The sequence below is a fragment of the Gossypium arboreum genome, chromosome 9 (genome assembly GCF_025698485.1).
Source record: "Gossypium arboreum isolate Shixiya-1 chromosome 9, ASM2569848v2, whole genome shotgun sequence".
Taxonomy (NCBI): Eukaryota; Viridiplantae; Streptophyta; class Magnoliopsida; order Malvales; family Malvaceae; genus Gossypium; species Gossypium arboreum.
The window spans coordinates 45,815,788-45,887,876 of NC_069078.1; the positions used below are offsets into that span (position 1 = coordinate 45,815,788).

The window sequence follows — 72,089 nt, forward strand, 5'->3', positions numbered from 1 at the left end:
CTACTTTAACTGTGAAGGTAGAGGTTTTAACCTAAGGTGGGTGGTTCTTCTATGGACAATTTAGAAGGGCTGAAAGTTCGAGTAGATAAATCTAATGTGTCAAACCTCTTTCCAAGTCTATCAACAATTAGTTTGGATTCCAATAACTCATTGTGGTGTTCTAGTGGCTCTTCATCATCAATATCAACTGAATCTGATTCACTATGCTCTTTGTTATGGTATTCTTTCTCAAATTCCTCTTCCATGATGGCATCTAACAAATTGACAACATAACACTCATCGATATCTTCAGCACATTTCAGAGCCTTGAAAACATTAAAAGTGATCTGTTGATCATTCACCGTCATAGTTAATCTCCCTTTTGAACATCAATCACAGTCCTACCTGTTGCAAGGAAAGGTCTACCCAAAATAATAGGCACATCTTTGTCAACTTCACAATCCAACACAATGAAATCAATAGGAAAAATGAATTTATCTACCCTTAACAGGATATCCTTGATTTTACCTTCTTGGTGTCCATATGATCAATCTGCCAGTTGCATGTTTATCGTAGTATGTCTTGCTTCACCAATTCCTAACTTTTTGAACATAGACATGGGCATAAGATTTATGCTCGCTCTTAAATTACACATGATCTTCCTAACATATTGGTTGCCGATTGAGCAAAGTATTGTGAAGCTTCCTAGGTTTTTCAACTTTGAAGGCAATTTATTTGTTAACATAGCAGTGCACCCTTTAATGAGTACGATTGTTTCAAATTCTCCCAATCATTTCTTCTTTGAAAGTATGTCTTTCATAAACTTGACATAGTTAGGCATTTGATCCAAAACTTCCACCAATGGTATATTAATGTGAATTTGCTTAAGGACATCCAAGAATTGCCTAAAATATTGGTTTTATTTATGATTTTGAAAGCGTTGGGGAAATGGTGGGGTTAGGAGAACTTCAAGTTGGAATGATTGTTTTACCCGGGCATTATGTTCGATAGTGCTGTCTGAGTTTGCTTCGGCATGGCTTGGTCTAGTTTTCTCAGTTACGGTGCTCTTCTTGGGTTGTTCAAGGGTTTTGCTTGTAATTGTTTCTGAATTCACTAATTTAGGAACAACATTCTTGACAACTCTATCGAGTTGTGTGCCGCTTCTCAAAGTGAATGCTTTATAATGCTCTTTCTCATGTGGTTTTGCATTCTCGGCATCACTAGGCAAAGTTCCTTGTGTTTTTGTGTTCAAAGCATTAGCTACTTGATTCTCTTAATGATGATGCTTGGCTCTAGATCACAACATCATTCTTGGCTATATACTCCTTGAGTAGAGACTCAATAGATGAGGAACAAGATGATGTTTGTCCTTATTGAACTCATTTTTGAAGCGGTATAGACTAATTAAAACTAGGTGGAACATTCATGGCATTGGGTCTAATAAACATGTTGGAATTTCCAGCTCCTTGATTGCTCCACCCAAAATTTGGGTGTTGTTTCTAACCAGGGTTGTACGTGTTGGAATAATGATTGTTGTTCCAATTGAAGTTGCCAATATAGTAGACATATGTTGGGTTCAAGGGACACTCTTCAAACACATGATCCTCACCACAATAAACACAAGATAACCCAGTTGTTTTTAGCTCTTTCTCCTTACTAGGCTTCTGCATGGTCTTGATCATGTTGGCTAAAGAAGATACCTGAGTAGAAAGCGAGGTAATAGCATCAAGTTTGAATGATCCAACCACTTTTATACTAGTTCCAGCTCTTTTTATGGGGTATTAATAATAATTATTGGCAATTTTTTCCAAAATCTCATAGGCTTCATTGTAGGACCTATCCAACAAAGTTCCATTAGTTGAAGCATCAACCACCATATGTGTCTGTGCATTCAAACCATTGTAGAACATCTCCATTTAGGTCAAATTCTAAAATCCATGCATAGGACTGGAATGACGGAAATGTGCAAGTGTACACAATCGCAACAAGTAATAAAGTGACAAGTAAATGTCGAATTATCGTACCCATAGGGACTGTGAAAAGAATTATTTATGAATGTTATTTAAAACACTTTGGTGAAGAAAAATATTTTGTTTGAAGAGGGTGATTAAAAACTAAGATTTTAAACTAATTAAACTAAATAAATAAATCTTAAATGCACGATTTCAAAATACGATTTTAATTAAGATGGCATAATTGTGTTAGATTAATTACATTTCTTAACTTAGGATTATTAAACTCATGTCTACATTGTTACGAATAAATTCACGGCAACTCGGTAATTTGCTAACTTATGAACATACTCACTTACCAAAATCCATTCATCTCTTGGACATATCCCTATGTCAATTCAATCGATTAAACAAATCTTAATAGGCAAATATGTTATAGCACATACATACTTATTAAATTGAAATAATCTCTTATACATATCCCTATGTCAATTCAAACAATTAACTCGATTTAATAAGCGCATAAAAGACTATGTGAGGTAACAAAGTATCCTTACCTTGAAACAGTTTAATCACAATAATGTTGCAAGTTATGCAAGGCAATTGTATCGTTAGACACCGTTGCTAATTTAACCCTCAGCTACCTTAGATTATTAAAAATGCACTGATTAAGTACTGTATCCATTAATTACAATTTCAATCCGTTTAAATAATTAATCATTAGTTACCTAACAATTATAATGCAAGAATAACTTAGTCATGGTTTTACTTAATCAAGCATCTTATCGAGACCTATAACAACATAAACACAATTTTAACAATTTAAGCAAACGAAATACAATCAACCTAACACAAATTAAACTCAAGCTAAAGTAATTAAATTAACCATTCCAAAAACATAAATATTCATAGATATGTTCATCATAACAACAACAAAAATTAAATAGATAGGGAACAAGAATCAAATCCAGTGTTTTTCTGTGGCTTGACTAGTTTGCTCCGTTCTTCCTTCGCCGTTGTCCTCGTTAACCAAAGCTGTTATGAACAGTTCAAGGTTGCTCCAAAATGGCTGATGAACACCCGTTTTCCAAGGGAAGAAATAGACAAGAGAGTAAGAGAATTTGGAATGGCAAATAAGAGAGAAAGTGGAAAGAAGAGAGAAAAGATGTGAATGAAAGTGAGATGTGTTGAATGACCAGCCAAGGGGGTTTTTATAGCTGAAGATGGCTGCTAAAATTAGCTAAAAATAGCAGCCAAAGAGCCATCCCTTGTCCGCCCACACATGTGGCAAGGTTGATGGTTTCAACTTTGCTAAATTTGGCTTGGAGCATATCTACAAAGCCACCAATTGTGGAGGGGTTGGAATGCAACTTGAACAAGTCTTCAAGGGCCTATTTGCAAGCTTAAATAATCAGCTAATAAGCTGATTTGGGTCAGCTCTTGGGACAGTTTTCGGGCTATCCATTTCTTGGTCGGTTCGGTTCATTGGTTCAGTTCAACTGGAACACTTTTTCAAAATTAATTAATAATAATTTATTAACCCAAATTTAATTGGATATAAATTAAAATTAATTATATTACAAATTAATTCATATAATTTTGGACCGCCCTGGGCTGAAATTTAGTTCGCCTCTATACTTCAAATTGCTTCTCGGTTTTGTGCTTCTAGCAGTGTCTGCCGAGCCATTTTTCGCCCTTTGTGCAAATCTGTCGAAAATAACCAAAATTCATCAAAATTAACTATAAAATTAATTAAAATTCAATATGCTAATATTTTAAGTGCACTTTAATTATTTTATAAAAATTAATTATTTTTGACAAGAATTTTATTGAAACTGTATGATTTTAAGTTGAAAAAGTTATGTAAAAATGTATAAATTTTCGTGTTTCCACACCCCCAAACTTAATTCATTGCTCGTCCCGAATAATGCACAAATTTAAAAAGAAATTCTAGAAAACACCTTTGAAAAACACCTTCAAAACAACATTCTTCCCAACAACCATGAATTTGGTATACTTATGCTCAAAAAACAAGAAATTCGTTATTTATGCTACTTATGTATACATATCATTCAAATTGATCTCAATCATTCTTATGATAGCAAAAATTATACTAAATGCTTCCTAATAAAGTCATGTTAAACCTTACCAATTTAACTTTATTCCCTTATTCAAGATTAAGCTGCAATCATTAAGTTTAACTTACGCCTTCATATGTTGAACGTAGCAATTTCTCTCTACTAATGTAGGTAGCATTGAGACTTTGAATCAATAGGTCTTTAACAAGGTTGTAACGTGGCTGGGCTGAGGGGTAGGTAAAAGATAGATACATTTTGGCTTTTAAACCCTAGACTTAGCTTCAATCAGACCTTTGTAATAATTTCCCTCAATACACCAACTTACTTTGCTTTCATGTACGTCTATTTTCTTTCAAGTACATGTGCACTCTCATCTTCTTCTTCTTTTTTTAACACGAGCATTTTATTGTATGTACTACAATTTTTAAAGCATTTGATACTTCTTTCAACTCCCCCAAACTTAATTTCAAATAATATTGTAACACCCCAAACTCGGCCCAGACGTTACGACCGAATCCGACGTGCCACATTGAAGTTAAAAATCCACGTTTCATTTTAGCGCTTTAAAACCATCTTTTGTTAAGCTTAACTAAGTGAATGGAAGTTGGGCACCAGGTAGGAATCCGTAACAGAGGAGGTGAGCCATGAAAGCTGCTTAAGTACCAAGCTCTTTGATTGGATCCAATCCTAGACATGCCCACAACCATTGCCACACTAGATTATAACGAGTTGAAATTTCTTTGAGTAGATATCTTTGCTAAATCGAATATTCGTGACGTTGTGTTATATTGAAAATAGGTATCGTTTTGAAAACGCGTCCTAAGTCTAGCCCATTTGAATTATTATCAACCAGTTTAAAGTTATTAAAAATAAAATAATCCCAGAAAAGAAAATAAAGTTAAAATGGCCTTATTACAACCCAAAAATAAATAATAAATAAGGTAAACTAAAGAAAACCAATTACTTATTTCAAAAGCCCAAAAGCGATCACCGTGAATCCCCTCCGGCTCCAAGCCCCCACATCAAGGCTCACCTGTAAGGTTAAGGAAGGGGGTGAGTTTGGAAATTCAGTGTGCAACAAGCCCCTTTCAGAGCCCAAAACAATATCAGCCTGCTGGGCCTAAGCCCAAATTCAATCTCAGCATATACTGGACCGAAGCCGTTACATTATTCATATCACTGGGCCGAAGCTTTTTTATTATTCATATCACTAGGCCGAAGCCTTTACTGTAACAATATGGCCCATAGGCCCATTTCAATAATACATGCAACATCAATGAACATATGCAAGCCCATTTGGGGAGACTGCTCAACCCACCAACCGCTACTCTCCACCCGTACCAACCAAGCTCTCCATGTGGGGAATAACTCAACCCACCCAACCAAACTCTCCACTAGCAGCATAGCTGCTTTATCATATAACTAGAGGCCTAGCCTCTTTTAATAACTGGGGCAAAAGCCCTTTTTGATAAATTGGGGCAAAAGCCCTTTTCTGTAACTAGGGCATAGCCCTTTTGCACTTCCTCCATCCATATAAACCCAACCCATGCATAAATGAATACATCATGTGCATATCATACATATCATGTGCATATCGTATCAAATCATATATATATATATATATATATATATCAAAATCTCATGCATCAAACTCATAATTAAACTCTAGGGGTAAAATGGTCATTTTTACCTAGGGGTGAAACAATCATTTTTCGTATTATAAGGGTAATTTCGTAATATTACCAAATATTAGGGTTTTCCATGTTCATTAACAGTTACTAATAATTTCATGTGTTTTGATAGCGATTCTAGCCCAATCTTAGCGAAACCGAGTTATTGGGCCAAAAACCCTTAATGGGCCCTACATAGCCGAATTAGTCATCTAGGCCTATTTAGCCCATTTCCATAATGGTCTTAGCCATATTAATGCGCAATCTGACAAGATTCCAATTTCTACCAAATTTACCCAAATGGGCCTGGAGCCCATTGGGCCCGATTTCAGCCCTTCGAGGCCCAACTTACCATGATGCCGACAATCGTACTCTTACCTGTTCCAATGACCCTGATCATCAACTTAGCGAATCTAACTAACCAATGAGCGTTCGCTTGCTCACAAGTCCTCGAAATGCCAGAATTTCAGCATTTCGGCTTTTCGGCAAATATCGAGTTAAGCTACTAAAGAGGGTTCGTTACACACCTAGTTTGCGATATTCCTTGACGAGATCTCCTACCCGATTTCTCCTATAATCAACCGCTTATAGATTAGATCACGTTAATTTTTAAACCAAATCGAAAACTACCTATTATCATCACTTACATATTCGGCCACCATCTACAATGGCCCTAGAATTCATACCTTTGCCGAAATTGATGACTAGATCTAGATTTAGTCACTCCGATGATCCAAGCTTTTCACACACTCCTCGATCGGCAGCCTTTAATCCTCATTAGCACTAACAAACCAAATAACACCAAAAAAACCCTTTCAGTCTTAGTCGACAGCCACCCTATGTATATAGAGGTTTTCAGCTTTTCTTAAACCACAAGATACAAATGGAAAGAAGGTTCGAATACTTACCAAGAGATCTACTCGTTGAAGAACGTTCCAAATACCTTTCAACCCCAGATCCGTTGTAAATCTAACTTAAACGTGCATAGAAAATAGATCTATATATTAATTCCTGAATCACTAAAATATAAGGCTTTTTGGCAAAATTGCTGTTGAGAAAGGGAATAGTGAATTGGTTTCGGAAAAAAAAATAAAGAAAGATGGATGAAAGGGTGGTAGTTCGGCTAGAGAAGAAGAAAGAAAAAAGAAGAAAAGAATAAAACTATGGTTTACAGAAGAAAATAGCAGAGCTAAATTCCTAAATGCCGAAAATACTACCCTAACACCCCTCTGCCAAAATCCCCTCCCTAATCCCCTCTAATCGGCTAACTCTATCTCCCTCTCAAATCCCTAAAATCTTTCCCCTTATCCCTCCTTAATCCATGTGTTTGACTGATTCAAACTCTCTGCCACAGAGTTCCATTCGGCTACAACTCCTGCCTGCTCAAAGCATAAAAATTAACATCACCTTTGCCATCACAGGGAATCGAACCCAGGTCTTTCCCCAACCACTTACACGCCACATTTTTAGTTCCTTAATGGCGTCACTTAGCCACTTTACCAGAGGCTCTTTTTTGTGATACATTTTACCCACAATTTTTAATAAGACCACCTATCCAAATCCCCTAACTCTTAAGTCCAAAAATTCAAAAATTCTACGGGGTTTTGGCCAACACATGGGCCTTTCATAAGCCCATTTACACTCTCCAATTATGAATTTCACAACAAATACCTAATTTTAAAAACTCCACCAAAATATTGAGAATCACGACAAAACCCGAAAATCAGGATATTACAAATATTCTGTACAGTACTGAGTCTAGTGTTTGGGGGCAATTTAAAGATAATTAAGAGAAACGTGATGGCTAAATATTGCAAAGGTTCAAATAAAATTAGGCCATATAGTTTCATAGTTGGGTTTCAAAGGGTAAAATTTCATCAAGGTCGGCTTGAAAGGCTCAAACGGTCTAAACAATAGTTACTTAAATCATTTTCAACATTCCATGCTTCCTAGGATTTCATCTTAAGAAACTACTAAGTCAATTCTAAAGACTTAAACTTTTATACACGTCTAACTTTCCTAAGGAACTAAAAATTTTATGGTACGATTTGCATGCTTTATTAAAAATACATTCATATCATTATTAAGCTAACATAACAATTTATTGAAATAATAGAACTTTATTTATACTGAAGTTTAGCATACTTCACAAAATTTTAATTTATTGAACAAAGTATATCCTAATCATAACTGAAAGAAAATTTTATTCTGAGTGGAAATAATTTCAATTTTTCGGTCCCCCTACTTAAGATGAACAATGTCCTCATTGTTAAAAGTGAATAGATACTATACACTGTAGACACTCAATTTTACCCGGGCCCAGAAATAAGTCCAAAAATAAAAATATAATAAACCCAAAAAAAAACGAAGTCCAAGTTCAGTCCAGAATTACAAAATAATTTGGCCCAATTGGAATGGCCCATTACTTGAAAAGATTTAAGGTCCATTTATAAGCTTGACTCATATGGAAATATAATCTTCAATGATATGCAATCTTAGATATGATATGCAATCTTAGATATGATACAATCTTAGATATGATACAATCTTAGATATGATTGCAATCTTAGATATGATATGCAATCTTAGAAGATATGATTTTGTAATCTTACAGATTTAATTTGTAGATACCTTTTAATCTTAACCGTTGATGTAATTGATCAGTACCGTTGGATTTGGGGAGGCTCAACTATAAATAGAGGCCTCTCCCCTCATTGTAAAACAACTTGACTTCACTTGAGTTTTGGGAAGCAATAAGAATTCTTAAGAGCATTCACTCAAATTTTTCTCCCTCTTGCGTCCTTATTTTCTACCATCATAATGGCCGGGGCAGCCCAAATGAGCATGAGATTAAAGAAGATCGTATTGTTTAAAAACTTTTAAAGTGGAGATTAGCTATGCTGTGAAGATACTCATGCGAGAAATTCAAAATGTTCTGTGGGGGCAGAAATTTGAAGACTCTCAAGAAGCACTGAGGATGTTTGATATCATTTTAAGGCAGTATGCTGCGGAGCTGGAATGCCTACTTGTTCGCCAATCTTTCTTTCAAGGTAATCAGAGCAACTTCACAGACATTGGAGGAGGTGTCTTTGGCTGTAGAGCTTACTTCATAGGTGAAGCCGTAATTCAAATTCAAAAGATAGCTGATCATTTACAGATACTGGTAGAAAGGGTGAGCAAGTTGAGCACCAATATGAGCTACAGTCAGATCATGGTCAAAAGTTAGCTTTGTTATTAGATAGGGTTAAAACTCTGGGCCTACGAGCGAAAGCGTATTTGTAATCCATTTTATGAAAAGACTTTTATTCCTTAAATAACGTTTTCTAAAATAAAACTGAATTGAGATCGATACCTTTTTGCATTCATGCATTTGCATTACATTACATCAAAGAAAAGAAGGTGTTGATTCGAAATTCGATTCCTAAATAGAATAGTTTTTCCATAAGGAAACAAATTTCTTGATAAAGTACATTATAGTGCGGTCGTATGAATATAGTCCAAGTAAACACGACGAGAGAAAGCTGGTAGTCCACGGAGGAATACATGATGTAATTGCTAGAGATTCAAGCCAACAAAGGTTATCTAAGAGCATGACGAGAGAAAGTCGGAAGTCCACGAAGGAATACATGTCTTGATTTAATTGCTAACGAAGATTATCCAAGAGCTGGCACTTTTTTATGAGTATCATGGAGATAAGCGAGCAAGAGATCGAGGCTCAGATTAAGCAGCAAGGAGCTAGCAAAGGCATCTTTTGGAGAATGTATAGGATTCGACCATGAAGAAAAGATCAGCGTTTACTTGGACTATGAAGGGCAAGATCGCATATGTAATCTATTTTCATGTAAAGAAATCTGTTTTCTAGAAAAGTTATTCTAATGGAATTGAATTCAAGATCAACATCTCCTTTTCTTTTGCATTCATGCATTTGCATTGCATCACATCACATGCATTTAAATCCATAAAAAGACCCTAATTAGTTAAAGTTATTAAAAAGAGAAAGAAAAAGAGAGAGAGAGAGAAGAGGGTCACGGCTGAGTGAAAAAGAAGTTGAATGGGAATTAACGACGTTCCCTTACATATCCTCGACTTTTGTGTCAGGAGGGATAGTTTACCCGGAGAAAGGGGTGTTTGGAAATGAAAATCATCCCATCAATGTCATACATGAGGAAGGGACTGAACAAAGAAACCTTGAGGGCATTCACTCTTACGAACCGGGAAGTTCTTTAAACAATTGGACTGCAGAAGAACTTCCTGTAATCTTTAGGAATTTTACGGAGTAATATTCAGAACACTCTTATTGCTCTAAAGCCTAGGAGTAATGAGATTTCTTTTGAGAAGTGGGCTCATGTTCAGACATTTTTATTTTCAATAAAACATACTTTTATTATTTATCCGAGTAAATATTCTTTCATTTTGATTCTTTTAACCTTTGACATTCTTTATAAATTTTCATTTCATGTAAATAGTCATTCTTGAATTCATTTATTCCTTGTATATTCTTTTGTGTGCCTATCATAGATCCTTAGATATCAATGACACGGGCAACGATACTCTGATTCGAGTTCCTTTTGAGTGCGATATGTGTTTAGAGGAATCTCAAGACTTTGAAGGTGATGAAATTGTGACTTGTTTCTGAATTTGTTGAAAATGGTTTTTACCCCATGAAGTGGTGGTAGGAAATATAGCCTTAGAGGAAGGAAAGATTGCGAAATTGGAATTAGCTGAGGAGACAAAACAAGACCTTGTTGAGACTATTATGGAAATTCAAAAATGTGGTCCAAAGATGCATACAGGAGGATTTGCATTTGCCAGGATAAACATGAGGTTTTGGGGCACTATTGGTCCACCATAGAAAGGGATCGCATCAGTTGTACAATGAATGCCAAATTTAAAGGAGTCAAGACTTATGGGGTATGTATGTTATAGGCTCGAGCTCGTCAAAAGTTTCAAGCTGACAATAACTCATCTTTGTAGACGTCAACTACTCCTTTAAGAGGGGGAGATAGCTTCATATGCCAATATTGCAAAGTCAAAAGCCATCCATTTCAAAAAAAAAATATTATATATAACTGTTGCAATCTTTTCAAAGATAATGTGCCATACCACAGTACAACAAAGGTTACCAAAAGAAAAGAAAAAGAAGAAAAAAACAAATTACAGAAGATGATCGAGACTGGTAAAAATTGGCATAAGAAACTACCGCCTACTCTCTATGCTTACACTGGGGCAAACACCTTTAATTCCAGTTGTTTCAAAGGTTCCAACCATCATCCTTGGAATGGGTGCATTGTTTGGCTTTCCTGAGCAGTCTGATGTGCCATCAATAGCTGGGATGGTTAGCTCCAGGTGGTGGCCATTGATTTCCAGCTATGGGGCATCCGGCCGTACACAGTCTCTGAAGCTTAAAATGATAGATTCTTTCTTCAAAACTAGTGTCTGACAAAGTGGATGATGGTATTATGAAGGAAGCTCTCTTAGACTTCTATACAAGTTTAGGGAAGACGAAACCTGATCAAATCATTATTTTCAGGGATGGGGTTAGCGAGTCTCAATTCAATCAAGTTTTGATCAAGTTATTGAGGCTTGCAAGTTCCTTGACGAGAAGTGGAACCCTAAAGATTGTGGTTACTGTTGTACAAAAAACCATCATACCAAGTTTTTTTTTTCAGCAGGGATCTCCTGACAATGTGCTACATGGTACTGCCATTGAAAACAAAGTATGCCATCCAAAGAACAATGATTTTTACCTTGGTACCCATGCTGGAATGATTGGAATCACGAGAAAGGCCCACTATCATGTTCTCTTAGACCAGGCTGGGTTTTCGGCTGATGATCTGCAAGAGTTTGTTCATTCTCTATCCTTTATGTACCAAAGGAGCACCACAGCCATATTTGTTGTGGCTCCTATTTGCTACTCTCATTTGGCAGCTTCACAGTTGGGGGCAATTTATGAAGATTAGGGATACTTCAGAAACATCATCGAGTCATGGTGGGATGTATGCCCCGGGAGTAATCTCTGTACCTCAGCTTTCCAGGTTGAAGGATAAAGTCAGTAACTTCATACTTGTCTGATGAGAATCATTGAACCATCTTTTTATAGGGTTTGACAAACAATAGCGAGGACCGCTGCTGGGGCAATTCTTTTCTCATGGGCTTATGAATCAAGATTTTTCCTCCAAGCTTTGATGGAGTTAAGAATTGAATACCTCTAGTAAACTTAACTTGAAAGTATTCATCCTAAGAAAATGTACCAGGAATGGATGACACAGACTTATGACAAAGAAGGTTCGTCCAAAGGAATTTCATAAAGGAAACCTTGTGCTGAAAGAGATCCTTCCCATGCAAAAGGATGCCAAATTAGGAAGGGCCATATGTTGCGAAGAGGGCTTTTTCTAGAGGTGCACTGATTTTGACAAGAAATGGATAGGAAGAATTTATTTGATCCAATGAATTCGGACTCAGTCAAGGAGTACTTTGTCTGAAGGAGAAGGGAAGCCAAGGTGAAAACCCGCAAAGGGCACTTTGGGACTTCTATTTCAAAAAAAAAAAGGAAAAAAGAAAAGACAAAGAAAAAAATAAAAAAATAAAAAATAAAAAATAAAAAATGGAGAGGCCAAGGTGAAAACCCGCAAAGGGCGCCTTGTGACCAAAGGGGTTTTGAGTTGAAAACCCGAAAGGGCAGCTCAAATTTTGAAGAGCACACGGTAATCTTGCTATATCTGATTCAAAGAAGAGTGAAGCGCGTTGCATATCGGGGCATCAACAAAGTACTTTGGATCTTTTAAACACATGTTGAATTCAAGAAAGTCTTCATGGAGCTGGCATATAAACGCTCAAGTGGCGATATCTAGGGCATCTAACTTTTGTCCTGTTTGCTATCTTTAGATTCTTTTTCTTCTCAAAGATAGGCTTTCAGATTAATTTCTTTTGTATTTTTGACAAATTTATTCAAATCTAATTATTCTCAAGATTAAATTTATCTTCCAATATTCTTAAAGTATGTTGCATTAAAATAATGATAGATGAACTAAATAATTTTCACAAATGAAGTTTTGCTCATTACTCTGGAAATGATATTTCGAGAGAATGATATTTCGAGAGAAATAAGGATGACCTTGGATGAAAGAATGAGTAGTGACGTCTGAATAGAGGTCATATTCATAAACATTTTGCGTTATAACAGGTTTAATTAGGAGTATTTGACCCATTTTAATCATAAGCATCCTAATCAATAGGCATGAATTCATACACATTATACAGGTTGTGTCCTTCAAGGGACACTGAAGATTGGTACGCCTTAACCCCCTAAGCAGTAGGGTACTAGGCTAAAGCATAGCAGATCTGACCTTCAAATATTTACACTGAAGCAGATCCAAGATGATTTGGCGTCTCTGTATTGTCAGGGAGCAGATCGAAGATGACAGATTTGGCATCTCTGTATTGGTAGAGAGCAGATCGAAGATAACAGATTTGGCATCTCTGTATTGGCAGGGAGCAGATCGAAGACATAACTGATTTGGCTTTCACGTGTTTACGTTGAAGCAAATCCAAGATGATTTGGCATCTCTGTATTGTCAGAGAGCAGATTGAAGATAGCAGATTTGGCATCTCTGTATTGGCAGAGAGAAGATCGAAGATAACAGATTTGGCATCTCTGTATTGGCAGAGAGCAGATCGAGGACATAGCTAATTTGGCTTTCACGTGTTTACGTTGAAGCAAATCTAAGATGATTTGGCGTCTCTGTATTGGCAGGGAGCAGATCGAAGACATAGCTGAATTGGCTTTCAATTGTTTACGTTAAAGCAAATCTAAGATGATTTGGCGTCTCTATGTTGGCAGGGAGTAGATCGAGGACATAGCTGATTTGGTTTTCACGTGTTTACGTTGAAGCAAATCTAAGATGATTTGACGTCTTTGTATTGGCAGGGAGCAGATCGAAGACATAGCTGATTTGGCTTTAACGTGTTTATGTTGAAGCAAATCTAAGATGATTTGGTGTCTCTGTATTGTCAGAGAGCAGATCGAAGATAACAGATTTGGCATCTCCATATTCGATGGAGAGCAGATCGAAGACATAGCAGATCTAACCTTCGGATGTTTTCACATCGAAGTAGATCCAAGATGATTTGGTATCCTTGCGTTTACAAGGAGCAGATCGAAAACATAGCAGATTTGGTTTTCACGTGTTTACGCTGAAGCAGATCTAAGATGATTTGGCATCTCTGTACTATCAAAGAACAAATAGAAGAAACAGATTTGACATCTCCATATTCGACAGAGAGCAGATCGAAGAAATAGCAGATCTGACCTTCATTGAAGCAGATCCAAGATGATTTGGCATCTCTATATTAGACGGAGAGCAGATTGAAGACACAGCAGATCTGACCTTCATTGAAGCAGATCCAAGATGATTTGGCATCTTTGTATTAGATGGGGAGCAGATCAAAGACATAACAGATTGGACCTTCATTGAAGCAGATCCAAGATGATTTGGCATCTCTATATTAGACGGGGAGCAGATCGAAGACATAGCAGATCTAACCTTCATGTGTTTACATCGAAGCCGATCCAAAATGACAAATTTGGCATCTCTGTATTAGACGGGGAGCAGATTGAAGAAGCAGATTTGGCGTCTCTGTATTAGACGGGGAGCAGATCGAAGATAACAGATTTGGCATCTCTGTATTAGACGGGGAGCAGATCAAAGATAACAGATGTCACCTTTCTGAGTTGCAGTGAAGCAGATTGAAGCCGTCAAGAGGCGATTTAAAGAAGATCAAGGATTAAGAACTCAAGACTCGGCGAGCCTGGGCAAAATTGGTCCTTTTATAGTCTTTGCTCTATTCCTGTTACATAGCAATGAACAAAGAGGGACAGCTGTAGACACTCAATTTTTCTTGGGCCTAGAAATAAGTCTAAAAACAAAAATATAATAAACCCAAAAAAAAACAAAGTCCAAGTTCAGTCTAGAATTACAAATATAATTTTGCCCAATCGGAATGGCCCATTACTTGAAAAGATTTAAGGTCCATCTATAAGCTTGACTCATATGGAAATATAATCTTCAATAATATGCAATCTTAGATATGATATGCAATCTTAGATATGATACAATCTTAGATATGATACAATCTTAGATATGATTGCAATCTTAGATATGATATGCAATCTTAGAAGATATGATTTTGTAATCTTACAGATTTAATTTGTAGATACCTTTTAATCTTAACCGTCGATGTAATTGATCTGTACCATTGGATTTGGGGAGGCTCAACTATAAATAGAGGCCTCTCCCCTCATTGTAAAACAACTTGACTTCACTTGAGTTTTGGGAAGCAATAAGAATTCTTAAGAGCATTCACTCAAATTTCTCTCCCTCTTGCGTTCTTATTTTCTACGGTTTGTTCTTATTTATTCTTTGTTCATCTTCGTTTTCAACCTTTTTTATTTTGATTTAATCCCTATTTCCTTGATTTTTAATTCTCTTTTATATTTTATTTTTTAATAATTTTAGTATTATATCAAATTATTTTTTATTAAATTCTATATTATTCATTTTTTAAAAAAATATATTTCATTTAATTGAAAATGTTTTTCTCAAATAAGGCAATGTTTGGTGTTAGAAATTCAGGAAATAGTGCCCTAACATGCTGGGTTGCGATTTTTCGTTTGACTAAATAACCAAATATCCTTTTAATAAATTTTCAAAATCATGAGATAATTTTAGTTACGAGGATTTAAAACATCGTGTCCTAACATGTTGGATGTAATGTTTGAATACCTTCGGAACAAAGGAATCTCAAGTTTCAACTTTAAATTGTTCAAGTTTTAAAATCTTTTCAAATTTTCGACATTAGGACAATAAATAATCAATTCGGTACCAATTTTGGGCGTTACGAGGGTGCTAATCCTTCCTTATGCGTAACCGACTCCTGAACCTGTTTTCTTGAATTTCGTAGATCAAAATGTTTTATAAAGGTGATCCAATCATACCTAAAAAGGTTGGTGGCCACTCCCATTTTCATTTTTCAAAAAGTTGAACCCCGTTTTTTCAAACATCCCTTTAAAAATGGTTTCGACATACACCAGGTAGGATTCTAGAAAGGAGGGGGTGAGTCAAATTGACTGCTTAAGTACCAAGCTCTCTCTAAATACAATCCTAGACATGTATATACCTATTACCACACTTTATACTTTGCGACTTGTTCCTTTTTATTCATGATTTCCATCTCTTGCTTTATTATGCAAAAATAAAATTTCCTAATTAAAAATAATCTTAAAATGACCTAAGAATAGAAATAAAATAAAGCCAAGATCCCCCATTTATTTATTTGCAGATCCTTCTGAATTTTACTCATCGTTTGCTCCATCATTATTACCTTTGCATGAATCACTTCGCCCCTTCTTCGATAGTGGACTCTATGGTTCAAATATGAAATTTGGAAACTCAAGCACAAAAATAAATGGGTCATTGCATATTTTCATAAAAGTGCTTCTCATTGAGTCATCCCTTATTTTTGAGTATCTCTAGTAAGCTTGTTACTACCATTGCATATGTTGCATTATGTCCATCAACTTTGACAGCTCATTTCGGAGATCTGGGCAAGGTGATTGAGATCTGAACATTGAAGTTTCGACATCAGGTTCAGCTTCTGGTTCTATTGGTTCCGCCTTATCTGGAACTTCAGCTGATTACATTATGGGATCTTCTTTTTCTTTTTCGGGGTCCTCACTTTCTTCAACTCGTTACTATAGAATAGAGTCTCCAGCTATTTAGTAGAGGTCCCAATCTGTGATTGTGCCCTGGCTATAGCCTATTTTCTTTACATTTGCAAGAATTTTAGCTTTCAAGCATAGAATTGTTATCGTAAAGGGAAAATAAGCTGGGCCAGAACGTCTAACGGCACAATTCCACATTTCTCTCAAGATGATTTTTCCCACATTAATGGTCTTTCTAGTTAAAATCGAGTATAATAATACCATTTGCTCTAATGAAATCATAGTTCCATGTGAACTAGGCATAAGACTGAATCGGATGAAATAGAACCATACATTCGCAAGTGGTGTCAAATATTCTCTTCTACAAGTGTGGATTCCTTGCTTTGACACAATCCACTTAGAACCTAGAAATGTAAGTTCCTCGAGTATTTCTTGCAAATTTTCAGGCTCGATATTGCTCATTAAGGAAAAATATTCATTGCTTTTGAAATCAGGTAATTCAAAGAACTCATTAATAGCATTTGAAGTTATTGGTACCTTGATTCCGCGAACTGGAACTTCCGTCAACTCGCTTGAGGTTAAATTCACATAGAATTCACGAACTAACTCCTCATCCACACTACGCCTCTTCTTACAAAACAACTCCCAATTGAGAGTTTCAGCAACCTGATGAATACGCGCCATAAAATCAATATAGTTGCTTTTTTTCAATCTGAAGCCTTTCTTTGGATGAATCTGGTGATTCTTGAAGATACTCTCGTATCTCGCTTTGGCTTCTTCACAGTGGAACTTGTTTTGTGATTCGTCAATTTGGGCGGATGCACGAGTTCTCTTGTGAGGCATGATTAACCTAATCATAAGATGGTAACAATTATTTTCTCAAAAATTTAATTAATATAAAATATTAATAATTCAATAAATTGAAAAATTAGATAATTGAATAAAATTAAAATTTAAGAGAAAAGTTGGTCTTACTATATTTTTTGTAAAATTTAAGAGCTTTAAAGAAAAATAATTATGAATCAGAAGATGGCAAATTAAAAGAGGCTGGGCGGTTTTTGGCTAAGGATGGGTGAAAGGGTGGTGTCTTTGCTCGGTGGGCAAAACAACAATAGCAAGTAAGAGGTGGATGTGAACAGCGTCGGATCATTGAGCGGAGCTTGGTGTGGGGTGCATGAAGTCAAGCTTGGTGCGGGACACTACTGGCTGTTGTTAATGGAGTAGTAGGCGTGCCAAGGAGCAGCTAGGTGCTGAGCAAGACCAGGCGCTCAATGCAGTGCACGATAGAGCAGGTGTGCGTGAGATGGGTGTGCAGCGTGCTATTGATCGATCAGCTGGGCAATACTGTGGCTAGGGAATTGCTAGGAGGTTTCGACACTTAAAGGTTTTGGTGTTTTTGGAGGGAATGGTGTATGAATGAAAAAAAAAAAAGAATAGATGGGTGGAATATATAGTGAAAAGAGTAGGATCTAGAGTAGAATTCTTAGTATAATTTAATAATTAAAATTCTAAGTTCTAATTCTAATCAAAGTAAATAGCAATTAATAATTACTATAATGCATATTAAATTATTATTTGCTAGTAATTTATTAAGATAAAATTTATCAAATAAAATATGATTAAATTAAAACTAATCATAACTTTATATAAAGTTGATAATAATTAATATATATTATAATGGATATAATTATATATTAATAATTATCATTTTTATTGAACTAAAAAATTTATACTAGATGCCTTTTAAAAATATTTACAAAAAGAGGCACCTAATTTTTATTATTTACAAAAAGAGCAACCAGATTTTAAAATAGTTCAATAAAGTCCCTAGACTTAATGAAAATTTAAAATTGAGTTGCAATTTAAAAACTTGGATCAAGATTGACCCTTTTATTTGAAAATTTAAAAAATTATTTTGCCATTTAGGGAATAATTTCTCAGAAAATTATGTCAAAATCAATTCCTAGGAAAGATTGGAGGGGTCACAAGCGGTCCTGCCTAAGTTTCAATCTTCTAGACAGAATTTATTTAAACATACTAATTCCGAAAATATATCCTAAATCATTTATTCAAAAAGATGAACAAGAAAAAAATTAAATATCTGATAAAATGAACGAGATTTGATTCCGTTCAATTTTATCTCCCCAATAATGTTTCAAACGTTGAGCATTAACTCAAAAATTACCTCCCCTACCTTGAAGTTCAACAACTCCGTACAGATGGACTTGATGAATCGTAAATGGACCAGACCAACGTGATTTTAACTTACCTGGAAAGAACTTTAATCTGGAATTAAATAACAAAACTTGCTGACCTGCTTCAAATTCACGAGCTCGAATGTGCTTGTCATGCCATTTCTTAAGTCTCTCCTTGAGCAATTTTGCATTTTCGTATGAGAACATTCGGAATTCTTCTAACTCGTTGAGTTGGAGCATGCATTTCTCTTTAGCAAGCTTAAGATCCAAGTTGAGTTGTCGGAGAGCCTAGTAAGCTTTGTGTTCTAACTCCAAGGGTAGATGGTAGGCTTTCCCAAAGACTAACCTATAGGGTGACATCCCTAAAGGTGTCATGTATGATGTCCTGTATGTAACACCCCAAACCCGAGACCATCGCCGGTGTCGGACCCGAGGGGTTAACAAGCCAAGTTCACATGTTTTGCCCACCAATTTGACATTTCCAGTCAGGCTGGAAAACTGCATCACTGTCGCCTTAAAAATCATATCTCGAGTTTCAAAACTCGGAAACTGGTTTCGTAAATTTTCCTGAATTTAGACTCATATATCCATCCATGGATTTATTTCTAGGATTTTGGTCAGGCCAATTGGTACAGTTTATTAGTTAAAGTTACCCATGTTACAGGGATCGACTGCTCTGACCTTCGCGCGGTATAACTTGAATATCTCTCTGTACAGGGCTTTAATGCTGGTGTCGTTTGTTTCTAATGAAACTAGACTCAAAATGGAATCTGTACATATAAGGTATGTCTCCTAATTATTTTTGGATAATTTATAGTGAATTTTAAAGTTGCGACAGGGAACCCAGAAACCATTCTGGCCCTGTCTCACAATAGCTTTAATATCTCTTAACCTGTAACTCCTATGACCATTTCGTTTCTTCCATATGAAAATAGACTCATCAAGGTTCATTTACATAGCTTATTCACTATTTAATTCCATTCCTATGAATTTTGGTGATTTTTCACATTCATGCCACTGCAGCTGGCAGCATCTGTTTTAAGGTAGGACTTACCTATTTGGTAGTCTCCATGAATCAACTAGTCTTGCCATACATAGGTTCATATATGATCATTTTAACCATGCCAATGGCTGATCATATGACCAACATTCCCATTTCCAAGCCATAGCCACATCATGACACCAAATATATACATACAACCCACAATTAGTCTAAGTTCATGCTTCCTTTTCGAGCCATTTTCGCATGGCCGTACATACTTACATTACAACATATTTAACAAACAAGAGGTAGTCCTATACATGCCATCTCAAGTTCAATCAAAATTTATACCAAAATGGAGGCTTGATAGTGTGAATGACTTGACTTCAACGATCCCAAATCCGATTGCCTCGAGCGAAATCTAGAAAACCGAGAGCCAAAGCAACGGGTAAGCATTTTTATGCTTAGTAAGTCTCAAGGAATATAATCAACTCTAATTTCAGCAATACATTCACATAGCCAAATGCATCATTTCATTTATACACATTCTTACTTCACACTTCATCATTATATAATTTCACAAAGTATCAATCAATTTAATAACTGAAATTCATTAGTCGATTGAGCGAATGTTGCTCAAACATGTCGACTTTCCGATGCACATATAACGTACCTTATCCTTTGGGCTTTTCGAGTGTACTAATTGAATTCATTACAGCAACCAACACTCACCTCCAGCCCAAGATTCTTCGGATTATAACCGGATATAATCACGTGCACAAATGCCTTCGGGTCTTAGCCCGGATAGAATGTCTCGCACGAATGCCTTGGTCTTAGCCGGATGTAGCCACTAGCGCAATTGCCTTGGTCTTAACCGGATATAATTTCCAGCATAATTGTCTTGATTTAGCCCGGATATCATTCAATTTCCATGAACACATACATCAATTATCATTGGACATACATAATTCATTTTCGTTACTAAGGCTCAAACGCAATTATAGTCACAAGCATATTCGCCTTGGGACTTAGCCCGGGTAGAATTCAAATACTCATGCATACACAATCAATAATCAATACACATCCATACTTTATTTCACACAATTCAAGTAGGGTCACTTCTTGAGGACTTACCTCGGATGTTGTCGAACGGCTTTTTGGCTATTCGATCACTTTCTCCTTCCCTTGTCCAATTGTGGCCCTCTAAGCTCTTGAGCTAATTCAAACAAATTCAATTTATTAAAACCTCATTGTGCTAGCTTTTGGCGAATATGACAAGGAGTTTAAATGGTCATATGGCCACCCTTTAGCTTGAATACACAATGGTCATGCACATTTTATACTACATCAAGCAATTCAATACAATTTATTCGAGCATCAAGGAAATGCTAAGGCCTTCAATAGGCTACCCAAGGCCGAATATTCATGTACATGTTGAGGTCAATTTTGCACTTAATACCTCACAAAAACAGCATGCAATTTACTAATTAATGCTTTGCACATTGTGGCCCAAAACTTATAATATAGCATCAAGCACCTACATGTGTGCTAGGCCGAATTGTGCTTGCAATTTCACAAGCATTCTTCCACATCTTCTCCTTTAAACCAATATATTCATCACTTAGTTCATAACCAAAACATAATGTGCAATCATATATATGCATATATGAGCATGGTCAATTTCAAGGTGTCCATAGCCATCCAAAACACAAATTTTAACTAACATGCAAGAAGCATGAATCATGCTCAAGAATGCATCATGGCGAATATGACAATCATGCTTCTTTTCAACTTCAATCATGATAAAACAAAAGAAAGCTCAAAATCTTACTCATAGGTAGACAATCCATCATTGCATGCATCATCATCAAGTTTCACACTTAGCATGCAATGGCTTTATCACCATAACAACTTTGGCAAAATGCCATTTCCATGGCATAACAAAGATTTGAGCCATGGCTAACATGCACATCAAATTAGCAACCAAAACATGCATGAAGCTCCTAACACAACCTCATACATACCTTACTCTTGATGCAAATTTAGCCAAATCACCTTCTAGATCTCTTCTAAACAAAGGAAATGAAGCAAAATCCTTCTTCCTCTTAGTATTTTGGCCAAAAGGAGAGAACAAGGATGAACAAATTTTTTTGTTTTTTTCTTCTTGGTTGCACGGCAATGGGGGGGGGGATGCTACTCTCTCACACACATTTTTTTTTCATTCTTTTCTTACCCATGCTTATTTGTTTATTATTTCTCCCTAATGCCCAACAAAACATGTTTCATGACATGTTTAGCCCATATCTCTTTGTCATGGCCGGCCATCACTTGTAAAAAGGGGAATTTGACATGCAAGTCCATTATTTTGCATGCATGCTTTAATTAGTCATCACACATTTCCCTATCGTACTTTCAAAGTTCACTACTAAGTCCTTTCTAGTGGAATTCACCTTTATAACACTAAATCAATCATCATAAAATGTCATACATGAGCACACACATATTATAGGCATCAAAATAAATTTTAATTATTTTTATGCCTCGGTTTTGTGGTCCCAAACCACATTCCGACTAGGGTCAATTTTGGGTCACAACTCTCCCCACTTAAGAAATTTTCGTCCCCGAAAATCTTACCGTAAATAGGTTTGGATATCGCTCTTTCATAGAGTTCTCGGTCTCCCAAGTAGCTTCTTCTATCCCGTGCTTGAGCCATAACACCTTCACTAGCGGAACCCGCTTGTTTCGCAACTCTTTCACTTCCCGTGATAGGATACGAATCGGTTCTTCCTCATAACTCATATTGGCTTGAATTTCAATTTCTGATGGACTAATCACGTGCGATGGATCGGATCTATAGCGTCGAAGCATTGAAACATGGAAGACATCGTGAACCTTTTTGAGTTCAGGGGGCAAAATCAAGCGATATGCCACTGGACCGACTCGCTCTGATATCTCATATGGTCCAATGAACCTCGGGCTCAACTTGCCCTTACTACGAACACGAGTATCTTTTTCCAAGGCGATACCTTGAGAAACACTTTATCACCCACCTGATACTCGACATCCTTACGCTTCAGATCCGCGTACGACTTCTGACGATCGGAGGCTATCTTCAGACTTTCACGGATTACTTTCACTTTCATTCAGCATCCCTAATCAAATCCACCCGAAAATCTTGCTTTCACCGAGCTCGGTCCAAAACAATGGCGCACGGCATTTACGACCGTATAAGGCCTCGTAGGGTGCCATCTTAATACTTGATTGAAAGTTGTTGTTGTGTTTAATTCAATTAATGGCAAATACCGTTCCCATGAACCACTAAACTCGAGGACGCAACATCTTAACATATCCTCAAGTATCCGAATTATCCGCTCGGATTGACCATCGGTTTGGGGGTGAAAGGCGGTCTTTGAAATGCAACTTGGTACCCAAAGCTTCTTGCAACTTTTTCCAAAATCGCGAGGTAAATCTCGGATCTCTATCCGACACGATAGAAATAGGCACCCGTGTAATTTCACAATCGAGAAACGTACAATTCCGCTTAACTTGTCCATTGAAAATCCGACGACGGGACAAAGTGGGCCGACTTAGTCAATCGATCTACCACGACCCAAACCGCATCCTTCTTACTCACGACAATGGCGGTCCGGATACAAAGTCCATTGTGACTCGATCCCATTTCCACTCGGGTATCGTGATTGGTCAAGTAATCTCAAGGCACCGATGTTCCGCTTTCACTTGTTGACATATTAAACATCTCAAACAAAGTCGGAGATGTCTCGCTTCATACCATGCCACCAAAACCGACGTTTCAAATCATTGTACATCTTCGTACTCCCGGGTGGATTGCCATTCGGCTACAATGGGCTTCATTCGAATTATCGAAATGAGTTCAATTCTTTGGGACACCTGAGGCGACTTTTGAACCTCAAACAATCGTCATCGTCGATTTGAAACTCCGAGTCCTTGTTCGAACACACGCACCCGTTTTGCAACCAACTCGTCATCGACTTTTCGAGCTTCTCGAATTTGGTGTGTCAATAATGGTTTGGCTTTCAATTCAGCCACTAACACACTGTCGGATCGGATAGACAAGTGCACATTCATCGTCAAAGTGAATAACGATTTACGACTCAAGGCATCCGCAACCACATTCGCCTTTCGGGTGATAGTCAATGATCACTCATAATCCTTTAACACTCGAGCCAACGTCTTTGTCGCAGATTTAAGTCTCTTTGGGTCATCAAATACTTGAGACTTTTGTGATCCGAGTATACATGGCACCTTTCACCAAATAAGTAATGTCGCCAAATCTTTAAGGCGAATACGATGGCGGCCAATTCGAGATCATGAGTCGGATAATTTTTCTCATGTGGCTTTAATTGCCTCGACGATAGGCCACAACTCGACCTTCTTGCATTAATACGCAACCTAACCCAAGTAGAGAGGCGTCGCTATAGATGACAAACTCTTTTTCGGACTCGGGTTGCACTAGAATTGGGGCTTCGGTCAAATAAGTTTTCATTGATCGAAACTTTTTGGCATTTCTCCGTCCATTCGAACTTAACGTCCTTTTGGAGAAGCCGTCATCGGCGTGGCTATCGTTGAGAAGCCTTTACAAATCGTCGGTAATAACCTAAGCAAGCCCAAAAAGCTTGAACCTCGTTAATATTTCTGAGGCTTCCAATTTAGTATGGCTGAAATTTTATTCGGTCGACTCGAATACCCGTCGCAGATACCACATGACCCAAGAAGCTAACCTCTCTTAACCGTAACTCACACTTGCTTGAACTTAGCATATAATTGCTTGTCCCGTAAAATTTGCAAAGACTAACCGCAGTGTTCAAAGATGTTCGGTCTCATTTCTTGAATAGACCAAGATGTCATCAATGAACACGACTACGAATCGATCCAAATATGGTCTAAAGATTCGATTCATTAAATCCATAAATACCGCGAGGGCATTAGTGAGCCCAAACGGCATCACTAGGAACTCATAGTGACCATATCTCGCTCAAGGCGTCTTGGGCACGTCTCAATCTCGGATTCGCAATTGATAGTAGCCCGATCTCAAATCTATTTTCGAGAACACCGAGGCTCCCTTCATTGATCGAACAAGTCATCAATACGTGGCAACGGATATTTGTTCTTTATCGTCGCTTTGTTAAGTCGACGATAGTCGATCTGCAATCGCATGGTTCCATCCTTCTTCTTCACGAACAACACCCGGCGCACCCCAAGGCGAAAAACTCGGCGAGCAAAACCTCTATCCACCAATTCTTGCAACCGAGCTTTCAACTCCTTTAATTCGTTGGTGCCATACGATACGGAGCTATCGAAATTGAGTGGTACCGGTACCAATTCGATGCCAAATTCTATTTCGAACAGTGGCAAACCGGCAATTCCTCGGGAAAACATCCGGTATTCACAAACCACGCACAGATTCGGGTTTCTTCTCCGATTCCTTGTCATCGAAAGCACGACGCAAGGTACGCTTCGCACCCTTTTCTTACATATTTCGGGCCAACATCGGCGATATTACGGTGGCAACCCTTTAAGTCCGTGGACTCAACCCGAACTATTTCATTATTCGCGACCTCAAATCGATAGTCTTGCTCTTGCAATTTACAACCGCATCGTGCATGGTCAACCAATCCAAACCAAGAATAACATCGAACTCATCGAACGGCAAAAGCATCAAGTCCACGGAAAACAAGAACCTCGGAACACTAGGGGACTTTTCTTGCACACTTTGTTAACAAGCACGTAATGACCCAAGGGTTTGACACCGAATTACAAACTCGAGAGACTCAATAGGCAAAGTTTTTTGGATGCTAAGGTTTCACATATATATGAATGAGTAGAACCGTGGTCAATCAAAGCAATCACATTTGTATTGAAAAGAGTGAAAGTACCGGTAATAACATTTGAGAGGCAGCATCCTCGCGCGCTGCGATGGCATAAGTCCTAGCAGAGCACGAGCCTCGATCCGATGGTAGCATCTCTAGATCCTCTCTGACCGCCACTGACATTGCCCATATTTCTAGGTGGCCTACCTCGAGCAGTGGTAGCACCCGGGTTTGCACTCTGACTTACATTCTGTTCATGCATCCTCGGGCAATCCTTCATAAAGTGGTCGGCCGATCCACACTTATAGCAGAGCGATCACGAAACCAACACTCCCGAATGCCATTTGCCACAATGTGGACACTCGCCTCTCTCGGCGATCATTTCCACCATGGCGATCAAGTGACTCGTGTGGTCACAGGGGTCGATCGCGTCCTCGTCTAGAAAAGCCCAAACGCCTCTAGACCGGCTCGCATCATCTCGAAATCTCTTCGATGCTTGTTGAAGAGACTTTCCGAGGACCTCTTTCCGAATTCTCCAATCCCCACATCAGCTTTTTGTTTCTCCTTTCTAAGCTCTTCGGCTTTACAAGCTCGCTCAACAAGTACTACGAACTCTCGTATCTCGAGAATGCCAACAAACATCCTTATATCATCATTCAGCCCATCCTCGAGCGTTTACATAATAGCTTTGGACGAAATGCATTCTCGCAGCGTCTGGCTAAGCCTCACAAACTTTCGTTCGTGAGTCAGAAGCGGACATAGAACCTTGCTTAAGATCAAGAAATTCCCTCCGCTTTTGGTCGATGAATCTCGATCGATATACTTTTTTGAACTCGGTTTGAAAGAATTCCCAAGTCACTTGCTCTCTAGGCACCACAAGTCGAGTACTCCACCAATAGTAGGCGGACTCGCGTAGCAAGGAGATGGTACACTTTAAGCACTCATCGGGTGTACAGGATAGCTCATCAAGCACCGGATAGTGTTATCTAACCATAATTCACTCGCTTCGCATCATCATCATCATCTGTAGCCTTAAATTCAGTGGCCCCATGTTTTGAATCCTATCGATTGGGGCTTACTTGACCTTATTTGGTCATCCACCGGAGGTATTGTAGGTGCGGGGTTGCATTTGTCGGGAATGGAGGTTGTGGAACAGTAGTGTTGGTTCGAATGTATTGATTAAACCATTCGCTCATCACACTATAAAAGGCTTGCCTAGCCTCGTCATTAGGATTGCTGGCCATAGGTTGAGAGTCCATGGCCTTTGTCCCTTTGCGGGAGCAAGCGCCACACTCTCCACATCATCAGCTATCGCTTCGGTTGGGATCGGGATCCATTGCTATAAACAAACATAAAGTCAAATTGTCGAAATCATCACACTATCGATTCATCATTTAATGGCATGTATAGCTAGACCCCAAACACATCACGGTAGTCCTAGAATCGACTAAACCGTGGCTCTGATACCAATAAAATTTTAACACCCCAAACCCGAGACCATCGCGGTTGTCGGACCGAGGGGTTAACAAGCCAAGTTCACATGTTTTGCCCACCAATTTGACATTTCCAGTCAGGCTGGAAAACTGCATCACTGTCGCCTTAAAATCATATCTCGAGTTTCAAAACTCGGAAACTGGTTTCGTAAATTTTCCTGAATTTAGACTCATATATCCATCCATGGATTTATTTCTAGGATTTTGGTCGGGCCAATTGGTACAGTTTATTAGTTAAAGTTACCCATGTTACAGGGATCGACTGCTCTGACCTTCGCGCGGTATAACTTGAATATCTCTCTGTACAGGGCTTTAATGCTGGTGTCGTTTGTTTCTAATGAAACTAGACTCAAAATGGAATCTGTACATATAAGGTATGTCTCCTAATTATTTTTGGATAATTTATAGTGAATTTTAAAGTTGCGACAGGGAACCCAGAAACCATTCTGGCCCTGTCTCACAATAGCTTTAATATCTCTTAACCTGTAACTCCTATGACCATTTCGTTTCTTCCATATGAAAATAGACTCATCAAGGTTCATTTACATAGCTTATTCACTATTTAATTCCATTCCTATGAATTTTGGTGATTTTTCACATTCATGCCACTGCAGCTGGCAGCATCTGTTTTAAGGTAGGACTTACCTATTTGGTAGTCTCCATGAATCAACTAGTCTTGCCATACATAGGTTCATATATGATCATTTTAACCATGCCAATGGCTGATCATATGACCAACATTCCCATTTCAAGCCATAGCCACATCATGACACCAAATATATACATACAACCCACAATTAGTCTAAGTTCATGCTTCCCTTTTCGAGCCATTTTCGCATGGCCGTACACACTTACATTACAACATATTTAACAAACAAGAGGTAGTCCTATACATGCCATCTCAAGTTCAATCAAAATTTATACCAAAATGGAGGCTTGATAGTGTGAATGACTTGACTTCAACGATCCCAAATCCGATTGCCTCGAGCGAAATCTAGAAAACCGAGAGCCAAAGCAACGGGTAAGCATTTTTATGCTTAGTAAGTCTCAAGGAATATAATCAACTCTAATTTCAGCAATACATTCACATAGCCAAATGCATCATTTCATTTATACACATTCTTACTTCACACTTCATCATTATATAATTTCACAAAGTATCAATCAATTTAATAACTGAAATTCATTAGTCGATTGAGCGAATGTTGCTCAAACATGTCGACTTTCCGATGCACATATAACGTACCTTATCCTTTGGGCTTTTCGAGTGTACTAATTGAATTCATTACAGCAACCAACACTCACCTCCAGCCCAAGATTCTTCGGATTATAACCGGATATAATCACGTGCACAAATGCCTTTGGTCTTAGCCCGGATAGAATGTCTCGCACGAATGCCCTTGGTCTTAGCCGGATGTAGCCACTAGCGCAATTGCCTTGGTCTTAACCGGATATAATTTCCAGCATAATTGTCTTGATTTAGCCCGGATATCATTCAATTTCCATGAACACATACATCAATTATCATTGGACATACATAATTCATTTTCGTTACTAAGGCTCAAACGCAATTATAGTCACAAGCATATTCGCCTTCGGGACTTAGCCGGGTAGAATTCAAATACTCATGCATACACAATCAATAATCAATACACATCCATACTTTATTTCACACAATTCAAGTAGGGTCACTTCTTGAGGACTTACCTCGGATGTTGTCGAACGGCTTTTTGGCTATTCGATCACTTTCTCCTTCCCTTGTCCAATTGTGGCCCTCTAAGCTCTTGAGCTAATTCAAACAAATTCAATTTATTAAAACCTCATTGTGCTAGCTTTTGGCGAATATGACAAGGAGTTTAAATGGTCATATGGCCACCCTTTAGCTTGAATACACAATGGTCATGCACATTTTATACTACATCAAGCAATTCAATACAATTTATTCGAGCATCAAGGAAATGCTAAGGCCTTCAATAGGCTACCCAAGGCGAATATTCATGTACATGTTGAGGTCAATTTTGCACTTAATACCTCACAAAAACAGCATGCAATTTACTAATTAATGCTTTGCACATTGTGGCCCAAAACTTATAATATAGCATCAAGCACCTACATGTGTGCTAGGCGAATTGTGCTTGCAATTTCACAAGCATTCTTCCACATCTTCTCCTTTAAACCAATATATTCATCACTTAGTTCATAACCAAAACATAATGTGCAATCATATATATGCATATATGAGCATGGCAATTTCAAGGTGTCCATAGCCATCCAAAACACAAATTTTAACTAACATGCAGGAAGCATGAATCATGCTCAAGAATGCATCATGGCGAATATGACAATCATGCTTCTTTTCAACTTCAATCATGATAAAACAAAAGAAAGCTCAAAATCTTACTCATAGGTAGACAATCCATCATTGCATGCATCATCATCAAGTTTCACACTTAGCATGCAATGGCTTTATCACCATAACAACTTTGGAAAATGCCATTTCCATGGCATAACAAAGATTTGAGCCATGGCTAACATGCACATCAAATTAGCAACCAAAACATGCATGAAACTCCCAACACAACCTCATACATACCTTACTCTTGATGCAAATTTAGCCAAATCACCTTCTAGATCTCTTCTAAACAAAGGAAATGAAGCAAAATCCTTCTTCCTCTTAGTATTTTTGGCCAAAAGGAGAGAACAAGGATGAACAAATTTTTTGTTTTTTCTTCTTGGTTGCACGGCAATGGGGGAATGCTACTCTCACACACATTTTTTTTTCATTCTTTTCTTACCCATGCTTATTTGTTTATTATTTCTCCCTAATGCCCAACAAAACATGTTTCATGACATGTTTAGCCCATATCTCTTTGTCATGGCGGCCATCACTTGTAAAAGGGAATTTGACATGCAAGTCCATTATTTTGCATGCATGCTTTAATTAGTCATCACACATTTCCCTATCGTACTTTCAAAGTTCACTACTAAGTCCTTTCTAGTGGAATTCACCTTTATAACACTAAATCAATCATCATAAAATGTCATACATGAGCACACACATATTATAGGCATCAAAATAAATTTTTAATTATTTTTATGCCTCGGTTTTGTGGTCCCGAAACCACATTCCGACTAGGGTCAATTTTGGGCTGTCACACTGTAAGCCCATAAAGCATCATCCAGTCTTGTGGACCAATCTCGTCAATTCAGACAAACTACCTTCTCAAGTGTGCCTTTGATCTCTTTGTTCGCCAGTTTAGCTTGCCCATTTGTCTGTGGATGGTAAGCTGTGGCAACCTTGTGCTTGACTCCATGTTTGTCAAGTAACCATTTCAACCACTTGTTCATAAAATGGGACCTTTCATCACTGATGATGGCTTTTGGGGTTCCAGGCCTTGTGAACACATGCTTCTGCAAAAATTTCATCACAACCTTAGCATCGTTTGTTGGATATGCCTCTGCCTCAACCCACTTAGACACATAGTCTATTGCTACTAATATGTACTTGTGACCAAAAGATAGAGGGAAAGGACCGAGAAAGTCAATACCCCAAATATCGAATAATTCTACCTCAATGATGTTTGTTCGAGGCATCTCATTTCTGTTGGTGATATTTTTGACCATTTGACATTGATCACAACTCTTTACGTAAGCATATGCGTCTTTGAATAATGTTGGCCAAAAGAATTTTGCTTGCAATACCTTGGCTGCAGTACGTGTACCCTCGAAGTGTCGCCCACTCGGAGCTGAGTGACAATGGTATAAAATCTTATGTATCTCATCTTCTGCCACACATCTCCTGATCATTTGATCTGCACACTTTTTAAACAAATACAGCTCTTCCCAGAAATAGTACTTCACATCGTGAAGAAAAATTTTCTTTTAATGATATGTCTTATCAATCGGCATCAACCCATAAGCTAAAAAGTTAGCAATATCAGCAAACCAAGGGGTATTATGGACATGATTTACCTTCAGTATGTGTTCATCTGGAAACGACTCTCGAATATGTATAAGAGGAGAGTTCCCTTCTTGTGGCTCTAACCTGGACAAGTGGTCTTCAATTTGGTTTTCTACTCCCTTTCGATCTTGAATTTCTAGATCAAACTCTTGAAGTAGAAGTAAATACTTAATTACCGAGTGGTTCGTATAGACAGTCACTTTGGTACCTACAAGATAAGATCGAAACTTGTCAAAAGAAAACACAATAGCAAGTAACTCTTTCTCTGTTATTGTATAATTCAGTTGAGCTCCTGTCAGAGTCTGAATCGCATAGTAGATGGGATGAAAAACTTTGTTCCTTCGCTGACCCATGATAGCTCCGATCGCGAAGTCACTTGTATCACACATCAAATCCCAGTTTGGTGTGATGATAATGGGTGTTGAAACTAGTTGACTCTTCAAATCGTTGAAAGCTCTTAAGCACTCCTCATCAAATTTAAACGCCGTGTCCTTCTCCAATAATTTGCATAAGGGTTTAGCAATTTTGGAGAAGTCTTTGATAAATCTTCGATAGAAACTGGCGTGGCCCAAAAAGCTCCTAACACTCTTTATAAATGTTGGAGGTGGGAGTTTCTCAATAACATCTACCTTTGCTTTATCTACCTCGATTCCATGTCTCGTTATCCGATGCCCTAAATCAATACCTTCTCGTACCATGAAATGACACTTTTCCCAGTTGAGGTTTGTTTCTTTGCATCACCTTAGTACCTTGGCTAGATTGGCTAGGCAATCATCATATGTATCTCCAAATACTGAAATATCATCCATAAAGACTTCCAAATATTTCTCAACCATGTCAGTCAAAATAAACATCATACATATTTGAAATGTAGCAGGTGCACTACATAAACCAAACGGCATACGTCTAAATGCGAATGTATTGTATAGGTAGGTGAATGTTGTCTTGTGTTGATCTTTCGGTGCTAGTATAATCTGATTATACCCCGAGTATCCATCGAGAAAACAGTAATAGTCTCACCCTGCGAGTCTATTTAGCATTTGGTCCAAAAACGGCAAAGGAAAGTGATATTTCCTAGTTGCCTTTTTTAGCTTCCGGTAATCGATGTAAATTCTCCATCTCGTAACCGTTCTAGTCGATATCAAATCGTTATTCTCATTTTCAATGACCGTGATACCTCCTTTTTTTGGCATGCACTGGACCAGACTTACCCATGAACTATCTGAGATGGGTTAAATTATACCTGCATCTAACCACTTGATGATTTCTTTCTTGACTATGTCCTTCATAATGGGGTTCAGTTTTCGTTGTCCATCAATTGTCCCTTTTTTTCCATCTTCCAGGATAATCTTGTGCATGCATACAGATGGACTAATTCCTTGAATATCAGCTATGGTCCATCCAATAGCCTTCTTGAATTGTTTCAGCACCAGGATGAGTTTCTCTTCTTGCTTAGTAGTTAATTCTGCTAAAACAATCACAGGCAGAGTAGAAGAGTTACCTAAATAAACATATTTCAAATGTGAGGGAAGTACCTTCAGTTCTAATTTAGATGGCTCCTCGATTGACGCTTTTGGTTGGGCATAATCCCTTTTCTCTAACTCCAAATATTCAAAGCAAGATTGCGGATTAAATCCCCTTTGATTAGCTTCTAACAAAGCTAAGTATTCATCATTTGGAGGATCTGATGTCAAAATTTGTTCCAATGGGTCCTCATCATAATTGAGTTCCTTTTCCATGATTAGCTCCTCTAAATCGGACACTGCAGAACAATCATCAATTGTGTCAGAAAATCGCATAGACTTAAAAACATTAAATGTTACCTGATCATCCTGAACATGCATAGTAAGCTCACCCTTCTGCACATCAATAAGGGTCTTTTCGGTTGCTAAGAAAGGTCTTCCTAAGATGATTGGCACCTCTTTGTCTGCTTCAAAGTCTAGAATCACAAAGTCAGTAGGAAAAATAAATTTGTCTACATGTACCAATACATCCTCGAATTTTTCTTCTGGATGCACTAAGAATCGATCTGCTAGTTGAAGTGTAACCGTAATAGGTCTAACTTCACCTATTCCTAACTTCCTAAATATTGACATGGGCATCAAGTTGATACTCGCACCCAAATCACATTGTACCTTACCACAATATGTTGCTCCAATGTTGCAAGGTATGGTAAAACATCCAGGATCCTTCAACTTTGGGGGTAGTTTATCTTGAAGATATGCACTGTATTCTTTTGTAGGGTTTACCGTCTCAAATTGTCCGAGCCTTCGTTTTTTAGACAGGATATCCTTCATGAATTTGACGTAGTTTGGCATTTGTTCAAATGCTTCAACCAACGAGATGTTGATATGATGTTGCTTGAGTACGTCTAGGAACTTCTTGAATTGCATTTCCTGCTTCTACTTCTGAAGTCTTTGAGGGTAGGGTGGTGGAGGTTTCTTTACTGGAACTAGTTGATTCGTCTCCTGTGGTAATTCTGTGTCTAATGGAGTTGTTGGTTGATCAGAATTAGCTGGTTCTAAAGTTACCTTGATGGATTTTGCAAAATCTGGTTCTTGTGAAACTAGAATTTTAATACTCGATTGATTGTCCTCTGAGTCTTGAGCATTAGCTGGCTCTTTTTCAACTTCGACGGTGTTGGGCTCTAATGTCTTTCCGCTCCTTAATGTCAATGCTTTACAATTCTCCTTCCCTGGTTCCCTCGGACTCTCCGTATCACTAAGTAAAGAACCTTGTGGTCGGTTTTTGAGTTCAGTTGCAAGCTGGCCCACTTGATTCTCCAAATTCCTTAGAGTGGCATCATTTTTTGCTATGTATGCCTTCGATAGATTCTCTAGGCTATTGGATGGTTCAGCTTGGGTTGGTTTTTGACCTTGTTGGGGAAAACTAGGTGGCTGGGTCGGTCTAGGTTGGACATAATTGTTACTGGTTCCTGCACTTAGTTACTTCAAGAAAAAATCGGGTGGTTTCACCATGATGGGTTATAGAAATTGGATTGCAGCCCTTGCCTTCCTCGATTTTGGTTCTGGTTACCCATGTAATTCACGGATTCTGGGTTTGATGGACATTCTTCGAACAAATGTCTTTCCCCATAATAAACACAGGCTACATTTTCAAATTTATTCGGTGGCTGTGCTGCAAAACTATTACACCCTTTAGCGGTGAAATTTTTTTAACATTGAGGATATTGAGGATACCTGAGATGCGAGTAAAGTGAGAGCGTCTACTTCATGTATTCCAGTGACTCGTCTTCCTGGAGCTGCTCGATTGGTTGACCATTGATAATTGTTGCTGGCAATCCTCTCAATGATTTCATAAGCGTCATTATAAGAATTAGAAAGGAGAGTACCATTAGATGAAGCGTCTACTACCATCCTCGTGTGAGCATTGAGACCATTATAAAATGTCTCAAGTTGGATGCAATGTGGGATTCTGTGATGAGGGAACTTCCGTAATAATTCTTTGTACCTTTTCCATGCCTCATACAAGGACTCATTATCCATTTATTGGAAAGCAGTGATCTCGTTCCTCAACTTAGCATTCTTGCTAGGCGGGAAATACTTCATAAGGAATCTTTCTGCTAACTCTTGCCATGTGGTAATTGTGTTTAGTGGTAATAAGTTCAACCAGGCTCGAGCTCTGTCCCTTAGCGAATGCGGGAACAGCTTCAATCCTAATGCATTTTTGGGTACTCCGGCTAACTTGAAAGAATCACTCACCTCCATAAATAGTCTTAAGTGTAGGTGAGGATCTTCGGTAGGCATTCCACTGAATTGGCCCACTGTCTGATGCATTTGGAACATGACTGGCTTCAGCTCGAATTGTTGTACCTCGATTTTAGGTCTCTTAATACCCGGATTAAGACCATGAAACACTGGCACGACATACTGTCTTAAAGTTCTACCCCTATCATCAGCAATAAGGATAGGAATTTGAGCAGGGTCTGCTCCGTTTCCTTGATTCAGATTTTCGAAGTTTATCTCTTCGGTCCTTCTCTAACTTGCTTGTCTTCTACGCTGTCGAAAAGTTCATTCAATCTCAGGGTCTACAGGGAGTAAATCGATAAATCGGTCAATACTCATAAACACCTGAAATAATCGTAGAAAAATTAATTAAGTTAAAATTTAAACAGAAAAATAAACCAAAATGCAAACCTAACAAATTCACAAATAATGACTTTTTAAAAAAATCCCAGGCAACGGCGCCAAAAACATGGAACGATGAAATGTGCAAGTGTACACAATTGCAAAAAGTAATAAAGTGACAAGTAAATGTTGAGTTATCGTACCCACAGGGACTTGAAAAGAATTATTTATGAATGCTACTTAAAACACTTTGGTGAAGAAAAATATTTTGTTTGAAGAGGGTGATTAAAAACTAAGATTTTAAACTAAGTAAACTAAATAAATAAATCTTAAATGCACGATTTCAAAATACGATTTAATCAAGATGACATAATTGTGTTAGATTAATTACATTTCTTAACTTAGGATTATTAAACTCATGTTTACATTGTTGCGAATAAATTCACGGCAACTCGGTAATTTGCTAACATATGAACATACTTACTTACCACAATCCATTCATCTCTTGGACATATCCCTATGTCAATTCAATCGATTAAACAAATCTTAATAGGCAAATATGTTATAGCACATACATACTTATTAAATTGAAATAATCTCTTAAACATATCCCTATGTCAATTCAAACAATTAACTTGATTGAATAAGCACATAAAAGACTATGTGAGGTAACAAAGTATCCTTACCTTGAAACAATTTAATCACAATAATGTTGCAAGTTATGCAAGGCAATTGTATCGTCAAATACCGTTGCTAATTTAACCCTCAGCTACCTTAGATGATTAAACATGCACTGATTAAGTGTTGTGTCCATTAATTACAATTTCAATCAGTTCAAATAATTAATTCATTAATTACCTAACAATTATAATGCAAGAATAACTTAGTCATGGTTTTACTTAATCAAGCATCTTACCGAAACCTATAACAACATAAACACAATTTTAACAATTGAAGAAAACGAAATGCAATCAACCTAACACGAATTAAATTCAAGAAAAATTGATTAAATTAACCATTCCAAAAACATAAATATTCATAGATATGTTCATAATAACAACAACAAAAATTAAAGAGATAGGGAACAAGAATCAAATCTGATGTTTTTCCGTGGCTTGACTAGTTTGCTCCGTTCCTCCTTCTCCATTGTCCTCGTCAACTAAAGCTACTATGAACACTTCAATTTTGCTCCAAAATGGCTGATGAACACCTCTTTTCCAAGGGAAGAAATCGGCAAGAGAGTAAGAGAATTTGGAATGGCAAAGAAGAGAGAAAGTGGAGAGAAGAGAGAAAAGATGTGAATGAAAGTGAGATGTGTTGAATGATCAGCCAAGAGGGGTTTTTATAGCTGAATATGGCTGCTCAAATTAGCTAAAAATAGCAGCCAAAGAGCCATCCCTTATTCGGCCACACATGTGGCAAGGTTGATGGTTTCAACTTTGCTAAATTTGGCTTGGGGCATATCTACAATGCCACCAATTGTGAAGGGGTTGAATGCAACTTGAATAAGTCTTCAAGGGCCTATTTTCAACCTTAAATAATCAGCTAATAACTTGATTTGGGTCAGCTCTTGCGACGATTTTTGGGCTTTCCATTTCTTGGTCGGTTCGGTTCACTCAGTTCAGTTCAATTGGACCACTTTTTCATAATTAATTAATAATAATTTATTAACCCAAATTAAATTGGATATAAATTAAAATTAATTATATTAAGAATTAATTCATATAATTTTGGACCGTCTTATGCTGAAATTTCGTTCATCTCGATACTTCAAATTGCAAGTCTGCCGAGCCATTTTTTGCGTTTTGTGCAAATCTATCAAAAATAACCAAAATTTATCAAAATTAATTATAAAATTAATTAAAATTCAGTTAATTATAAAATTAATTAAAATTCAACATGTTCATATTTTAAGTGAACTTTAATTATTTTATAAAATTAATTATTTTTTACAATAATTTTATCGAAACTGTATGATTTTAAGTTAAAAAAGGTATGTAAAAATATATAAATTTCCGTGTTTCTAAGGACATTTCCTAAGTAAATCTTTAAACCTTTCCCATGCTTCATACAGTGTTTCATCCTCTAGTTTCTTGAAGGATGTTGTGTCATTTCTTAGTTTGGCATTCATATTGGGTGGGTTATATCGCAGTAGAAATCTTTGACAGAGATCATTCCATGATTTTACTATTCCAGATGGTAAAGCATTGAACCATGGTCTAGCATGATCTCTTAAAGAATAGGAAAACAATTTTAGTTTTAAGGCATCTTTAGAGACACCTTATTGTCTGAAAGAATCGCAGACCTCCTAGAAATGTCTCAAGTTCAATTTGGGATCATCAGTTGGCAAACCACCAAACTGACCAATTAATTGAAGCATCTGAAACATTACAGGTTTCAGTTCAAAGTGGGGAGCTTGAATTTTTGGCCTGCCTATTCTAGGATTCAGGTTGTCTAAGATAGGCACTACATGCTCTCATATTAGTCTATCCCGATCATCAAACATCTGAGCAACAAGAGGATTAACATTTAGAGCTCCCGAATTAAGTTGCTTATTCATAGCAGGTGGATTGTCATCGTCTTGATTCATTGCACTTTGTATTGCTCTTTAATCTCTTCTCCTTCTTAGCAAAGTCCTTTAAATTTCTGGATCTAAGGGATAGAGTCCTTCAGCAGGAGTGCCTTTATGTATACAACTGGTAATAGACCTGTTAAGATCATGAAACAAAAAATTTAGAAACTAAAACTATAAAAATTGTAATAACAAAAACTGAAGTTACCAATCGCAAATCCTTGGCAACAGCGCCCAAAACTTGTTGCGTGTGAATATGATGTGTGAATTTTGCAAGTTTACATACTGAATCAAGTAATAAAGTGATGAGTGAGTATCATTCCCACGGGGATTGTATAAGTGCTCTTTTTCTAAGTTATCACAATTGAATAGAAAAGATAAATGTATCGAATGGTGTTTAATGACATTAAAATGGGATTAACACATTAAAAGTGAGAATAGTGAAGAATACTAGCAGAGATTACCATTGTAACAAATCAAACAAGAGTACTAAAGACTTTAGCAAGGTTGGAATATTGGTCACGAAAGCTAGGATTATTGAGGGATTTATTCTAACCCGTGAACAATGCTATGGCAAAACTATGGCAAACTTACTGCTTGATTGATTGCTAATGTGGTTTACCTCTGTCGAAAGTAAGACCTAGGGTTACTCACCCTTAAAACACTATAGGTATATAGGCTCAGGATTAGCAACTACTTCTAAAGCCCAACCCTCTAAAGGTAAGGCTCTATGTCTAGATTTTACATGAGTATTTTAATCAACACTTATTTATATTACCCAACTTCGATCCAAGTAACCTAATCCTGTCGGTGCCAAGCCACCTTAAGACTTATTGAGAATTCATCAACACTCTTTTAGGCATTTAAACAAAAACAACCATTGGGTAAAGTAGTAATATAAACCATATTAATCCATAAACATTAATCAAAGTTAAAATATCATCCAAAGCAAACCCTAGTCGTATTAAGTTAGCTTATGGTTGGGCTATACATTTCGTATCATCAATATCCCAAAATATGAGTCTAGTATAGAAGAATTGAAACAAAATGCAGATAAAGTGTAACACTCCTTAGCCGTGTCTGACGTTGGGACAAGGTACGAGGAATTATCGGGCTTCAACAGGCACATACATGCAAAAATCGGGCCATAAAATTTTGATCAAATCAAAACTTTTCAAACACATGCATGATGTCCCATACACAGACCTACGAAGCCGTAAACATGTATTCAAGTTAGTTAGGGACTAAATCGAGAACCTTAAAAAGTTTTGGGAAGACTCAAAAAAAATTTTCATGACACAAAGTCACGCGTCCGTGTGGACTCAGGAACAAGCCCGTGTGCTTTCGACACGCCCGTATCCTATGGCCGTGTAACTCTCTGACTACGACTTCAACGACTAAATTAAACCACACAACCAAGCCACACGCTTGTCTGCTAAGGCCGTGTCCACACGGTTGAGACACACGGCCATGTCTCTGCCCGTGTGGCCAACACTTATGCTATTTTCCAAGCCTTTATGTTACCCTTAATCCTTCACATCTTTATACCCACCAAGGACACATATCATGACATCATTTTAGTGATTAAACACTCTTTATTAAAACATATTCATAACAATAACATGTCCTCTTACAAGAAATGCATCTACTCATGCAATACCAAGTTTAGATTCCTTAATTCAAATTCATAAGACTAGTCATTTTGATGATCACTTTTACCATTATACTATGGTTATCAACTTATTTCCATACTACACATTTAATTCATAGCCATGACCATTTCGATTGGTCATAAAGCATTCATTATGCACATAATTCATAACACCAACCTTATATGTCCAACAAGCAGAATCACATCATCATATCACAAGCATTAGAACATAGCATAGATAGATAAGTTCACAAACCATAATCAATATAAGCCACACTTCATGGCCATATACAAATAACTCAATATAGGCCAATACATTTGGCTAACCACAATAACTCATATCATAAAATTGAGCCCCTATACATGCCACTCACTTGAAAATGCTAACATATGTATCAATGCTCCAAAGGTGATAGCTTGATAGTGTGATGCTGCCTCCGACAATCTCCAACCCTGAGCTAACCTGACAACACTAAAGGAATGGAAAGGAGGGAGTAAGCTTCATGCTTAGTAAGTTTATATGAAAATAATAAGCAATTTATCAATATGCTTCCACCAATTCTTACAACATGATCTCAAGATAATACTATCATAATTGCTTTTTTTTTCTATGTTCAGGTCAAGCTGTTTTCTCGAGTCATAGTCACTAAATTATTTATATCTGGAGTTACGAAACTCCAAATTAGGATCCTCTAATTTTCCCAGAAACTAAACTCACATATATTCTTACCATAAAATTTTTAGAATTTTTGGTTTAGTCAATTAGTACAGTTTATTCTTCAAAGTCACCCCTATTCTGCCATTTGAAAACTTCAACCTTTCTTTACTAAAAATTAATTATCTCCTCACACGAGATTCGAATGGTCTTCCCATTTGTTTCTTTTGAAAATAAACTTATTAAGGATTCTAATCATATAAATTATAACCCATAATTATTTTTTTACAATTTTTAATGATTTTCCCAAATCAGAACGGGGGATTTCGAAATCATTCTAACTCTGTCTCACAACAATTTAAATGTTTCATAGTATGAAACTCTTTTGCTTACATCGTTTCTTCCATGTGAAATTAGACTCATTAAGCTTTAATTTAATATTTTATTCAGCCTTTAACTAAATTTCCAAAAAAATTGGTGGATTTTCAAAGTCGGACTGCTGCTGTTCAAAATTGTTTTAGTGTAAATTAATGATACTAAGTTTATCACACCTTATTAATTCATTTTCACCACATTGGTAAAAATACATGTTTTTGCATCATAAGTATAGACCTATAATCATAAGGTCATCACAAAATCATTCTCATAGGCATTACTTACCTATTTACATCCTCACTAAATGTGCATCATAAACCGAAATCATTTCTCATGAGTTTGGTATACATACCTATGTTACTCAACATGCTCATATACTTACTCATATTCATTCCTTATTAACCATACAACATGAATTGAATTTACATCTCATCAATTTCATGTAAGTACCTGTACCACTCACAACATAGCCATAAGCTCTGTAATTTTGACCTAAATCGTAAATTTTCCGTTGAACCATTTGGAATACCACAGGATAATCACTAAGCCTTAAACATATGGTACGATGCCGATGCCATGTTCCAAACATGGTCTTACACTGGCTCACATATCTAAGTCGATGCCATGTCCCAGACAGGTCCTACACTGACTTTCATACATCAAGGCCGATGCCATGTCCCAAACAGGTCTTACAATGGCTCTCATCTATCGGTGTCGATGCCACGTCCCAGACAGGTTTTATATTGACACATGTCAAGCCGATGCCATGTCCCAGACAGGTCTTACAGTAGCTTGAATATCTCGATGCTGATGCATGTCCCAGACATGTCTTACACTAGCATACATATCACCCAAATGTTATGGCATGATTATTCAATCTATTCCTAAGGTTCAGCTGGGAGTTTATCATGATAAGTCACATCATACCATTACTCATAGTCACAACCAAATACTTTATGCTATATCAATTTAATCACACATAATAACCATGTAGTTGCATTATTTACACCCAACTTACTCGTTTCAATGGAATATCATATTCCATCAAATTTCCAATACATTCAATCATCACATACATGTTATTAACTTTTGGCATCACTTTCTCACATACAATATCTTCAACATATAATTCAATAAAATTATAGAAAAATATATTTCAATTATATTAACAATAATATGGGTAACATGCTTATTTAGTCACACGGACTTACCTCGAATGCAAATTTCGGCCATTTATTCCCATTTTAGTTCATTACCTTGTACTCTCCGATTTAAGCTCAAATCTCGATTTTCTTGATCTAACATGATGAAATTCACTCATTTAATCATTACATTAATTAAAACATTCTAGAATTCATAATTTGGAAAAATGACCGTTTTGTCCTTAGACTTTACAAAAATTATAATTTTTCCCCAGGCTCATAATTCGATTTTTATCAAATTCCCTCACTACCCAAGCCTAGCTAAATTATTTTTATACTAGGATCAGCCCACAATTCTCATTATTACTCATACTTATCACTCATTTTGCCATCTTTACAAAATGGTCCATATTAGGTGTTTTCATGAAAATCTTTTCACAGAAGTTGTTTATTACACAACCAAGACTCATTTTCTTCCATTAAATTTTAGCAAAAAACATAAATCCTTTCATGGAAAATCCCTAGACTATCAATCATTTCAAAAAATAGCCCCCCATTAGCTAGATTAAGCTTTAGGGGTTCCAAAAACACAAAAATTATCAAGAAATGCCACCAAGAAGACTTATTTGCAAGAGTTTAAGGTTGCTAAAAATTTTGAGCTTCCATTGCTGTTTTCTTAAAGAGAAATCGGTGGAGAAATAAAAAGAGAGATGAGAAAATGACTACTTTTCCTATTTGTTTTATTTTATTCAATTTTATCACCGAATTTCCACCTCTTTCAAAAGGGTCTATTTGCCCTTTAAAGAACTCCACAATATGATTCATATTCAATTTACACCTTTAGCTAATAAAATAGGACTTTTTCACTTTATGCGATTTAGTCCTTTTTTCACAATTAAGCTCACAAACGCTAAAATTAACTCACCAAATTTTTCATGCACTCATATTATCATATTATAACACATAAAATATCATTAAAAATAATTTTTTCGGCCCCAAAATAGTGGTCCCGAAACCACTGTTCCAACTAGGCCCAAAATCGGGTTGTTACATAAAGAAATCTAGGTTTCTAAACTCCAATCCTCCCAACTCAGTGTCTTGTTTCTCATCTTCACCAAAGTTCATAGTCATCTCAACTTACCCTTCTTCCCACAATGAGGCCTTTTTCCAAGCTCCAGCTGTAACAACTTATTTTCAGTGAAATCAAAACAGTGGTTTCAGGACTACAAATATGATGTGAAAGTATTCATTTTATTATTATTTTCATGTCTATAGTATATTAGCAAGATCGTATAAAAATTTCATTAAGAAATTTTAACGTTTAAATGTTTAATTTGGTGAAAAGGACTATATCATAAAATGTGCAAAAGTAGAGTTCTAGTAACTAAATGTAACTAATGGCTATAGAACCTTAATATAAGAGTACTTACATGGTAATTATACCATTATTGTGTTAGTGGACAATTATGAGTTTGGTTTTATAGAAATTATTAACGTTTTTAAAGGGTATAAATGTCTATAGGTAATTAAGGTTAAAATTAATAAAACAAAATCCATTTTATTTCATTCATCTTTTTCCTCCATTGAAATTGAAGAAGAAAGAACATATTTAGTGATTTAAAGCATTTGGTTCAATCTCTAGCTTGCATGTAAGTGATCTTTGTGTCGTTTTTAATGATTTTTATGTTTTCGGGATCGTTGTTGCTTAATCTAGCTAGCCCAGGGACTAATTTGCAAAATTTTTAAAGGGTTATGGTTTTTCCATGAATTTATTCTTGTGATTTTTGATGTTTTATGGAAGAAAATGAATCTTTTTTTATAAATAAACAACTTTTGTAAAGTGATTTTTGTTAAAAATGTCAATTAGGGATTTATTTGTAAAATGTGTAAAATACATGGTGAAATTGTAAAATAATGATTTGTATGAGTTTCTATGGGATTATATTGAATTTTGCTAGCATAGTAAGTGGATGAAATTGCATTAATTTCAATTCACGGGCTTAAGGACTAATTTGTAAAGAAATCAAAATAATAGGGGCAAAAGTATAATTTTGAAAATGTATGAATTTTGGATTGAATTGAATAGAATGAATATTAAATAGATTGAATTTATCTATTTATATCAAGTTAGACCTCGTACAGATTTAGATCAAGGTAAAGATAAAGCTTCGGATTAGTCGACTCAATTTCTACGCCTTTATCGTCGAGGTAAGTTCGTGTAATTGTGTAATGTGTTAATGCTATCTTTTGAGCTATATGTAAATTGTTGATTGTTATGTAATCAATTACTGTAATCCAACGATGTTACGAAGACTATCGAGCCATGTTTGAACCTTAGGAATTTGTAGGATACAAATGACATGTCATTAGGGTTTTCATGTTTTGGGTGATGGTCTTGAATGTCCTACCGATGGCTGAGGTCTTGCATTTTTTGCGGATACTCCACAGCTCATGTGGGCAGTATCATTAGCTTACATTTCGACCCACAGCTCGTGTGAGCAACGATGTAAATGAAATGAAAAGGTTAAGACCATATGTTTAGCACACTTTGTGTGAGCTTTCCTACGTATTCGATGATATTCTAAACAATTTAACGGGCATGAATTGGAAAGGAAATGGTAAGTTTCCAATATGAACCAAGATATGTATTTATGAAAAAGATTGAAATGGTAAGATACATGGAAAATATGTTATGTTATGGAATATGTTAAATTCAATTGAATTATGTTCAAGTGTAATGGTTATCTATGTTAAATTCATATGAATTATGTTCAAGTATGCTAACATGTGTTGTTGGTAGCGCTTAGGCTTACGCCAAGCTATTGGTTGGATTATACCATGTTAAATTTTAATGTTATGTAATGAAATGGTAATTTATATTTTATGTTATACAAACTTACTAAGCATTATATGTTTATGTAGTATTCTATGCTATGTTTTTATAGATAATCGGAAGCTCGTTCAGTTTGGAAGCTCGTCGGAGACCTATCACAGTATCCCACAAATATATTGGTAGCTTTTGTTTTTTTGTTCATGGTTATAATGGCATGTATAGGTGGACTTGTATTAATGATCTAGTTGTTATGTTTGGCATGTATATATGTGGTGTTATGGTTGCTGAACTTTTTGCATTTTGATGCTTAAATGGTTGGTGTTAAATGGTCAAGTGAAGGTATATTTTGAATGACCAATTTGGTATGTTTGATTGTCACTTGGTATATGGTCAAATGTGCTATGGCTTGGTATGGAAATAGGTAGTTGTGTATGGTTGATTCATGGATAAATATGTTTATGTTTAGGTTGATTTGATGATTTGTGATTGAGGTGCCTTTTGTTATATTGGTTGTATGGATAAATGACCTATTGAATTGGTTGTATTGTGCATGATTTAGGTATGCTTTAAGGCTTGATCGTATGTGCAAATGGCTTGTAGGTGTGTGCTTGAAATGGGTCAAAGAAAGGGCTTGAATTTGGCCTATTTCTTGTCCACACGGCCTAAGACATGGGCGTATGTCTCAGTCGTGTGTGACACACGACCATGCGACACGGTTGTATGTCCTTTGTAGGTTTCAAAGGGTAGCAAGTTAGGCAGTTACACGGCCTAGTACACGGTGTAGCACACAGGTGTGTAAGGCCATTTCTAGAGTTACACGGCCTGGCACACGGACGTGTGGCTTGGACTGTGACCCAAGTTAGAGAGTTACACGGGCACGGGCTAGGACATGGTCACATGTCCCTATTTTTAATGCTACACGGCCTGAGACATGGGCATGTGTCTCAGCCATGTGAGGTACACGGCTTGGCTACACAGTCGTGTACCTCTACAGTGTGAAATTTTCTATCTTTTTCCATAAAGTTCTAAATGTTTTCGATTTAGTCCTAAATCATTTCTAAAATGTTTCTAAGGTGTTGAGGGCTCAAATTAGGGACGTTATGCATGTGTTTGAATGAATTATGTTATGATTTATAAAATGTTTGGAATTGAATGTTTAAAGTTACGGTTTTACAGTAATGTTTCGTAAACCTATTTCGGCGACAGATACGGGTTAGGGGTGTTACACCAACCGCCTCATTTTCTTTTCCTTTTTATTGCCTTTTATACTTTGGTTGTCTTTTAGGTTAAAAGCCATCAGCCAATGATTATTTTTCCCTAATTTTGAAGTGAATATTTTTCTTTTCACGTATATGTGGGGACCGAATGCTAAGTGATCTCATTGCTGACTAGGTGTTTGTCGTTTTCTTCACAAACATTGCCATGGAAACCTCTCAGAATGCCTTGGAAAACTCCATCCTCTGCTATCCTTCTCCCTTAAACCTATAATTCAGCCACAACAAGACCTTTTCACAAGCAATGAAAAGTAGAGATGCAATAAAGTAATCACCATATTAAGTTCTTAGATGTACTGCTCGATTGAATAGAAATTATCATGCAAATTACCTAAAATGAAGTTAATTTATGTAAGTACAAGTATTTAATTAAGTTTAAAAGCGTGAATTATAACTCTTTTCAAGAGTTATCAACTACTTAGATTTGGCATATATCAGATAATTTAGATTTCAATCCTACATAGCGTAACCAAAATTGAACTAACGAACACGTATACATTTCATAATATGAATACACCCTTATCCCAAATTGTCAGAGTTCCCTTTATAAGTACACACACAATATCTCCTTCAGAGTTCACCTCTTACAGCTTATCAATCTTACTACCAAACCAAACAACCCAACTATTTTCAAACTCATCAAAGAACTAGCTATTGAAGAAATCTTAAAACTTACCCAGATCTTAACACAAAGGCCAATAACCTAACTCTCCATACATATACATATCACTGAATACGCTACACGAACATAATGGGATTTGCCACAAAAGTAATTTAGAATACGCCACAAAGGCTTAACAGATTACACCATATATACAATATACAGAATTACGTGTTTACTGTCCCGACAGACTTTCACAGAAGTTGCCATGGTTTCTCCCTCTTGGACTTATATATAACTTCATGTCGTGATCTTCCAGTTCAATTGACATATTATCGAAGGCAACACTATGAATATTCATATTAACAAATTAACATATTATGCCATTTGTTTCAGCCATATGGACTTACACACATTCATGTCGTGATCTGCTAGTCTAGTCTTCATCTTACTAGAGGCATCACCATGAGTGTTTTCTTATCATACATTTCCATGGGTCTTAGCCACATGGTCTTACACTTATTTTTGTATCGTGATCTGCTAGTCTAGTTAGCAATATAACTGCCTTACTAGAGGTATCACAAGGGAATGTTTTACCCAAATTTCACTTTCCAGGATCCATTTACACATTTCCTTGGTTCGTACTCTCTCATATCATACTTTACCTGCATACTTACCACTTAGCTTTCTATTTAGTCAATACTTAATACATATCATTGTCGCATGTATAATATATTTTCCTTATTTAATACACTTACCATTTATACTAGATACCACTAGCATCGATATAATTATGCTTGAACAGTTCTCATGCAAGAGTCAGTATAGAAACTCAACTGGTACTCACCTAGCTATAGCTCAAATTTTTAGATTTGGACATCTATCTCAACCCAATAACAACAACTTAAAGAACATAGATTCACCATTAGGATTCATTTACATACAAACTGCTAACATTTCAATCATAGATAACCCTCATGCAAGGCCCTCTATTCATAACTTACTATTCATATAACTCTTAATAATCATACTCTTTCAAAAACTTTACATGTAGAGCTATAATACTTAATAGGAGGTGGAACAACCACTAATTAAACCAAGAATCTTAGCTTCCAACTTAAAGAGAAAGATCTATAATTAGATATAAGAAAAAAATCAAAGAGTAATATTAAAGGAAGAAGAAACTTCCCCATAAACCCTTCTCATACATATATATAACCTCAATTCCCTTTAATGGAACTTGACAAGTGTCAACCTCAATCAGTAGTTGTCATTTATTTGACCTACAATAACCAGAAGAATTATAAATGAAAGTTTTGATCATAAGCCCTTTGACCAGTCAATTCAGTTGATTCCCAACCAGATCACACTACAAAACCCAACTAGCACAATACTCGAACAAAATAAAAGTACTATACATTTGGTGGTAACTCTCACCATGTTTACTATTCAATTGACATATTATTTTCTTAAATAACAGAATAACTTATAATAGAATCTTTAATCAATTCTACGGCGGATACATTTCACCAAACTCTAGTCTGCTAGAAAACTGTTACATGGCAGATTACAATACGCCAAACAGATAACTTCACAACTACACGCCTTATTCTTGGATTAGCCAGAGTTGGGGTGTGACATAAATATTATGCTTTCCCTTCACGAGGATGATGACAAATGAAGATTATAGAGATAATGACAATCAATTCAAATTAATAACAAGAGTAATAAATATAATTCAATAACTCAATCTTTCTCTATCATTTTAAAATAAAGATAGATATTCAAGTATCATGCATAATATAATTCAATAATTGAATCTTTCTTTGTAAAAGAGGTATGTATTCATAACAAGAGTGGTTCATACTAAATACAATATTTTCCTCATTCACAATATCAATATGAGATCCATTATAGTGAATGTTTCTAGAGGATTATGCATTAACCATAACTAACTTTATTCTTTTAGATATTGATATATTAGCTCTTTTGGAGCTTTCAACTAATTTTGTACTATCAAATAATTAGCTCTTTTAGAGCTTTCAACTAATTTTGTACCAGCAAATTATTAGCTCTTTTGGAGCTTTCAACTAATTTTGTACTACCGAATACTGCATTAATATTGGTTTGTTTTAGTACCAATTAAGATAAATGCTTTCTACCTATAAGGATAGTATTCATTGTTACATTGTTAATGAGACATCTTTTCTTCCTCAAACAAAAATTAATAGATTTTGAACAAAATGCCCAGACAAGTATGTGACCAATGATATTTAATATTACATTGATAGCATAAGTTATCTCTATATTTTGAAAGGTTATTATTATGTCATTTTTCATGTCCATGATTATATCATTAAAAATTATGTTTGTATAAAGTTAAGGGAATGCAACATATCTAATAAAACAGTCTTCTAAATATCCCCATGATTTTTTCTTTAAAAGGGTACAATTACACGAAAATTTACATTTTGAATCGACAATTAACATATATATTTAAACAATCATTTAAAAGTAATATATTAAGAATGTTGATTATAAAATTTATGAACCCATCAATATTTAATAATCTAACTCAATAATTTGATTAGAGTAAAACAAATAAAATAATAATCACAATCATACTTGAAAGAAAAAATACATCAAAGCTTCAATACCAATTTAAATTTTTGTTTGATAAATCCAAGATCAAGAATAAAAATAATACTAAGATCGAAATCTTTCATTATCCTCTAAAATATAAAAATATAATAAATTAATCAAATCAATCATAAATTAAAATTAATTTAAAAATAAAATAAAACAAATCATCCTGCAAATCTCGAATGAATAAATTTTGAGGAAGTCCGAATCTATCCTCCTGTGGCTTAGGGTTTTTGTATCTTTACTTCTCTCCAGCGCCAATCTGTTTCTACTCCTTTCAGCAATGTAGTGGCCAAATCTGATTGAATTGTTTAATTGTTTTGTACAAAACATGCAAATGACTTAAATAGCCGAGTGACGATTGTGCAGGTGACGGGGAGGCCTGTTTTTTCGAAAAGTCTTCTAATAAAGAACAAGAGAGTAAAAGACAACATATTATAAAACTTCACTTCTGATAAATATTTCAGATAAATCTAAACTTATCTTACGTAAATGAAAAATTATAAAATTATCTTTTATAAAAACCTATACAAATATATATTAGATTAGATTAAAAATATTCTCTCAAAATTATAAGTTGATGTTTATTATTATCATAACTTGATATTTAAAATTATTATTATTATTATCTCTTAAAAGTTTCGGGATTGCTTTTAATTTTTTAAACGTAAATGTGCTATTTTAACATGGAATGAAAAATTTTGGGGAATAGGCAATGGGGAAACTGTCTCGATTTGGAACGATCGTTGGTTGTTGGGGTCTGATCAAGTTAAAAGAGAACATTCTGCGATTAGAACTGACATGCAAATATTAGGAGTCCCGCTTGCAACTTATGAGATGCCAGATATGCGTGTATGGTTAGGGGGGGAGACAGGGGAGTACACCATTCGGAGCGGATACAAAGTTCTGATGGATAATGGCCTAAATTCTGCTCTAAATACAGATACTGCTACCTCAACTGAAAATTATACATATTTTTAAAAGAAACTCGGGAATATTACATGTCCAGCAAAGATTCAAATCACTGTCTGGAGGATATTTCACGACATTATTCCTACTTACTCAAATTTGTACAAGCGGAGAGTGGCGAATAATCCCTTGTGTCCCGTCTGCCAAGCTAGGCCTGAAACTTCAGCACACGCAATTGTGGATTGATGAAACGGGTATGGGAAGTGTGTCATATTGATTGGGGACCTTCGCAACAGCAGAGCACAGAGTTTAAGGATCAGCTTAGCTTTATGTTCAAACATTCAAATGAGATGGGATGCAAGATGTTAGAAGTAACTTGTTGGGCTATGTGGAACGCAAGAAATAAATGGCTGCATGAAAGAAAGACACAACCCAAAATATTGCATGCTATATACGATCCTATATTGCTGAGACAGAGAAACAGCAGTTTTACCTGAGGAAACTTCTCTATGTCCTTCTAGTTGGAAGCAGCCTGGAGACACGTTTATCGAAATGAATTTCGATGCCAGTTTCAAAATGGATACTAAATTCGCGGGCACGGGAGTAATTGCTAGGTATGGGAACGGCCGCATAATGGGGGCCTGTGAGATTTTGAACAAAGGAGTATCATTTCCTTTTGCGGCAGAAGCTCTCACTTGTGTTCAGGCTTTGTCATTTGCGAGGGATATGGGCTTTCAAAATGTAATCTTGGAAGGGGATTCGAGAACGGTGATTAATAAAATCCAGCATGAGGGGTTAGACAGATCAACCATAAGCCCCTATGTTTCAGACGAAAAAGCCTTAACTAACCAGGTTTTGGAAGTAAAACCGAAACATACCCACCGTCAATGCAATAAAATTGCCCATCTGCTGGCAGGAGATGCTCTTCACAGAGATCAGGACTGGTGTTGGGTGGAAGAAGTCCCGAGAGTCGCGGCGGATCGAAGGACCGTGGAACCGCCGGATTAGAAGAAGTAAAAAGGAGAGAGGGGGGACGAGATTCGGTTTGAAACGACGGACACAATTCTCCCAGATGATATGCAAGCTTTGAGGTGAACGATTTTCCAGATTTCAACTTCGGTATGCTGTATTTGGCTCTTCAGATTTCCTCCCCTTGTTTTTCTCCTTTTTTTTTTTGTTAATGGAGGGGATTATCTGTGATGAGGCTGAGAGTAGAGAAAACGCTCCTTAGGTCATCATTGTCTGTTTTTTCTACTTCTTTAATAAAGCCTTATTTATCTCAAAATATAATAAAAAAAATTATAGAAACTCTCCTTAAAAAAAGGCAAAATAAGTCCTAGGCGGATTTTTATTTTTATTTAGACATTTAGACCAGTTTTAAAAATTAATTAAGGATATAGGTCGATTTAATTAGAAAACACGTCCAATAAGCTTTTTGAAAAGTGCAGCCAGCTAAATGAATTTTTTAAAAAGCTCATCTAGTTAGATGCATTTTCTAGATCTCTATCCTAGAGTTAGTGATAATCCAAGTTTTATTTGATAAAATATTTTGATATAACTAATTGAAGTATTTTTGAATATAAGTTAAAATTGACAAAATGATTTTTAAATTTAAAATTTAAGAGATAAAATTTTGAATACATCAAATAATTTTCAAACAAGTCAGAATTGTTTCAGGCTAAAAAGTATCAATACCATTTTGGCCAAGTATCAATAATTTTGAAACTACTGATACTCTTAGAAAAGTTGAGACCAAACTTGCATTTTGTTTTCAAAAATCCTAAAGATTATCGATACCATTTTTGAGGTATCGATATTTTCTGAAAATAATCAATACCTTCCTTAAAAACGATACCAAAATAGCATTCTGTTTCTTACAAACCCTACACAGTATCGATCTGATATAGATACATTTTTCCAAAAGTATCGATAAAATGTTTTTGGTATCAACTAATAAATCCTAACGATCACTGAATTAGTATTTATTACAAAAAATATTGATACTCTTTTATTTGGTATCGATACTCACAGTTGCAGGTGAAATAAATGTTTTGGTTTTACATTCCTAACAACCATATTCATTACACCAACAACCTTAACGATTGGAAATCAATTAGGGGGCATAAATACCATTTTCCAAAGACTTACATAAAAAAAAAGCACTTTCAAGCAAAAAAATCTTCCATCAAACAACCTTTGAGCTTATTATTTCTATATTGCTTTTTCATACACTTGTGAGCTTTACTCCTATTCTTTTGCTTAAGTGTATTTCATTGTATTTGAGCTTAATTTGCGAACACTTTGATTTTGTAAGGACTATTTCTTTGTTTTCTTATTTGTATTTCCTTGAGAGGGTTTATGTCTTAAGATTTTGGGTAGAAATATTAAGAGAGTTGTAAGGTTAACATTATCCTCAAAGGTTATCAAATTAGTGAATTTGGGAAAATCCTTAGTGGTGGAAAGCTAAGGTAGTGGAGTAGGTAATTGGGGTCGAACCATTCTAAACCTTTGTGTTCATTGTTTCATTTTCTGTCTTTGCTTTCACCAATTTTTTTAAAGGCCAATTCACCCCCTCTTGGCTATTTTGGTTTGTTTTATCAAGCTAACAATTGGTATCATAGCTTGCCTCTTTTAGACGATTTAATAACCAAAAAGGAGATCCTAGAAGTAGCTCAACTTTCAGTAAATCAAACCACACAAGATGACTTCTACATCTGGTTTAGTTTTTGTTTTTTTTTTTTTGGAGAATCACAAGCCATCTCCAAGTCTCTTACTTCAATAGTGTAAACTACTCCTATTGGAACACTAAAATGACGTTGTTCATCTAAGCCAACAATCTTGCAGTGTGGGACGTCATCACGGGTGGTCTATCCATTCCTCAAAAGCAAGAATGAGGTAATTTAGTTCTAAAGAGTAAGAATAAATAAAATGAGGAAGATAGAAGAAACATTTAACTCAACACAAATGCCATGCACACTCTATTTTGCGCACTTGGTCTGGAAGAATATATTAGAGTTTCTTCATATTCCAATGCCAAGGAAATTTGGGACAAGCTAGAAGTCACTCATGAGGGTACAAGTCAAGTTAAAAAGTTTAAGGTAGGAATTCTTACACTCAACTATGAAACATTCAAAATGAAACTCGAGGAAGACATCATGGCTATGTCAGATCGATTTACAATTATCATCAATGGGCTCAAAACATATGGGAAGATTTATCCCAATGAAGAATTTGTGAGAAAAATTCTTTGAAGCTTGCCAAAGACATGGGAAGCTAAAGTGATCGCCATAGAAGAAACAAAGAACTTGGAAACACTCTCTTTAGACGAGCTTATTGGTTCATTACTTACTCATGAGATGAGAATAAAAGAAGGGGTTGAAGAATAATAGATGGAGAAGAAGAAGGTTGGCATTGACCTTAAGTCCATAATAGAATAAGGTAATACAAATGAAGATGTGTATTATGATGAATAGATGACTATGTTTGCTAGAAGATTCAAGAGGTTCATGAGGTCCAATAAAGGAAAACAATTCCAAAAGAAGGAATGACTCAAAATTGAATCAACCAAGGAGAAAGATCTCATCATTTTCTTATAAGTGCAAGAAACTAAGACACATCAAGTTTGATTGTCCTCAATGGAAAAAGAAGGGGTCTAACAAACAAAAACACAAGGTCAATGTTGTTGCTTGGAGTGATAAGGACTCATCCGATGAAGAAACTCAAGAAATATCCAACTTATGTCTCATGGCCATCGATGATTCTAAGGTAACTTATAACTCATCTATTTCAAATTCTTATTCTTTTGATGAGATGCAAGATGCTTATAACATTCCAAAATAGGGCCTAGTGGGAACAGTGGTTTCGGGACCACAAATCTGACATTGAAATATTTATTTTATGATTATTATGAGGTCTAAAATATGATTATATGCATGTGTTAAAGTTTCATGAAGAAATTCTATGAGTAAGGTGTCCAATTGGAAATTAAGGACCAAATTGAATAAAGTGCAAAACTTGGATTCTAAAAGCAATTTGTATGAAATTGCTTTAGATTATTAATTAGAAATCCTTAAAGAGCAAATTTCCCAGTTTTTAAGTTTTTGGACAAAAATGGGCATTGTATGGATAAAATTTGAAAGAAAGGGCTTAAGGGCATTTTGGTCATTTGGCTAATTAATGAAATAAAATGGGAAAATAAGCCAAAACTCAGCTCATCTTCTCCCCCTTGCTGCCAAAATTTTAGAGCCACCATAGCTAGGGTTTCTTCACTTTTCAAGCTCAATAGTAAGTGCTCCCAAGCTCCGTTTTTAATGTTCTTCGTATTTTTGAAATCCCGGTAACTTACTCTCTCAATTTCTACCCATATTCTGAGTTAGGGTTCATGTATGTAAAGTGACCCATGTGTGAAATGTTTATTCTTTGATGATTTATGGAGGAATATGAAAGTTGGATGTGTGTTAAATATCTTTTTCTAGGTGATTTTCATGAAAACCCCCTAAAATGACCTTTTTGCAAAAGGTGTAAAATATGTGGTAGAAATGTGAATTAATGGAAAAATGTGGACTACCATAAGAGGAAAGAACATTCATCTAGGCTTGGGTAATGTAGAAAATTCATGCATTTCATCATACGAGCCTAGGGACTAAATTGTAAATAAAGTGAAAGGTTAGGGGCAAAATGGTCATTTTGCCCTGGGTGAAATTTAGACTCCAAAAGTATAATGTGAGGTATTATTGATTCATTTTTATTGTTATAGACCCCAAGGAACAAATTCCAGAGGTCGATTGAGGAAAACGAAAGGTTTTAGAATAACCAAGATGCAAAACCGAAATGGATACCAGGTAAGTTCGAATAACTTTAAGTAAACTATTAATATGCCTAGTTACATGTGTTATGAATGTATGATAATTGGTTATAATGATGACATGAAAATCCATGAAGTATGTTAATAATAATGAAATGATAATAAATGTCCCGATTGAAGTCAAAAAGGGAAATTTGATGGATAAACCATGGCTTACATGATTTGAGATCCTGCATGTATTACAGAAAAGGATTTAGCCCAGACGAGTAATCCGTTGATCTCAAATATAGGAAGGATCTAGCCCAGACGGGTGTTCCTTGAATGATCGAGCCTCCCGAAGAATATGTGTGCATTGTGGATTTAGCCTGAACGGGTAATCCGACTAGGGTCTAAATTTAGCCTGGACTGGTAATTCAGATCTGAGCTCATTATGGGTGTTTGTCGCTGCAAGGGATTTAGCTTGGATTGGTAATCTTGACATCACCCTATGAGTTTACATTATGGGGGATTTAGCCTGGACTGGTAATCCCGCCGTATAATGTGAGGTTCGCAAGAGTGCATACTTGAGATGACCACTCTTATGACTTGACGGTAAATGAATAATCCATCAAGACTTTCCAGAAACTCAACGGGATTAACATGAGATATAAAAATGAAAATGTTGAATGATGAGCTCATCTAAGACAAATTACATGGTACATTGTTATAAGACTAACTTGTTGATTGAGTGCATGTGATAGGGAAACTATTTCATGCTTGTTGGTTTTATTGCCTAATATGGATGCATGCTAATTAATTCATAAGTTTACTTTCCAGTTATTCGGGCTTACTAAGCATGTTAGTGCTTACCCCTCTCTTTTCCCTGTCTTACAGAGCTCGTGGACTCGCGAAGATTGGGAGACGGTTGGAGAGTCAACACACTATCATCTTGTCTAGCTTTGGTATATAGATACTCTTATTTTGTTCAATGGCATGTATAGGCCTTTTGTTATTTTGTTATATGTGTCATTTGATTAGCCAATATGAAGGCTTATAAAAGTAAACATATTCACTTGTATATGGCTATGGAAATTAGCTCATGTTGGTGTAGGTTATGACCTACCAAATTGTGACAGCCCTAAATCGACCCTAGTCGAAAAGTGGTTTCGGGACCACGAAACCAAGTCATAAAAATAATTTACAGTCATGTTTGATGCTCATTATATATGAATATGCATGTGTGAAAAATTCATGCTTAAATTATGTGTATATGGAAGTAAATTTATTAAATAGGACTTGTGTGAGAAAATTTAGAAATGTGCTAGGCAAATGTTAAAGTGGCCTATTAATGCATGTTAGAAAATGCTTGTACTTGCATGTCAAATTAGCCAAATTCTAGATGGTGGCCGGCCATGTTATGGACTAAAACATATTATAATTATTTTATGTTAATATTTTATGTTAAAAATAAAATATGGATAATAAAAAAATGTTGAATTGTGGGAGGAGAAACCAAAGTTTCTCCATCTTTGCTCCTCATTGCCGTAACTAGAAGAGAAAAAGCTTTGAGAAATTCGGCTATGGTGGTTAGCTAAATGAAGGTAAGTTCAATGATGATTCTTGGATTTTTAACATTTTTGAGTTAGTCATTAAGTTCTTTGCTCATCCCATGACCAATTTGGAATGGTGTGGTGTCTTGAGCATTCGGCCATGGTAGAAAATGGAAGAGATATATGGTTGTTTTCATGTTTAATGAATAAGTTACAAATGGTTGTTAATTGTGATAGTTTAAGGTAATTTTAAGTAGTTTGAATAAATCAACAATAATAATAATAAATCATCTAGTGAATTGGTGTAATTGCCGAATTTGAACTAGGAAGTTATTGAGTAATGTTTGTACTTTAAGTGATAGAATAGAGTGAATGCTTGGAATGTGATATGTATGAATTATAAGTTGGATTGAAGGCTGTTATATTGCCTTATCATTTTCGGAAATGTGCTTTGTCAAAGAAATTAAGGGTTGATGTTTAAGTGATGTAAGTATAGGTATATTCGGCTTGTAGTTTTATAGATGTAATATGAGTGTTAGGTCGGAATGATGTTTAAGTACGAATGTATTTGGATGGATGTGCTTATAAGTATAACTTGAGATAAAATGGTGTTTAGTCATTATAAATAACCATATTTGTAGAATGTGTTAAATTATATATATTCGCCTTAACATAGATATGCATATATCTATAAAGTTGTTAATGCCTAAGTAAGATGTTGGGTTGTGCATGACTAGAGAATATATATATATATATATATATATACATATATATGCGTATAGTGTTTGATAGTTAACCATTAAGTCATATGTACCTCAACCTTATAATATACGTGTATTATATTAAATCGCCTATTTGATTTGAAATTAAATGAATTCAATTGTTTTAAATTAAGCTCAAGAGCAAAGAGGATCTAGATCTGATAAGGGAAAGGAAAAAGTAATCGAATAGCCGTTGAAGTCGTTCGACAACATCTGAGGTAAGTCTTTGAGTAATGGAACTTAGTTTATGATTTGATTAAGTCATGACATATAAGCATAACAAATAAACGGTGATATAATGATTCTACTTGAATTATATATCGAGGTAATTAGTTATACTTATGATTTGGTAGCCGAATGTGTATAGAGATCATGTTACAAAGCCAATCAAAATCATGCTCTTTGTATGTGGCTATTGAGCCGAAAATGGTAAAGGTTGATAAGTGTCTTATGTTTGAGTTCTAGTAATGAAAATGAAATATAAATGTGTTATGATTTATTGATATATGTGCATGATTATTCGGATGATAACCGGACTAAGATCCGAAGGCATTTGTGCTAGTGACTATATCTGGGCTAAATCCCGAAGGCATTTGTGCTAGTTACTATATCCGGGCTAAGTCTCGAAGGCATTTGTGCTAGTGATTATATCCGGGCTAAGTCCCGAAGGCATTTGTGCTAGTTACTATATCCGGGCTAAGTCCCGAAGGCATTTGTGCTAGTGATTATATCCGGGCTAAGTCCCGAAGGCATTTGTGCGAGTTGCTATATCCGGCTAAATCCCGAAGGTACTTGGGTTTGGAAATGAGCGATCTTGCTGTAATAACTTCAATTAATACGCTCATAAATCCAAACTATAAGGTATGTTTCGTATATGCATTGGAAAGGTTGATTCCTTTTAAATAGTATTCGCTCAATTGATTAACAAGCTTAGGCCTTTAGTCGGGTTTGATCTCGAGTGTATGAATATAATGGTTGAAGCGTGAAGTAAACATGATTTTGGGAATATGCGTATATGCAATTGTTCATTTAGTCATATGAACGCTATACCTTAGTTGTAAATAATTTCATTACTTAAAACTTACTAAGCATCAAAATGCTTATTCTGTTGCTTTAATTCTCTGTTTTATAGATTTTGTTCGTCAGCTATCGGACTCGGAGTGTCAAAGTCAAGTCGTCCACACTATCTAAGCCCTTTGGTACTCTTTTAGTTGAATTTTGATAATGACATGTATAGGGCTGACCTTTGTTGTTAATTAAGTATCTTTTGGTAATGTATATTCGTATAGCCATGCGAAAATGGCTTGTATATTTTGAGTATAACATTATGGTCATTTTGTATATATGGTCTTATGATATGGTTATTAAGTGATGTGGAAATGTTGGTAATGATTAGCCATTGGAATGGCCAGTCATGGTCCAATTGGTGCTACGTACGACATGGCTAATCGTGATTATACTTGAAAATGAAGTATGTCAATTTACTAATTGATTCATGGAAAAATTATGAAATAGGTAAAATTTACCTTAGAATAGATGCTGACAGCAGCAGTGATGTGAATTTGAAAAATCACTAAAAATAGTAGGAATGGAATTAAATAGTGAATAAATTATGTAATCGAATCTTGATGAGTCTATTTTCATATGAAAGAAACAAAATGACCATATGAGCCGTATTTTATGAGATGTTTAAGTTTTCGTGAAACAGGGCCAGAGCATTTTCTGGATCCCCTGTTTTGATTTTGGAAATTCACCATAAATTAACCAGAGACAATTAGAAGTCATTCTTTATATGTACAGATTCCTTTTTTAGTCTAGTTTCATTAGAAACAAATGGCATAAGTATTGAAGCTCTGTACAGGGAGATATCTAAGTCGTAATGCATGAAGGTCAGAGTAGTCGAACCCTGAAACAGGGGAGACTTTAACTAATAAACTGTACTAATTGGCCCAACCAAAAATTTCAGAAAAAAATTTGTAGATGGATATATGAGTCTAGTTTCAGGAAAAATTTATGAAATCAGTTTCTGAGTTTTGGAACTCGAGATATGATTTTTAAAGTGGCTGTGATGCAGTTAGCCAACTTGCCTAGCAATTTCGAAATGAACTGTGTAAGTAAATGAATTAAGTTCGTTAACACCTCGTGTTCGACTCCGGAAACGGTCTCGGGTACGAGGCGTTACACAAATTGTGCATGTTATGTTCCAATGTTCTTGTGATGATTAAATATGGTGTATTACAATTAGTCATATATAGCATGACCAAATCACATGGGGTGGTTAGGCCACAATTTTGGCAATGACTTAAGATAACGAGCCAATCTTAATTGAGTCACATGTCATGGAAATCCTTAAGATAAAGGGGACAACCTAGCATGTATAAAAATCGATGAGATGAGATTTACATGCAATGAGGTATATTAAGGTTATTTAAGAGTATAGTTAGACCATTTTAAGTGTTATTGAAAACTATAAGTGGATATGGTTATTAGAGGGTGACCTAAGCCTTGGAAAATAATCTAATAAGGTCCACACAGATGGACACACGGGCGTGTGTCTAGGCGTGTGTGACACATGGACCGCCCCATGGGCGTGTGAAATGGCTGTGTGTCCCCTGCACCTAAAAACATTAAGTCAGAATGCATGGTAGTAAACACAAGGGTAGAGACACAGTCGTGTGTCTCAACCATGTGGAGGACACGACCTAGCACACGGGCGTGTGTCTTGGCCGTGTGCCCCTAAATGCATGCTGACGTCATAAATAGAATGCTCGAGTTTAGATGGGATATAATATATATATGGTTATAGGACATTTCTTCTAATAAAATTATGCTTATAGGACATAGGATATAATATATATATGGTGCATTTAGATGATTTGCATAATTCTAACATATGCCTTGTTATTATAAATGAAAATAGTTCTTTATTGTGGCATAGAAAACTAGGACATGCTAGCATGAGCATATTGCATAAATTAGCTAAAAATGACTTAGTAAGAGGTTTGCCTAAAATTGATTTTGAACTAGATAAAGTTTGTGATGCATGTGTTAAGGGTAAGCATAAAAGAATGTCTTTTAAACCTATTAATGATGTATTAACTAGTAGAGCTCTTCAACTAATTCACATAGACTTATTTGGTCCTGTTAGGACAGCTTGGGTGGAAAACATTATGTTTTTGTGCTTCTTGATGACTATTCTAGATTTACTTGGATTCTTTTTTTAAGTACTAACGATGAAGCTTTAGAAAAATTCATCACATTTTCAAAAATGAATCAAAATGAAAAAGGTTACTCTATCACTAGTGTTAGAAGTAACAAAGGAACCGAATTTCAAAATCTTGGTTTTGAAAATTCTTGCAACTTGAATGGAATTTTCCATAATTTTTCTGCACCTAGAATCCCTCAACAAAATGGAGTTGTTGAGAGGAAAATTAAAATTTTAGAAGAAATGACTAGAACAGTACTTAGTGAAAATAATTTACCAAAATATTTTTGGGCAGAAGCCATAAACACCGCTTGTTATATTATTAATAGAGTAATGATTAGGCTTATTTTAAAGAAAACTCCATATGAGCTTTTCAAAAATAAAAATCCTAATATTAGCTATTTTCATTCCTTTGGATAAAAATGTTTTGTTTTAGACAACGACAAAGATAATCTTGGTAAATTTGATGCAAAAAGTGATGAAGGAATTTTTCTTGGTTATTCTTTAAATTCTAAAGCTTATCAAGTTTTTAACAAAAGAACTTTAGTAGTAGAAGAGTCTATACATATTATATTTTTATGACTCTAATCCTCCTTCTAGAAAGGATTCTTGTTTTGATGATGATAATACAGAATTTTTTAATAATGATAAAGAGGATCAACAATCAAATGACAAAATTCAAGAACAAACACAAGATGCTCTAGAAGTACTTTCAATTGAGGAAAGGAAAGTCACTTATCCAAGAGAGTTCAACTATGTGTCCCAAGGGGTAATTACTAGATCTTCTCTTAGAAGTGCTTGTAAGTATGTTGCATTTATCTTATGCATTGAGCCTAAAAATATCAAAGAAGCATTAAATAATGGATATTAATATTGGCCATGTAAGAAGAGTTAAATCAATTTGAAAGAAGTAAAGTATGAGCAACCAAATGTGCATCTGGAGTAGCATCCGGAGGTGTGGGCTTGTAGACTTCCTTGCCGTCGTCACCTGAGTACGTAGCTATCATGGCCCCTTGCGCGATCGTATATTCAGGATTGGCACTGCCATCATCTTCCTCTGTGGTCGATTATTGTGTTATCTTCGCTTTCCATCGTGTATCTGCCACTTCCTCGTCCACTTGTTGCGACAATGAACCACCCTTGTAAAATAGTGATGCGCGCGGTGTTTGGGTCACATAGGCATGAAACCTTGTGGTGCTTCAAATCCGGGTACATTGGAAATGTACTGGGCATCGACATCACCATTAACTGCTGCATGGGCATTTGCATCGGTGGCAGTGGATATGTCAGTGTTTGTCCCAACATGGGGTTCGGCATCACATCTACATAGGGGTGTAGTATGCGGGGACGTCGATGGAGCAAAATATATACCTGTGGGAACAGAAGAACTTGCCACGTGTGGTGGTGGTGCGTAGTGTAGTGGTGCTTGTGAATAAAACATTGGGTTACTTAATTGAATGGGAATACCTGCGCCGAAGTGACCCAGATATTGTGCAGCCATAGGCAACGCATCTTCTGCCAGAGCGGTTCACGAACTAGTTGTGCAATCGTATTCCTTCCTAGTATGCTCTGGCATTTGACGTGACCTCTTCACCCGAATTTGCCAACTCCTCTCCTCTGGTGATAGCATATATAGCTTATCTGTAGTTCTGAACCATGCTAAGTAATCATCAGTTGCGGCCGTGTCCATTGAGAAAAATTGTTCACGAATGGGTATGGATTGCATCTTGCGATCCCACACCTCAATGTGCTCCTTGTGCCACACCAACCAATCGGTGTTGTCCTTTCCCTGCATGTCCACCTTGTGCAACTCCTTCATGTCTTGCGATGGTGGTGGAATTTGTTGTCTCCACCCAAATTGCCGCAACACTCGGTCTGATTCGTGCATTTCCACCGTCGCGTACACTACCAACGGCATCTTCACGTCCTACATCTGCCGATTGTTTAACACTTCATGCGGGATGCAGGACATGACATCGGTGTCGGTGTGCGACATCCATTCAAACTGAAAGCAAAATTGTAAACATTGTCATTTATGAATTTTTTTACGAATCATTATGTAATTAATATTGGTTCGAAAGAATCGGTAACTAACCTCGGATTTCGAGCGTTGATCTAACAATAGCCTAATATCTTCTAGATCCTCGGGCATTCCTACATAGCTTGACCCATGGTTCCACCTGTACAAGTGATATGTTAGTCAAAACGTATAAAAATAAAAATTATTGTACAAACTACATATTTGTTAATAAATGATGTTTTCCTTGTCACCAACGGGAATATATATGGGTCGATCACCTTAGAACATAGAAACAATAATCGCGACTAAGCCCATGACTGTAGCAGGAGCAGACAACCACTGATCGACGGTGCACTCAATAACGTGGCCTGACACATCTCCCGGTATAACATGGACAATACGGAAGATCCCCAACTTAGTTTCCCACACTCATTGAAGTCCACTAGATGTAGTAGTCACCTTACATGCACCAAATTTTGAGATTTTTCGGGCATCAAAATGCCCCCAATTAACCTCATGATGTGTGCTCGGGTGTATTGTTATATGACCTCCTCCATTCGGTCTTCAAGGTCTTCAGGGAGCTCGTTGAAATTATCCTTCAACCAGTTCATCAATATCCAACCAACTTCGAACTTGTCCGAGACCTTCCTCAATAGTGATTGGTATGAGGGTCACTTTGCTTAGAACGATCGCAGATCCTGTGATGACTGGCCTATCCATTTTCAGACTATGTTGTACTACGTCTTCGAGTGTGATTGTACACTCGTTGCATGGAAGGTGTAAAGTGTGTGTTTCGGGCCTCCATCACACTTTCCACCAATATGCTGATTAGTTGTAAATCGAGTTTGCAACCCCTGGACATGCAAGACGCATGTAACAATCCAATCGCTTGCAAGTGGCCACAAATTTCAGGGATTGCAGGCTTTCCCATATTATGGATGAAGTCCTCTAGAACACGACCATCCGCATATTTACACAATAAAAAATTAAATTTACCATTATTGAAATTAACGAAATTTAAATTTCGGTCTTACCATTGCTAATTGGGCAGCAAAAATATGCTTGTCATCAAAGCGGATTATAGAGGTGACCATTCATGAGAAATCGATTTAAATGAATAAAAAGGAGATAATTAAAAAATAGTATTTTTAAATAAAATATCGAAAAATATTAAAAATGAGAGAGTTGAGAGACTTGAGAGAGTTCGAGAGAATCGAGAGAAGGATGTGAACGAAAAAAAAGAAATTTGAAGGGTATTTATAGGGTAAAAAAGTTACCGTTGGGTATTTAATTTTTTTTTACCATTGGCAGCAACGTTTAAAAACCGTTGGAATCTGATCGTTTATTGGAAAGCTCGTCCAGTTGAAACTCTTTCTAGTTAAATTGGTCTATATCCCTAATTAATTTTAAAACCAACGTAAAACCCTAAATAAAAATAAAAATCAACCTATAGGCCTTTTATTTTCCCTTAAAAACTATAGAAATTAAATTTAAAAATATAAATTTACCACTAATCACAATTTTAATGTTTTAATGTCTGTATACTTTATTATATTATATATGATGGTGATGGTGATGGTGAATGACGATAATGATTGAGTTGGGAAGAAGAATGAAAAATTAAAAGGAAATGAAAAAATTGGAAAGGTTAAATAATTAATTAATGAATTTTTAATTAATAAAATTAAAAGGAAATTAAATAAGAATTTAAATTAAATATTTTTAATACAAGTGGTATGATATGATTGGTTTTCTAATGCGGTGGCATAATGTGATTGGTTAAAATTAAAATTTTAATGATGTTAACCATGTACCTAAAAACTAAGTTGACTTATGTTTTTAAATTTAAGTATCAATTAGGTACAAAAAAATGTTTAGGTACAAATTACCAAGTTCGGGAACTTCGTATATATTAAACTATTTTAAAATTGAAAAACATATTTACTAAATAGAAATAAAAGTTTAATTTCAATAATGAAAACATAAAAAAATGTTTGGTACATGTTTTTTCTATAATAGGAATATAATTACTTAAATTTAAAAATTACATTTATATGAATTCAGGCAGAGTACTAGATTTAATATTTTAAAAGCGATTGATAAAGAATGTTGTTGTGTTTATATGAGTTTAAACTAGGATCAGTTCATTTTAAAATTCATTAATTCAAAATGCTACAATTGTAATAGCTTTAAGTGGATAAGCAATTGATTTAGGTGACTTTTGGGAACTAAAATTTGAATTTGGATTTCAAAATTTTAGCTTTGAAATCTATGATTTATAAATTCATTGTTTTCAAATTTTTGTTTGAGGAATTAAAATATTTGAAATTTAAAATTCAAATTTAAATTTGGATTTTAACTAATTCTAGGCCTATTATATATATATATATATATATATATTAAATTTAATTATTCAGGAGGATACTGAACATTATTGTTTGAACTGAACTGGACTAGTCGATTGGGTTAGGAACCAGTCTAGAGAAAGGCATTAGATTGGTTTACTCGAGAACGGGTGCGAACCGGTTGATTAGGCGGTATTGTTTGAATCAATTTATTATTTTTTAATATTTTTATTTTATAAATTTTTAATGATTTATTTAATAGAACTAGATGGATTGATTGAACAGATTGTACCAATCAAATTGATCGAAAAAGTTAGACTAGCAAACTAGTTGCCTAATTATAGAAATTATAAATTAAAATTAAGAATTTATAAATTAAAATTGTAGAAATTATATTAGATGCATGAAGCTTCTTCACTATTTGTCCATATTTATATCTAACATTTTATTTGTTATGTAACCATGTGTTTGGACTTTTAAATCTAGAACCAAAATTTTAATCCAAATCATGTGAAATTTGAAAAAAAAAACTGAGCTATTAAAATCCCTTTCAAGATTGCTCACAAAATTTGAAATTCTCTAATATATTTACCTAAACACACTCTTAATATTAAAAACATTTGTTTTGTTTTTCATTTTCAATTTTACAAAGCATTTTAGTTGAAAATAACAAGAACACTAATTTATTGTTTTTTAATTTTTACATATTTTTATTTTATATTACAAAATTATATTTAAAATTTTCAACCAAAACGCTTTCTTGAATATTTTCCATTATCCGAGAAAGTGAAAATAGAAATAGAATAGAAATAAATTATATTGGAATTATTCTAAAAGTATAGTTTTTAGGCATCAATAAAATAGTGTCACATTATTAAATTTTAAAAATAACAAAGTATTATTATACACTTATCTATATCTAATATCTTCTCCAACTTAATTTAAATTTGATTAAATTACTTAAAATAATTAATTTTTAAATTATAAACAAAGAAATTATTTCATGGATCATTCCTACCACATCATATATGGTCCCATCCAATTATTTTAAGCCACATCAACCACTTTTTCCAACTCATATTTAGAAGATTAAAAAATTTCCAAGTAAGATTCAAATTCTTCAAGGTTCTTTTTTTTAACGTCAGTTTCAATTTTCTCCTAATTTTTTTTCTGTCAGATTCAATTTCTTGAAGATTCTTTTCCTGATTTTTTCTTTTATCTCACCGTGTCTTCACTATTAGAAGAAAAAGATTTAGGGATTTGGTAATTTTCTCAATTTTTTCTATCTTCATTGTCTCCTCATTGTTAGGGAAAAATGATTTAGGGCTTCATTCTTTCTCAACATCAGCAATGGAAGAATTACAGGCTGAGCAAAAAAATGGAGGGATCACAGAATTTGGTTTTTTTCGTATTTTTGTTCGTAACAAATTTTATTTATTTATTGGAAAAAAGAAAAAATTAAATAAAATTGTGAAGAACAACCCTTTTGAAATTTCTGTCAATATATATATATGCAGTGGGGAGTGACTAGCTTCTTGTATCTCAAATCTTTTCTCTTTATCAATGGGGGTTTTGCATTTTATATAGTGGGTTGATTATCATTCTGGGTTTTGCCATTTGATAAAAGAGATTGAAAGATAAGTGAACAATAAGAATAGTGGATGACAACGAACATAAAAAGGAAGAATAATGGTTTTTTTTTCTTTCCCTTTGTTGTTATTGTTGAAAGCTTGGGGGTGGGTTGTTTTTTTCCTGGAAACATATGTTGGTATTGATTTGTCTAAATTTTAGAATTTACAATCGATGTTTTTATTAATTATCACTAAAGCTAGAGAGAAATCTAACTTTCAAGTTTTCAACAGTAAAAAAAAATTGTTATTTTACTTGAATTTGTTTTATTTAGGAATTGGGTGTTTGAATTATGTGATCGGAACATTAGTCTCTGTTTGGTTGATTAGAAAGTGAAAGAACATGAAGAAAATGTAAGGTAACAAGAAATTTTTATAATTTTGCCTCTTAACACCTCTTTGAATGATATCCCTAAAATGCAATTGTATAGTCAAGGCTAAGCTTTTATTTAATGCTATCCCCAAAAAAGACTTAGTCTCATGGAATATGATGATCTCTAGCTACAGTCGAAATGGGTATTCAAAAAAAGCTCAAAGTTTATTTAAGACATTGACTCATTAGTGTTTACAGTTGAGTTTTTCAACTACCCTGGCTTTTATTTCATCTTGCATTTCCCCGATTCCTGTCATTTTGGTAAATCAATTCACTACCTGGAGATAAAGGTAGGGCTTTCAAGCAATATTCTTATGGTTAATTCCCTTATGCACATGTACATTAATTTTAGGGACTTATCAACTACTTTAATGTTGTTTGACACAATTTTTACTGAAGAAGATATTGCCTATTGGAACATTATAATTAGCAACATTTAATTGGATGAGGTAGGTAATTGATGTTATGTGTGATTCTGTCACCCTTGTGAATGTTATATCAGCTTCTAGAAATCTCTTGTTGATTTATGAAGGTAAATCCCTTCATTGCCTTGCCATTAAAACTTTTGTGGGATCAGAAACTAGTGTCTATAAGAATTTGCTTCAAGAGACTACTTATAAAGCCAGGTTACAACTATTTGATATGGATCAAGCCATAGTCGTACCTTTTCATGCATGGTTGAGCCCTGTTTCTTCCACGAGACCGAACACTTAAAGGCTGACATCAACTAAAGTGCCTGCCCCGCCAAGAAGGATGAGAACAGGAGCTCCATCATTTTCAACTAGACCCAAGTTCGAAAGAACAAACCTTGGCGGTATGCGTCCCACTTCCATGGCACCACTAGTTAGAATAAGATCAATTGTACCCTTGGATTAGACATTGTTTAAAAGAAATGACATTATTCAACAATGTTTAACCATTTTGTTTTCAACTAGTTTGGCTTTGATTGGCTAAAGAAAGTGTACAAATTTGATGAGTATATGAGTTCAATATGTTCTATAATTATTTCTTTTAATTGTTGTTTTGTATGTTTTTGAGCTAATATTGTTCTAGAATTGTTTCCTATTGATTTCATGATGTAGTGATTTCATTAATGAAATTATATGTTTTATCTTCCAAAAAGAAAAAGGGAAAATAACTCATTGCAGAAAACCTTGATAAGATCCAAACATGGGATATCAGAAATTAACATTAGAATATAAAGCAAAAAAATATTTTAAATTTCATTACGGAACATCGAAAAAACATAGCTAAAGAACTCAACACTTAATGAAAAAAGCTCAAATAAGGAAGTGCAAAAAAAAAAAAAAAAAGAAAAAAAAGAAAAACATTTAGTCTTGTAACACCCCCTAACCCCAAACCGTAGCCGAAATAGGGTTACAAAGCATTACTGAACCTATCGGACAATTTACATAAAATATCTATGTTCAACCAATCTAAACACATTTAAATGTGCTCAAAACTTGCTAAATACTCAATTCTAATTACTTATCAAATATTATCAAATAAATCAAATTTAAACTAAATTAGTCAAGTCCTACTATATACTATTACCAAAATCTAAATCTACTTATTTCACTTTTACATTCACCATTCAAAATGACACACATAGGACAACCTAGGTACATGCCATTATCAACAATTAACACGCTTTACCTCGTTGAATTCGGGATTGGCCTGAGATGCTGATTCAAAATTCTCATCTTAACTTAACCTGCACAAGGAAATAAACCATACACTAAGTACGGGTATACTCAGTGGTATTTCTATAATCCGAACACTTAATAAAATAAAAATATAACAAACACTTAAAATCATATAACAATCATAACTATTCAATTATTTAATTCATAGATAAATTTATTATAACTTATTTCATTCTTTTCACTTACTAACCTATATAGCTTTCCATGATTTATTCACAAGGCATTAAACAATTATAATATTCGCTTTTATCCAATCCAGAGCTACATAATTCATTTGTCTCAATCATGCTTTAGTTCACTGTTTAATATCAATAAACTATATTCAACTATTCACTTTTCAATCAGTGTTCTGTACATACCCATTTCAATAACAGTCATTACCATTCATATCAAATCAACTTGCTATCCCAGATAGCTTTCACTGTATAATACGATTTGTGTGTTTTAGTCCACATTTCAATTCTTCATTCAATATCAATCTGATCACTATTATATTTAATAACCCCTATTAACATGACTCGGACTCAGATAGAAAAAACGGATCCAACCAAACACACCAGAATGGCACCCAGTGCCTCATCAGATAGTTCGAAGTAATATAGTGACACCCAGTGTCTCATCGGCCTAGCCGAAGTAAAGTGGTACCCAGTACCTCATCGAATCTATCCGAAGAAATATAGTGATACCTAGTGTCTCATCGACTCGAGGTCGAAGTATCTCTAAACTCTTCCAATCCTATGGGATGCCAACTATATCCAACCTAACCCGTTACTGTTAATAGGGTTTCCAATTGACTTTCCAGTTTCCAATCATTATACACTTCAACAATCACATTTATTCCCAATTCAATATAACTCAATTCACTTTTCAATAACAAATATTCAATTTCACAATAGTCACTTACTCATATTAATTTCATCACATACTAAATCAATTCATTTCAATTATTAAAAAAACACAATACAAATAATTCACATATTAATTATTTATCATAACATTGACCCAAAATTCAATTATCATAATTGCACAATATCACATTCACACATATATATATTTATAATATATATAAATATAATTCAAATCAATATTAATTCAATAAATTCATAACATACCAAATCAACCCTCTTCCATTATCAAACACAATAATTCTCACTTCAACATTCACTAAAGGCATTGAATAAAATATAACAATTAATAACTAGCTTCGGATTATAGAAATACAAACCGTAATTTCCAAGCTAGCTCCCGTCAGACTTTGCCTTTTTCCTTGCTTAGCTGAGATTTCCGAAACAACGCTAGCTACAGAAATTAATTAAATATTATCAATATACTACCATTCAATTTTAATTTCTATTCAACTTTTGCTTAATTTCCAATTTAGTCCCTAAACCGAGACTAACTTTTATTCTTCATATTTAACTCAATATTTTCATTCAATTTTCACTTTAGACTTATTTCAACTCTCTAATTTCACCATAGGACCATAATTTCAAAATTCTTTCAATTTAGTCCCTACCATTCAAAACTTATGAATTACTTTACAATTCAATCCTTATTTCACTTCTAACTTGAATTTCTATCAATTTAGACCTTAATTCATCATTTTATTCATCATGAACAATATCTAGAAATCTAAAAATTTTCAAAATATCCTCTTAATTTCATCAAAACCTTGTTCCAAAGCTTCCAAAGCATCAAAATAAAGTAAAAGGAGCTAAATTAACTTACCAATTAAACTCTCAAACCTTGAAATCTCAATTTTCCCTTTTCTCCCTTTCTTTCTTTTCTTTCCTTCCTTTCTCTGTTTCGTTTCATGCTATTCTGTTTTTCTATTCTTTTCTTCCTTTTATTTGCTTTATATATATATATATATATATATATATATACACACATATAATATAATAACTTATTAAATATCTATTTAATAATCAATATATTTATTACAATTGTAATATTACTTATATTTACACATGTAACATATCATCATCATACATTTGTCATGTTTTAATTTATTTATTATATAAAATCTTATAATATAATTATTTAATTAATAAAAATCTATTAATAATTAAATACATATATTACAAATGTATGTATTTTATTTATACACTTGTATCAAATCATATCCACACATTTGTCTTTATTTAATTTATTCAATTTAATAATAATAAATACATTAATATTTACTTAAATAATAAGCAAATACATACATGTATTACAAATGTATATATAATATTTATTACACTTGTACCAAATTATTTTTATACACTTGTCTTTCTTTTATTTATTTTATTTATTTCATATAAAAATCTATTTAAATATAAAGCAATTAAATAAAATATACTACAATTGTACAAATATATGTATTACACTTGTATATTTTATTTACCATACATTTGTCTTTATTTAATTTATTTCATAATATAATATCAATTTAATAATAATAAAGTATCATTAATATTTACTTAAATAATAAGTAAATACATACATATCTTACAAATGTATGTATAATATTTATTACACATGTATTTTATTTTTAACACACACTTGTCACAATTTAATGTATTTAACATATAAATATCTTATAATATAATTATAATAAAGTAATTTAATATCATTTATTACTAATAAATATATATATTTTAAAATTAAAATCTAACTAAAAATTTTAGATTTTTACTTTATATGCTGCCTCACTTATGCTAAATGGCATAATTTCCATTTTGGTCCTTTTTATTTTCTTTTAATCTATAATTAAACTTTCACACTTTATTCAATTTAATCCTTTTACCCAATTATCCTTAATTAAGCTAAATTCTCTTAATTAAACTCTAATTAACCACTCAATTAACTTTGTAAATATTTTTGATAAATATTTACGGATCCATTTTTCAGCAACGGAGACCCGTAAATACACTTTTTCGATAACCGTAAAATTCAGGTCATTACATTTCTCTCCCATGAATAAATTTAGTCCTCGAAATTTACCTAAAAAGAGGTGGGGGGTACAGAGGTCTCACTGTTTCTTTCGGTTCCCGTGTTGCTTCCTCAATATTATAGGTTCACTCACTCAAGCTAGTATCTCAACAGGCTTTTCTTCATACGATAAATCATATCAAATCTCAATATCCTTTGCTGAGATAACACGTAAAAGATCTAATCTGCATCATCTGAACATCAAATCCTAAAAAATCCCATAAATTTTCCATAACTTCAGAGGCTAAACCATTCAATATATTACCAGTTCGACTTTTCCACAAATTCACATAGCCCTTTCTCATCCCAATATCAAAGTTTTCTTTCAAGATGAAACTTTAAAAAATACGCATCACCAACAGAATCAAATCACTTCCATTTTTTTTTTGATTCCACGAATCAAACAACTCAGCATTTTCCTTTTCTTACTATATTCAATCAAGTACCATGCAGTTTTACATTCACTACCATACGGAGCTTTATACAATGCTGAAAACTGTTATCGCGTATCCAAAACTTCTTCTACTCGTTCTAAAATTAGAATATAAATCATATATCTCAATCAGAAATAATAGAAACTGGTATACCATGTAATCTGACAATCTCAAAAACCCATATTTCAGACAATTATTAAGAAACTTATTCATACCGGAATAGAATATGCAAACTTCACCATTCCTTTGACGATTATTCAAATTTCATCTTTCCTTTTTCAATGATAGAGATAATTCCAATCCAAACCCATAGAAATTCTATCTCATTTCCATTCTGATATTACCACTGACTGTAACAGTTCTGAAGTTATCAGTATCTGATGTTCAGTTTTATCTTGCTGACATATAAACATTTATATACAAGTTCAAAATATCGCTTTTCATTCCAAGTCATCAGCACATCTTCTTCAAATCATTGTATAACTTATTTCTGCCAGAACGTATAGACATGGTACTACTATAGATTTCATGCAAAATCTTTTGTATAAGCTCTGAATCCTTTAGTACAACTTCTATTTCTAAATAACAGATAATCATCAGATCCAATCTGAAATTTTTAATCAAAAGTCATTTGTACACTATACCCATTTAACCGACAATTCGTTATCATATTTTTGAGCTTTGCA

The 72,089-nt window shown here is 35.0% G+C and overlaps 1 non-coding gene and 1 pseudogene across 1 annotated transcript; both read left to right on the forward strand.

Annotated features, from left to right (window-relative positions):
• Nucleotides 1-10,891: 10,891 nt before the first annotated feature.
• On the forward strand, nt 10,892-11,751 carry LOC108455215 (protein argonaute 4-like; annotated as a pseudogene).
• A 22,560-nt stretch (nt 11,752-34,311) lies between these two features.
• Nucleotides 34,312-34,418, forward strand: LOC128281226 (small nucleolar RNA R71). The gene has a single exon (XR_008271439.1). It is a non-coding gene; the product is annotated as a small nucleolar RNA R71 (small nucleolar RNA).
• Nucleotides 34,419-72,089: the final 37,671 nt, after the last annotated feature.